The following is a 72,089-nucleotide window of genomic DNA, read 5'->3' as shown; positions in this document are numbered from 1 at the left end:
TTTGTGTTTGCCAGGCCCCGTCATAGTCTCAAAAGAGACAGCTATATCTGGGTCCTTTCAGCAAAATCTTGCTAGTGTATGCAATGGTGTCACTGTTTGGAAGCTGATTATGGGGTGGATCCCTGGATATGGCAGTCTCTAGATGGTCCATCCATGAAACTTTTTTTTTTTAATGAATATGAAGTGTCTTTTTTGTGTTTGCATTAATTTATTTTGGTTTGCAATTTTTCTTTTTCTTTTTTGGATATTAGAGTGGATAAACCAAGTTGCTTCATACGTCCATTTGTTTATACATGTTAGATCAGGGTAGTGAGAGCTCACATCATGAACTGAAAGCAGAAAGCAGAGAGAATCAATTGGTGGTAGTGAGATGATTATTTTCCTGATATACAGCCTGCAATAATATATGTCTTCCTAACCCCTATTCCAAACCTGCAAGCAACACTAACCATTTGGACCCAATTGTATAAATTCTAAAGATGATTGGAAACATTTCTTAATTAAATCACAACACTACCTTCTTTTCTTAACGTTAAGAGGTCACCATGGAGAAAATAGTTGAAAGATAGCAAGAACCAAAAGTAGTGAATGACTACAAATAAAGTCTGTTTTCCAGAAACAATAAGGTATTTGTACATGTAAAGTGATAGTGACTATAACTATATGTTGAAGAAAAATTCAACATCAAGCCAGGCAAAGCCCAGCATGTAGGGGTGAGATCTTTAGAACATCCCATTGCTGGCTAATGATTATAAACCACTTTTTTTTTTTTTTTTTGGTGTTCACTTTTGGGAGATATAAGTTAGCTTTTTCTTTTTTTATGGATATGAAGCATGCACCTAATGACAGCAGAGCCTGAATATGGTGGGTTAAAGAAGAAATGTCTCCTATAGGCTTAAACATTTGAATACTTCATCCTCTTTTGGTGCTGGTATTTCCGAAGGTGCAGTTATTTATGGTGATGCCTGAAGAAGTGTGTAACTGGAGGCTGGTGTTGAGAATACTTAACACTGCTGGATTTCCAATTTAGTCCCCTTCTTTTTGCTTGTGAAAGAAGAGGGCTCAGTGTATCCTCCTCATTCTATTCCTGACACTTGCTGACATACAATCCTACCATCATGAAGTCTTTTCTATCTGAAAGTTTATGGTCAAAATATATTCCTTCTGTAAGGTGCCTTCGTCATGTTATTTTATCATAGCAGCTGGAAAGGAACTAATATTGGGTTAAAAAAAAAAACACATAAAATATGAAGGAGACATTTACTCCTACAGGGATATGTAAGGAATAGAAAGGATAAAACGTGGAATGGAACATAAACACCCTTGACGTAAGAATAAGAAAATTAAATAACTTTAGTCAATAGATATTAGGCTTCTTATTAGATTCAAGGCTCACAACACAGGAGAGGAAACATGCTCATTAATGCAAAATTGACCAAAAAGCAGTAGCTCAGGGTGTGATAGGACATAGGGGATAACCTACTGTTATTATTTTTAGCTAGATGTATACAGTATCAATAAATCCCCACATGAAAAACAACATGCTAATTTGGGTAATATTTAGCAGTAATATGAACCTAATTTTATTATTTGAAGCAAAATATATATAAATAGAAAATGTTATATAATTTGAAATAAAAGATACATAAACAATTGCATACATTGGTTTAATAAGTAAATTGAAACTGTAAAGTTCTAATTAAACTGTACATGCTCATTTACTTATAGCTTATTTGAGGTATAGGTTTTTACAGAGTTACTTAGTAGTGAGATTTCTTATGACTTTTGCAGATATCCTTAGTTTATCTTACCTTCTTCTATATTCCTTCTACATTAATCTTTCTCATTAGAACCTGACTCTCCAAAGTATCCCCAGAAAATATGACAATCACAATTACCCATGCTGCCATCAGTAGCCATATTGAAACCCACATTTCATGTTGCTTCTGAAGATATTGTTAATGTCAAGGATCCCTGAAGCCATCAGAATATACAGTGAAATTCACAGTCAGTAAAGCTCCCTCAGATCATGTTGAGTTAAATGTTCTGAGATATGATTTGTTGAGGTCACATATATACTGGCAACAGAGAATGCATGGCCATGATACTTTAGGCCTCTAGAAACAATCATGTCAGTGATCCCTGCTGCATTATGGGACTACATTAATATGACAGTCTTGAACTGCATTAGAATAATTACTGATGTGAATTATCTATAATTCTGCCACATTCATAAGTGTTCTGCCATTTATAAACATTTTTATGTCCTATTTCATTCTGTCACTAGACAAGAGGCTTCAGTCATGGTCATCCCAGCTATCTGAAATTTTCTTGATATCCCTGTTATTCCTGGCAACATACACCATGGTATATTCGAGATCCATGCTGCTACAGGCAACCAGGACATGAATGAACCCTCTTGCCTACTTGAATCTGCTGATGACATAAAAAATACCAACAGTCAAGAAAAATATATTAATATTACTCATACATGATGCCACTAGTAACCATATTGAGATCTATAGTCAGTTTTGTATAAGAAGAGCTCCCTGATATCTGAGAACCCAAGGCCAAATGAGTCTATAGTGAACATCATTGTCAGTATTACTGCCTGTGGTCATAATTAGGTAAGTGTTGTGTGATGCTACTGAAGAAACCATTGATGCCAGTGATCCTACCTGAAACCTGAAGCTATGTTGAAGTCAGTGCTGCATGCTGTCACCAGTAACACGAAGGAGTCGATTTTTAATATTGCTGATGGAGATCATGGTGATGACTATGATCTGTACTGCTTCTGGAGAAACTGCTGAATTCCATGGTCCATACTGATAACCAAGATCATTATGAGGTAAGTATTCTGAGCTGGCACTGAATAACAGATCAGTGGCTGAGATTCTACATATTATAAGGAATTCTGTTGATGTTCCTGATTCATCAATTTTGCCCTCAATTTTGAGCAAATAATGTATTTTGAGGTTTGTGGTCCTACCTGTAAGAAGAAGCTATACTGATGTCAGTGATGCATTTTGTGAACAGAAACTGGGCAGGAGTCCATTATATCTATTGCTGATGGAGATGCTGATGATGGCTATGATCTGTGTTGCTGCTTGAGAATCTGATAAATTCCAAAGTCCTTACTGATGCTTGAATTCATATTGAAGTAAGTTTTCCTAGTTGGCACTGAAGATCAGACTGATGTCTGAGATCATACCTGATACAGGAAATTCTCTTTATGTTTACTGATGAATGGATATAGCCGCAGATGTTAAAAATGAAATTATTACAGATGTATGTTATCCATTTTTCTGCTCAAATAGTGCGAAGATTCTCGCCATCTATAATAATTTTGATGTCACTATGCATCCTGCCTCTTGAATTACCTTGATGTCCTAGATTCTTCTTGGCAACAGACTCCACTTTGTATGCCAGATGCCTGGTGTCATAGGCAACCAGGTTAGGAGTGAATCTTACTCCCACTTTAGACAAATTATTGACACCAGAGACCCCAAAGCAAAGTGAATCTTGCTCCTACTTTAGACTAATTAATGACACCAGAGACCCCAAAGCAAAATGAAGCTTGCTCCTACTTTGGACTAATTAATGATATCAGAGATCCCAAAGGCCATATAGTCATTCATCCATGATGTCACTGGTAACCATGTTGAGATTTATACTCAGAGATTGTAGTAGGAATGGTGTAGCAACAAGTATTATCTTTGAAGAGCTCCATGACATCTGAGATGCCCCAATCATAAATGTCTATTGTGAACATCATTGTCAGTACTGCTCCCTAAGTTTATAATGACAAAAGAGCTGTATACTGTTATTGAAGTTCCCTTTGATGTCAGTGATCACATCTGCATGCTGAAGCTTTGCTGATATCATTGCTGTTTGTTGTGATAAGCAAGCATAATGGAATCTATTACATGAAGTTCCTATTACTAATGGAGACCCTGGTAATGGTTATGAGCAATGTTGCTTCTAGAGAAACTGCTCTATTCCAAGGTAAATGCTGATACACAATACCATATTGAAGTAAGTGTTGTTATCTGACACTGGATATAAAATTGATGTCTGAGATCCTACCCACCACAGGAAGTTCTGTTGATGTCCCTGATGCATTCATGTAGCTCCTGATGTGAAACATGCATGGTATTTTCATTATTATGATTCTACTTGTAACAAAAATCTATGTTGATACACCAGTGATGTATGCTGTGATCAGCAATTTTGATGGAGTCCATTATTCCTATTGCTAATGGAAACCCTCATGGTGGCTATGATCTGTGTTACTGCTTAAGAATATAATGAACCTCAAGGTCCACATTAATGTCCATGTTCGTTTTGAGGGAAGTATTCTTATTTGGTACTGGAGGTCAGATTGATATCTGGAAACCTACCTGCAACAGGAACATCAGTTGGTATTCCTCAAGTATGTGTGTAGCCCACAATATCGAACATGTGATAAATATTGATACTTGTGATTCTGCTGGAAACCTGAAGCTATTTTGAAATCAGTGCTGCAGCTATGACCAGCAATCATCATGGGGTCTTTTATTCCTGTTGCTAATTGAGACCCTGGTGATGGCTATGATCTGTGTTTTTTCTTGAGAACCTGATGAATTCAAAGGCCCATAGTGAAATGCTAGAATATATTGAGGTTAGTGTTCTCAATAATGGAGATCAAATTGATATCTGAGATCCTAATGGTCACTAAAATTCTGTTGATGTCACTGATACATGAATACATTGCATAATGTTGACTAAGTAATGTTCAAGATCCTTACTGCCACCCGAAATAATGTTGATATCAGGGATTTATCCTGCAACTAAATGAGGTAGTTATGACAATGACTTATTCTGCCCTGTGAATTGATGTTGATGTCATTGATATATAAATGTCTGAACACCCCATCGGATTGCAACCCCATCCATTTGCAACCTGGTTGCCTGTGATCCCTGCTGCCCCTGGTTACCATGTTAATATCACTATTACCAAGTTCCTGTAGAAACTATGATGATATCAATCATCCATTCTGCCTCAAGTAGCCATGTTGAAACCCACAGTCCATGATGCTTCTTGGATTATTGTTAATGTCAAGGATCCCTGAGGCAGGCAGGGTTTTAGGTGAAGTTTTAGATAATTTCTGCTGCATCATATCATGTTGAATTATATGTTCTGAGATATATTATATTGAGGTCACATATAGTGTGGCAATGGACACTGTTGCTTGTTACATATACTTCAGGCATCCAGCAGCCATGTCAGTGATATCTTCTGCCTTATGGGACCAAATTAATATCACTGTCTCCTACTGCCAATGGATTCATTATTGATGTCAATTATCAATGCTTCTGTCAAATTTATGTCAAGTATCCTGTTACCTGAAAACATTTTGATATCATGATTCAAAGTACCACTAGGGGAGTTCTTTACATGGTCATATCTACCTTTTGAAACTGTATTGATATCCTTGGCAACAGATACCATGGTATATTTCAGATTCCTACTCACACAGGCAACCAGGCAGTGAGTGATCACTACTAACACTTTGGAACAAATTGGTATCAGTGATCCCAACTGCTAGGGAAATTGGCCAAGGGAATTGGGAAATTGATGTCACTCATCCATGCTGCCACTGGTAACCATGTTGAGATCCTCAGTCAGTGTCTTTGAAGACGGCATGATGTCTGTGATAACTCAACCAGAATAATGTGTTGTGAAGTTCATTGTCAGTACTGGTGCCTAAGGCCATAATGATATAAGTGCTGTGTGCTGCTACTGGACACATGTTTGATGCCACTGAACATATTTGCAACCTGAAGCTATGTTGAGGTCAGTGTTGTATTCTGCAACCAGAAATCATGATGAACTCAATTCTTATTGCTTATGGAAACCTTGGTCATGTCTATGATCTGTGCTTCTTCTAGAGAATATACTGAATTCCAAGATCCAAACTGACACTTGATGTCATGTTGAGGTAAGTGTTCTTATGTAGCACTGGAGATCAGATTGACATCTGAGATCCAACCTGCCACAGGTAATTTTGTTGACGTCCCTGATGCTTTCATGTAGCACCTGCTATCATCTATGAAATGTACAATATTCTTACTACCACCAAAAGAGGTAGTGATGTCAGTGAACTATCCTGTTCCTGGAAAAGCATTTTATGACCCTAATTTCTTCTGCCCTCTGAATCAATGCTGATATCACTAATATATACCTGGCAACAGACCCCATGGTATTGTCTGAGATTATTGTTCGCAATGGCAAAATTATTGTCAGTTATCCTAGCTGACACTGGAACTATATTGACTTCACTAATGCACAATTGCCACAGGAAAGTGGATGATGTAAATCATAAATCCTGCCTCTAGTAGCCATGTTGAAATCCATAGTCTGTGTTGCTCCTGAAGGGACTGTAAATGGTAAGAATCCCTGAGACCATCAGAATCTTCAATGAAGTTCATTCAATAATGCTATCTTAGGTCATGTTGAGTTACATGTTCTGAAGTATGTTATGTTGAGCCAATATATATATATAGGCATCAGATACCACTGTATGCCCATGATACTACAGGCCTGTAGCAGACAGTAAGTCAGTGATCCCTGATGACTCTTCTGCCCAAATTAATATAACTTTCATTAACTGCCAATGGAATTACTACTGATGTCACTTATCTATTCTTCTGTATAAAATCCCAGAAGTGTCTTGCCATTCATAAGCAATTTGATGTAACGATGCATCAGGCAACTGGAAAAGAGATTTGTTTACATGAAACCCTCTGAAAGTATTTTTATGTCCCTTGTACTTACTGGCAATGGACACCATGTTATATCAGAGATCCATGCTGCTATAGACAAACAGATTAGGCGTGATTTCTACTCCCACTTTGTCAAGATTGATGACATCTGTGATCCTGACTACCAAGGAAAATATATTGACATTACTAATCCATGCTGTCACTGGTAACTATTTTGACACCCATAGTCTGTGTGGTCATTGAAAAGCTACATGAGGTCTGTGATAAATCAAACATAAGAATCTGTTGTAAAGTCCATGGTAAGTATTGCTGCCTAAGTTCATAATGAGGTAAGTGTTGTTTGCTGCTACTGGAGACTAGTTTGATGCCTGTGATCCTAACTGAAACCTGAAGATACCTTGATTTGAAAGCTGCATGCTGTGACCAGCAATAATGATAGAACTCATTTTTTCTATTGCTGATGAAAAACCTGGTGATGGCCATGATCTCTCTTATTGTTGGGAACCTGCTGACTTACAAGGTTCATGTTGATGGTAGAGGTCATGTTGAGATAAGTGTTCTGAGGTGACACAGTAGATCAGATTGTTGTCTGAGATTCTATTTTCCACAAGAAATTCTGTTGATGTTCCTGCCTGCTATCAACCATGTAATGTACATGGTTGTTACTGCCCCTGGAATTGTGCTGTCAACATAAATAGTGCTACCTGATAAGAGGTTTATGATCATAACTTTTCTGCCCTTTTAATCTATGCTAATGTCACTGATATATAAACGGCAATAGATTCCACCATATGGCCTTAGTTACATGCTGTCATTTGCCACCTTGTCATTAGTGATCCCTGCTACCACTAAGGTCTATATTTATGTCATTCATTTAATGTGCCTACAGAAAATATGATGATATCCAGTATGCTGCCTTCAGTGGCCTGTTTACACCCATAGTCCATGATACTTCGGATGAGATTGTTAATGTCCAGGATCTATGAGACTATCTGAACATAAGGTGAAAATTTAGGTCATACTGTTCCCCCATGTCATGTTGAGTTCCATATTCTGTTATACTGAGGACACATAGTGTCAAAAGATATCATTTTTATATTCATGACAATTCAGGCCTCAAGCAGCTGTGATCACAGTAATCTCTGCTAACTTATGGGGCAACATAAATATGAGCATCTCCAAATGCCAATAGAATCTTTACTGATATCAGCTATCCAAATTTTTCTGCTGTTATTTATGAGAAGTGTGCTTTCAGCTGCAACAATTTTTACGTCAAAGATCCATCCTGCCAACAGAGAAGAAGATTCTGTACAGTCATTCATGGCCTCTTAAATATTTTGATGGCCTTGATACTTCCTGACAACAAACGAGGTGGTATATACCAGTTCCAAGCTGCCACTGTCAACCAGGTCCTGAGGGATTCTTACTGCCTCTTTGGAACAGGTAATGACATCAGAGATCCCAACTTCCCAATTTTCAAGATAAAAGTATTGACATTATTTATCCATAAAGCATCTGGTAAACATGTTGAGATTCATAGATAGTCTTGTCTTTGAAGAATTCTGTCCTGCCTATGATCCTTTAGTCAAAGAGTCTATTGTAAAGTTCATGATCAATATTGCTGCCGAATGCCATAATGAGGTAAGTGCTGTGTGCTGCTACTGGAGATACTTTGGACACCTGGGATGGTACCTGAAACCTGATACTATGTTGATACAGGTAATGACTGGTTTCACCAGCAGTCATGATGGATTTCATTGTTTCTATTACTGAAGGTGATGGAGACCCTGATCATAAGGATGATCTCTGCTGCTGTTTAAGGGAATCCCATATTTTATGGTCCATACTGACACTGGACATCATATTGAGGTACAGGTTCTGAGGTACACTGGAGATCACATTGATATCTGAGATCCTACGGGCCACCGGAAATTCTGTTGATATCCCTGATGTATGCATGTAGCCCCTGTTGTGGACCATGAGTTCACTATTATATACATCATCGGAAGACAAATCATTCTATGTCTATACTCTTTGATAGCAAAAGCAACAATGTTGTCATTGATCCTTTCTCACATTTAGGGCCACATTAATATGAGTGACTCCAACTGTCATTGGAATCGATACTGATGTCAGTGAAGCATGCTTCTCTCACCTGTGGGAATGTCCTTTATGAGATATATACTCTTAGCTGTAATAATTTTGAACTCAATGATCCATTCTGACACTATAGATGTGATTTCTGTTCATGGTTCTCCCTGTTCTCTGAAACAATCACGATGTTCTGATTCTTCCTGGCAATAGATGCCATGGTATATCCAAGAACTTTGATGCCAGAGGCAACCAGGATGTTAATGATACCTACTGACACTTTGGACCAGATTGTGATAGAAATTGTCCTATTTGCTAAGATAAATATGTTGATTTTACTCTCCCATTGTACCTTTTGTAACCACATTTAAATTCATATTCAGTGCTGACTCTGAAGAGCTTGGTAATGTCTATGATCACTGTGGACAAAAGAATCAATTATGAAATGCATGGTCAGAAATTCTACCCAAGATCCCAATGAGGTTAGTAGTGTCTTTTCCTATTGGAAACTTATTTCAAGCCTCTGATGTGACTTACAACCTGAACCTATGTTGCTGTCACTGCTATATGCTGAACCCAGGAAACATGAGGGTATCCATCGTTTCTATTCCTTGGAAGACCCTATTGATGTCAGTGATCTGTTTTGCTGCATGAGAACAGACTGAATTCCAAGGTTCATATTGATGTACAAAGTTATACATTGAGGTGAATGTTCTGAGCTGGCATTGGGGATAAGCTTGATGTCTGAGAGCTTACCTGCTGCTGAAAACTGTGCTGATGTATCTGATACATGAATGCATTTTCTTTTTGTAGACCTTGTTGTGGGTAATATCCTTGCTGCTCCAAGAAGAGATTTGATGTAATTGATCCCTCTTGCCCCCAGAGAAAAGATTTATGTCCATAATTCAACCTTTTCAATATCAGTGATACACTAGTCTGCAGACACCATACTATATTTACAATTCTTGCTCACAATAGCAAACAATATTAGAGATTTGTGCTGCCACTTTGGACCATGATGATCCCAACTGCCTACTGTAATATTATGATGGTAGCCATCCATATTGCTACATGTAACTCTGTTCTTATCCATAGACAGTGCTGCCTCTGAAGATCTTGTTAAAATCTATTATCCCTACTGCTAGAAGTCTCTGTCTTGAAGTTCACGGTAAATACTGTTGCCTAAGTCATGTTTACTTAAGTGTACTGTATTACAATCAGTTATGATTTTCATGCCTATGACCTGACATGTGACATGTAGCAGTGTTGATGTCAGTGCTGCCTTCTGACATCAGTAATCACGACAGTGATTATTGTTACTCTCAAGGTATTATGGTGCACAGGAATCTATGAAATGTCCATGATTTATGGAAATAGCCCCTCCTGTTTTTTTAATAATTTATATGCTCCTTACTGCAACCAGAAGAACTGATCACGATATCATTGATACATCCTGGCAATGGAGAAAATGCTTATGTTAATACAATTCCCAGGTTCTGAATCTATGCTGATGTCAAAGATACACCTGGAAACAGTAACCAAGTTTTTTCCAAGATCTGTGCTACCACGGGCAACCTTGATTTCAGTGACCCCTGTTGCAAATGAGTATCATATTAGTATCATTAATTCAAAGTATTGTCAGAAAGTATTTTGATGTCCATAACCAATGATGGCACTAGCATCTATATTGAAATGCATAGTCTGTGTTGCTTCTGATGGAATTGTTCATATCAAGGAGTCCTGTGGCCACCAGAGTCTATTCTGAAGTTTAAGGTCAATACTGCTGCTTAAGGTCATGTTGTGAAGTGTTCTAAGATATGTTATATTGATTTCATTGATATAATGTGGGAAAAGATACCGTTGTTTTCTGTCCACAATGATTGATACCAGGATCATCCATGGATGTCCATGTTCTCTGCTGCCACTTGGAACATTAATACAAGCTACTCCAATTGCCACCAAAATATATACTGATATCATCAATCCACACTTCTGCCATCTGACACCATGTTAGGTATATGATGTGTACTGCCAGCTCTAACCAATTTGATGTCAAAGGCCTATCCTGCCACTGGACTGGACATTACTGTCTATGGTTTTATATGTCCTCTGAAAATGTGTACAAGCCAATGATACCTCCTGGCAACAAACAACATGGATTATCCCAGATGATGGCGGCCATTAGCCACAAGAAGATTAGGGATTCTTGCTGTCACTTTGGACCCTATTGATTATACCATTGATCTCAATTGCATAGGAAAATATCTTGATGTCACTTAATCTTGCTGCCTGTGGTAACCATGTTGATATCCCAAGTCAGTGTTTGCTCTCAAGAGCTTGGTGATGTCTGTGAGCCCTACTGTCATAAGAATCTATCTTGAAGTTCATGAACAATGCTGCTACCTACTTCATGTGGAGTGTTCTGAGTTCCACCTCAGATATGTGTGTGATCCTACTTGCAACTGGAAGCTATACTGATATCAATAATATCTGCTTTCACCAGCAAAAAGATGGTGTACATAGGTATTATTGAGATCCTACCTGCCACAGGTGACTATAGTGAATTCCTTGATGCATGCATGCAGCCCTCAATGCAGACCATATTCATTAAATACCCATTTTGACACCAGATTTGCTATTGATGTCAATGATCCATCCTGCCACTGGAGAAGAAATTTATTTGCATGATCTCTTCTACCCTCTGAGTCTACGATGATATCACAGATTTATCTTGCAATAAACACCATGGAATCTATACTGATGTTGGACCTGCACTCTGCAACAAATGTGTTCAGCCTGTGTATGGTACTTGGTTGCTATTTCAGTATCTGAGAATCTCACTGATCCAAGTTGTTTGATTGTGTTGGTATTCCTTTAGAGTTCTTATCCCCCTTGGGGCCCTCAATTTTCCCCCAACTCTACCATAAGAGACCCAAGCTCCATTCAATATTTGGCTGTGGGTGTCTGTATCTGTCTGAGCCAACTGCTGAGTAGATCCTCCTAGAGGACAACATGCTTCTGTCTGCAATCCTATCACTGTATCATTAATGCTGTCAGGGATTGGTTGTTGCCCATAGGATGGGTCTCTAGTTTGGGAAGTTATTGCTTTGCCATTGCATTAGTGTTTTCTCTATCCCTTGTCCATGTATTTCTCATAGACAGAATAAATTTTAGGTCCAAAGTTTGAAGATGTGTTGGTGTGACGATAGCTTCACTGGAGTTCCTACATAGTTACAAGAGGTGGACCATTCAGATTCCATAGCACAATATTGTGAGTCACAGTTAAGATCACTCACATTGATATTTGAGTACCTTCCCTTTCCCAGGTCTCAGTCTCATCCTCAACATGTCACACCCCTACACTCTATACCCCTGCAAGTTTCAGTTTTCCCTCCATTCTCATGGTCATCTAGACATCTACCCTGCCCCTACCCACACTGGATTCTGAACACTGCCATGCCATTACCCATTCTTTCTCTCACCCAGTTAATTTTGCCCATCTGCCTCCCATGATTTTTTTTTAAGTGAGATTCAAGCATCCTCACTTTGTCCTTTCTTCTTGTTTAGCTTCCTTGGGTCTTTGGAGTACATCAAGTTTGTCCTGTATTTTAAGACTAATTTCAACTAATATGTGACTACATGCCATACATGTCCTTTGGGGTCTGGGTTAACTAGCTCAGGATGATATTCTCCATTCCATCTATTTTCCTACAAAATCCATGATGTCTCTGATTTTAATACCTGTATAGTACTCCACTGTGTAGATGTGTCACATTTTCTTTATCCATCTTTCAGTTAAGGGACATCTAGGCTGTTTCCAGTTTCTGGCTATTATGAATGAAGCTATGAACATGGTTGAGCAAGTGTTCTTTTGGGGACAGTGGAATATCTTTTGGGTATATGCACAGGAGTGTTAAGCTGGCTCTTGAATAGAACTATTTACAGTTTGCTAAGAAACACCAAATTGATTTCCAAAGTTGATGCAGAAGTTTGCAGTTCCGCCAGCATTTGAGGTATGTTCCCCTTGATCCACATCCTCACTAACATGTATTACCACTTGAATTTGTGATGTTAGCCCATATGATTATAGTATGATAGAATCTCAGAAATGTTTTGATTTGCATTTCCCTAATGACAAAGCACATTGAACATTTATTTAAGTGCTTCTTGGCCATTCAAGATTCTTCTGCAGTGAACTATCTGTACCTAATTTTTCACCTACGTTATTTGGGTTTCTGGAGGTTAACTTCTTGAGTTTTTGGTAAATTTTGGATATTAGTCCTCTATGGGATGTCAGGTAAGTGAAAAATTTTCATAATGTGTAGGTTGCTGACTTGTACTATGGGATATGTCCTTTGCTTTACAGAAGCTTTCCAGTTTCATGAGGTCCCATTTTTCAGTTCTTGATCTTAGAGACTGAAGTATTGGTGTTCTGTTCAGGAATTTGTTTCCTATACCAATGTGTTGAACCTATTTCCTACTATCTCTTCTATGAGATTTAGTGTATCTGATTTATGTTGAGGTCTTTGGTCCATTTGGACTTCAGTTTTGTGCACGACAGATGTGGATCTATTTGTATTCTTCTATATACAGACAGCCAGTTAGACCAGCAAAACTTGTTGAAGATGCCTCCTTTTTCCATGTATACTTTTACCTTCTTTGTCAAAAATCAAATGTCCGTAGGTTTGTGGGGCCATTTCAGGATCATCCATTCAATTTAATTGATCCACCAGTTTATTTCTATAGTAATAGAATGCAGTTTTAATATTATTTCTCTGTATTATAAATCGAAGACTGGTATGGTGATACCTCTGGAAATTCTTTTAGTGGTTAAGATTGTTTTAGCTCTCCTGGGTTTTGTTTATCTGTATGAATCTTAGAATGGTTCTTTCAATGTCTGGAAAGAATTGTGTTAGAATTTTGATAGGGATTGCATTAAATCTATAAATTGCTTTTGTTCAGATGGTCATTTTCAATATGTTACTCCTAGTGCCCCATGAGCATTGAAGATTTTTCCAATTCTGATATGTTCCTCAGTTTCTTTCTTCAGAGAATTGAAGTTCTTCACTTTTAAGTCCTTACACATGCTTGATTAGAGTTGCACAAAGATATTTTATATTGTTCATGTCTATTGTACAGAGTTGTATTTTCCTAATTTATTTGTTGGCCCATTTATCATTTATCAAAGGAGGGCAGGCTATGTATTACTTTGAAATAACTTTATATTCAGCTGTTTTGCTGGAGGTGTTTATCAACTTGCTTATGTTTACAATAATATCATCTGCAAATAGTGATACATTGAATTCTTCCTTTCTACTTTGCATCTCTGTGAACTCCATCAGCTGTCTTATTGCTCTGGGTAGAACTTTTAATGCTATATTATATAAATAGCGCAAGAGTGGGGTGCATTCACTTGTCTCCAATCTAGTGGAAATGTTTGAAATTTCTCTACATTTAATTTTATGTTGTCCATTGACTTTCCATATACTGCTTGGATTATGTTTAGGTATGTGCCTTATATTCCTGATCTCACACTTTTGACATGAAGGGGTGGTGAATTTTGTTGAAGGCCTTTTCATCATATTATGAGATGATCATGTGAATATTTTCTTTCAATTTATTGATATGGTGGATTATGTGGATTGTTTTTCATATATTGAGCCATCCCCACATCCCTGGGATGAAGCCTACTTGATCATCATGGATGATATTCTTGATGTATTTCTGAATGGGGTCAAAGTCACAGTTAAAGAAATGTTCAAAGTTCTTAGTTATATGGGACTACAAATCAAAACAACACTGAGATTCCACTCTAACCCAATCAGAATGCCTAAGAACAAGAGCTCAAGTGACAGTACATGCTGGTGAGTATGTAGAACCCGAGGAACCCTCCTTTATTGCTGGTAGGATTGCAAGTTGGTAGAAACACTATGGGAAACAATCTGGCTATTTTTCAGAAAAATGGAAATAGTTCTACCTGAAGAACCAGCTCGACTAATTTGGGCATATATCCAAAATATGCCACACCATGTGCTCCACTATGTTCACATTAGGCTTACATGTAATAGACAGAAGCTGGAAAGAACCCAGATGTCCCTCAATAGAAGAGTAGAGACAGAAAATGTGGTTTCTTTACATAATGGAATATTATTCAGCTATTAAGAATGAGGAAATCATAAGTTTTTCAGGCAAATGGTTAGAACTGGAAATTATCATCATGAGTTAAGTATCTCAGACCCAAAAGGGCATTCATAGTATGTACACACTAGTCAGTGGATATTAGCCAAAAAATACAGAATACCTAGGATACAACCTACTGAACTTAAGAAGTTTAACAACAGAAAGGCACAAATGAGGATACTTCAATAACATTTGAGGGTGAAGAAAATAATCATAGGAGTCAGGGGGAGGGAGGAACCTGGGTGTGAGTGGGGAGATGGAACAGAAATGGGACAGGATCAGTTAGGTGGGACAGGAACGAAGCCCAAAGCAGTAGCAGAATGAGTGGAAATATGCAGGTTTGGGGGTGGGTTCCATGTGGGGGAACACTCTAGAAAGTACCATGGACCTTGGAGTTAAGACTCTCAGGACTTAGTGATATGCTCAAAAATGGGGAGAGGGAACTTAAAAAGCATCCACCTCCATTCCATAGATAGGGCTTCAGGCAGATGGATGGGGTTACCAAAACACAGTTAAAATTTCTGACCCAGAATTGTTCCTGTGTAAAAGTACTTGAGGGACAAAAATGGAGAAGAGATGAAGGGAAAGGTGGTCCAGTGAAAGACCCAAATTGGAATTCCTCTCAAGGGCAGGCTCTAAGAACTGACATTATTACTTTTTTTTTTATATATTTTGAAGTTTTATTAAGTTGCTTATTAAGTGACAAAGTAACAACTAAAATCAGAAGAAATATTTTAACTATATTTATGATGTGACATTGTATAAGGCAACTTTCTTTTTTTTTAATTTTTAATATTTTTATTACTTATTTTCCTCAATTACATTTCCAATGCTATCCCAAAATTCCCCCATAGCGCCCCCCACTTCCTTACCCACCCATTCCCATTCTTTTGGCCCTGGCATTCCCCTATATTGGGGCATATAAAGTTTGCAAGTCCAATGGGCCTCTCTTTCCAGTGATGGCCGAATAGGCCATCTTTCGATACATATGCAGCTAGAGACAAGAGCTCCGGGGTACTGGTTAGTTCATAATGTTGTTCCAACTATAGGGTTGCAGATCCCTTTAGCTCCTTGGGTACTTTCTCTAGCTTCTCGATTGGGACCCCTGTGATACATCCAATAGCTGACTGTGAGCATCTACTCCTGTGTTTGCTAGGCCCCTGCATAGTCTCACAAGAGACAGCTATCTTTGGGTCATTTCAGCAAAATCTTGCTAGTGTATGCAATGATGTCCGCGTTTAGAAGCTGATTATGGGATGGATCCCTGGATAAGGCAGTCTCTAGATGGTCCATTCTTTCATCACAGCTCCAAGCTTTGTCTCTGTAACTCCTTCTATGGGTGTTTTGTTCCCAATTCTAAGAAGGGGCACAGTGTCCACATTTTGGTCTTCATTCTTCTTGAGTTTCATGCGTTTAGCAAATTGTATCTTATATCTTGGATATCCTAAGTTTTGGGCTAATATCCACTTATCAGTGAATACATATTGTGTGAGTTCATTTGTGATTGTGTTACCTCACTCAAGATGATGCCCTCCAATGGCTTGTGCTGTAAGATCGAGAATTGACAAGTGGGACCTCATGAAACTGCAAAGCTTCTGCAAGGCAAAAGACACCATCAATAAGACAAAAAAACCACCAACAGATTGGGAAAGGATCTTCACCTATCCTAAATCAGATAAGGGACTAATATCCAATATATATAAAGAACTCAAGAAGGTGGACTCCAGAAAGTCAAATAACCCCATTAAAAAATGGGGCTCAGAACTGAACAAAGAATTCTCACCTGAAGAATACCAAATGGCAGAGAAGAACCTGAAAAAAATGTTCAACATCATTAATCATCAGGGAAATGCAAATCAAAACAACCCTGAGATTCCACCTCACACCAGTCAGAATGGCTAAGATCAAAAATTCAGGTGACAGCAGATGCTGGCGAGGATGTGGAGAAAGAGGAACACTCCTCCATTGTTGGTGGGATTGCAAGCTTGTACAACCACTCTGGAAATCAGTCTGGCGGTTCCTCAGATAATTGGACATAGTACTACCGGAGGATCCAGCAATACCTCTCCTGGGCATATATCCAGAAGATGTCCCAACCGGTAAGAAGGACACCTGCTCCACTATGTTCATAGCAGCCCTATTTATAATAGCCAGAAGCTGGAAAGAACCCAGATGTCCCTCAACAGAAGAACGGATACAGAAATTATGGTACATCTACACAATGGAGTACTACTCAGCTATTAAAAAGAATGAATTTATGAAATTCCTAGCCAAATGGATGGACCTGGAGGGCATCATCCTGACATTACTACTGATGCAATGGTTTGCTGACAGACAGGAGCCTAGCATTGTTTGGCCTCCTAGAGACCCAAATAGCAGCTGAATAATTCAGTTGCAGATACTTATACCTAGAAATTGGACTGAAGTCGGGACCCCTATGGTGCAATTAGAGGAAGGATGGAAGAAGCTGAAGGGAAGAGTGACCCCATAGGAATACCAGCAGTATCAACTCATCTGGATGCCTAGAAGCTCCCAGAAACTGAGCCACCAACAAGGCAGCATGCCAGAGCTGGCTGGAGTATCCTGACACACATATAGCATAGGATTGCCTAGTCTGGCCTTACTGGGAAAATATGGGCCTAATCTTCAAATGACTTGAGACCCCATGGAGGGTGAAGTTCCAGTGTATGTGTGGGAGCATCCTCTTGGAAGAGGGGCAAGGGGGAGGAGGAATATGATGAGGAACTGTGAGGGGGTACCAGGGGCAGAAACAAAGCCAGGATTGATATATATATATATATATATATATATATATATATATATATATATATATATATATATATGCACATACATACAATACTCAAGGTCATCTTCAGCTACATAGTTAGTTTGAAGCCCACCCTGAGATACATTAGACCCTGTCTCATAAAAATATTATTAACTATACTCCTGTTAATAGAAATATAATTCCAGTTGGAATTGCCCCACTTAAATCTAGGATAACTAAGAGCTTTGTTGGCTTCTATTTGCCTTGAACTTGTGATAACTATTGTTTTTCAACCTGTCAAGAAAAAAATGAGACCTCTAATGTCCTATAATCAAAGGGTGTTCCTATGACATTGACCCAGAGGGAAGGAAACCTATGATAAGCAGACTGGAGTTAAAATGCTTAATCCGGCTCCCAGTGTGGAGACAGTGTCTTTTTGTGTCATTCTGATTTTCTTAAAAATTGGATATTTTATTCACTTACATTTCAAATGTTATCCCTTTCCAGGTTTCCCCTCTGCAAACACCCTCTTCCAACCCCCTTTACCCTACTTCCATGAGGGTGCTCCCCCTCTGACCTAGCTACTACTGCCTCACTGCTCTAGCATTCCTCTACAATGGGACATCAAACTTTCACAAAACCAAGGGCCTCCTCTCACATTGATGCCAGATAAGGCCCCTTCAGCTTCTTGAGTACTTCTCCTTACTCCTCCACTGGCTTCCCTTTGCTCTGTCCAATGGTTGGCTGTGAGAATCCACATTTGTATTGGTCAGGATGTAGAAGACCCTCCCAGGAGACAGTTGTATCAGGCTCCTGTCAGCAAGCACTTCTTTCTTTATCAGCAATAGTGTCTGGGTTTGGTGTCTGCATGTGGGATGGATCCCCAGATAGGGTAGTCTCTGGATAACGTTTCCTTCAGTCTTGATCCACTCTTTTTTTTTTTTTCTTGTATTTCCTATAGAAAGGAGGAATTATGGATTAAAATTTTGGAACTGAGTGTGGGGTCCCATCCCTCAACCATGCCAACCTCTGGATATGATCTTTAAAGGTTCTCTCTCCCCTTTTGTGGTGTATTTTGGCTAATGTAATCCTGTTGGAGTCCTGTGAGTCCTTTGCTTTTTGGCATTGGGGACTTTCGGGTTGCTACATCCAGTTCCCCATCCCCATTTGCTATACACTGCTATTCAGGTTCCCGACCCACATTACATTTCCTCCATCTCCTCTGATATATGATTCTTCCCTCTTTTTCACCTACCCCTCTTCTCTTACATCCCAGTCCCTTTCACCCTCTATTTCCCATGAGTATTTTGTTCCCCTTTCTAAGTAGGTCTGAAGCATTCACACTGATCTTCCTTCTGCTTGAGCTTCATTGGCTCCATGAGTTGTATCTTGGGTATTCCATGTTCTTTGACTAATATTCACTTATCAGTGAGTACATACCATGCATGGTCTTTTGTGACTGAGTTACCCCACTCAAGACAATAGTTTTTAATTTTTTTAAATTTTTATTAGATATTTTCTTCATTTACATTTCAAATGCTATCCTGCAAGTACCCTATACCATGTTCCATGCACTGCTCCCCAACCCACCCACTCCCACTTCTTGGCCCTGGATTCCCCTGTACTGGGGCATATAAAGTTTGCAAGACCAAGGGGCCTCTCTTCCCAATACTGGCTGACTAGGCCATCTTTTGCTACTTATGTAGCTAGAGACACAAGATCTGAGGGCACTAGTTAGTTATTTTTTTGTTCCACCTATAGGGTTGCAGACCCCTTCAGCTCCTTGGGTATATTCTCTAGCTCCACCATTGGGGCCCTGAGTTCCATCCAATAGATGACTATGACCATCCACTTCTGTATTTGCCAGGCACTGGAATAGCCTCACAAGAGACAGCTATATCAGGGTCTTTTCAGCCAAATCTTGCAGGCATGTACAATAGTGTCTGCATTTGGTGGCTGATTATAGGATGGATCCCTGGATAGGGTAGTCTCTAGGTGGTCCATCCTTTCACCTTAGCTCCAAACTTTGTCTCTGTAACTCCTTCCATGGGTATTTTGTTCCCAATTCTAAGGAGAAATGAAGTATCCACACATTGGTCTTCCTACTTCTTGATTTTCTTGTGTTTTGCAAATTGAATCTTGGATATTCTAAGTTTCTTGGCTAATATCCACTTATCAGTGAGTGCATATCAAGTGGTTCCTTTTGAGATTGGGTTACCTCACTTAGGATAATATCCTCCAGATACATCCATTTGTTGAAGAATTTAATAAATAAATTGTTTCTAATAGCTGAGTAGTATTCTCTTGTGTAAATGTACCACATTTTCTATATCCATTCCTCTGTTGAGGAACATATGGGTTCTTTCCAGCTTTTGACTTTTATAAATAAGGCTGCTATGAACATAGTGGAGCATGTGTCCTTATTACCAGTTGGAACATCTTCTGGGAATATGCCCAGGAGAGGTATTGCTGCATCTTCCAGTCGGACAATGTCAACTTTTCTGAGGAACTGCCAGACTGATTTCCTGAGTGTTTGTACAAGCTTGCAATGGCACCAGCAATGAAGGAGTGTTCCTTCACATCCATGCCAGCATCTGCTGTCACCTGAATTTTCACACTTAGCCATTCTGACTGGTGTGAGGTGGAATCTCAGGGTTGTTTTGATTTGCATTTCCCTGATGATTAAGGATGTTGGACATTTTTTCAGGTGTTTCTCATCACTTCAGTATTCCTCACTTGGGAATTATTTGTTTTGCTCTGTACCCCATTTTTAATGGGGTTACTTGAATTTCTGTGGTCCAGTGTCTTGAGCTCCTTGTAGATATTGGATATTAGTTCCCTATCAGATTTAGGATTAGAAAAAAATCCTTTCCCAATCTGTTGGTGGTCTTTTTGTTTATTGACAGTATCTTTTGCCTTACAGAAGTTTTGCAATTTTATGAGGTCACTTTTGCTGAGTCCTGATCTTACTGCACAAGCCATTGCTCTTCTGTTCAGGGATGATTCCACTTTGCCTATAACTTCCAGGCTTTTACCTACTTTATCCTCTATAAATTTAGTCTGGTTTTATGTGGAGTTCTTTGATCTACTTAGACTTGAGCTTTGTACAAGAAGATAAGAATGGATCAATTTGCATTCTTCTAAGTGATAACCTCCCTTTGTGCCATCATCATTTTTGAAAATGCTGTCTTTTTTTCCAATTCATGGTTTTAGATCGATCCCTTGTCAAAGGTCAAGTGACCATAGGTGTGTGAGTTCATTGCTGGGTCTTCAATTCTGTCCCATTGATCTCCCTGTCTGTCGCTGTACCAGTACCATGCAGTTTTTATCAAAATTGTTCTGTAGTGCAGCTTGACGTCTGGCATGGTGATTCCACCAGAGTTTCTTTTATTGTTGAGAATAGTTTTTGCCATCCTAGGTTTTTTGTCATTCCAGATGAATATGCAAATTGACCTTTCTATCTCAGTGAAGAATTGATTTGGAATTTTGATGGGAATTGCATTGAATATGTAGATTGCTTTTGGCAGGATAGCCATTTTTACTATATTAATCCTGCCAATCCATGAGCATGGGAGACATTTCCATCTTCTGAGATCTTCAATTTCTTTCGTCAGAGACTTGAAGTTCTTGCCATACAGATCTTTCACTTCCTTAGTTAGAGTCACACCAAGGTATTTTATATTTTTTGTAACTATTGTGAAGGGTGCTGTTTCACTAATTTCTTTCTCAGCCTATTTATCCTTTGTGTAGAGAAAGGCCACTGATTTGTTTGAGTTAATTTTATATCCAGCTACTGCACTGAAGCCGTATATCAGGTTCAGGAATTCTCTGGTGGAATTTTTAGAGTCACTTATATATACAATCATATCATCTGCAAATAGTCATATTTTGACTTCTTTCCAATTTTTATCCCCTTGATCTCCTTTTGTTGTGGTATTTCTTTGGCTAGGACTTCAAGTACTATATTGAATAGGTAGGGAGAAAGTTGGCAGCCTTGTCTATTCCCTGATTTTAGTGGGATTGCTTCCAGTTTCACTCCATTTAGTTTGATATAGGCTCATGGTTTGCTGTATATTTTTTATTATGTTTAGGTATGGGCCTTGAATTCCTGAGTATATTATAGATGTCACTGAAGTCCAACTTGGTGGACCAATGAATTTTACTGGGATTCCTTACAGGAATATGTGCAAGGGGTTACTTACAGGAGCAGAAATGACTCAAAGGCAGCTGCATCACCAAAGCCCACCACAGCATGGGCGAGAGCTCACAAAGCCGGGGACCTGGAGCACACTGCACGGCCTGCAGGCAGCACAACAGTTTGGAGAGAGTCTTCCACGTGCCTCAGTGGGTCTATACCTCTTCCAGGCAAGGTAGCTCCAGCTCTGCTGGTTTCTACTTCTTTCGGGAAACTAGTCTCATCTTCCAAGATACTCCTCAATTGTAGCTCAGCTTTCTGCATCTGAGAAGGACTCTCAGCTTTTAGTCCTTCCTCTGGCATGGAGGAGCCTAATGACTGTTTTAAGTTTGGGGGACTCCTTGAAGCTGTTTGGAGGTGTTTGCCTTCCTGCTTAAAGAGCTTCCTGAAGCTCTTTTGAGTTGTTTATCTCCCTGCTTAAGGAGATTCCTGCAGGGTGGAAGGTTTCGATCCTCTGAGGACACTATTATACAACAATATATTAAGGGCTTTGGGAGTTATATTAGTAATAAATTCAACTGTACTTGGATTGTACAGTTAATAATAATTTTATATGTCACATTATAATATAGTAGAAGTAATAATAATAATAATAATAATAATAATAATAATAATAATAATAATTTCAACTGTGCCTTACCCTGATAACATGGTTTCACATATACATGGGAGTATGGTAGCCTCCGGACCCATCCTCTGTCCAGGTAGCTGGACCATGATAATGGATTTTATACTCAGATGGCCATTAATTTTATTTATAGTTGCCAATTTGTAGGGCACACCATTTACTTTGAGATTTCCTGTACTTATAATTTCTAAATGGTCCCCTCTGGTAAGTTGGAACAGGAAGAAAACTGTACAGCTAGACCCTAACACACACAATCCTGATGGGTTGAGCAGAAGTATAATCTAGGCTGTGTCCCTCACATATCTGATATAGTCCACAGAGGGCATGGTACCTGATATCTGCATTGACACTGTTTCAGGCCAGTCAGAGATGAGAGAAACTAGACAAGGGATAGAGGTTTTGTTCAAAGTGGTTTGGGAACCAAAGCATTGGATTTCCTAATCCACTGCATTATAAAATCTTTGGCCCAGGTATGTGGTGCTTCCAGCAGAAGTTTAAATCACACTTCCACTAGGTAAGTCAGTTTTCCACAACAACTGAAGTATTATTTTGGTTTTGGTTTTGGTTTTGGTTTTGGTTTTGGTTTTGGTTTTGGTTTTGGTTTTGGTTTTGGTTTTGGTTTTGGTTTTGGTTTTGGTTTTGGTTTTGGTTTTGACAGGGTCTCATTATGTAGATCAGTGTAACCAGGAACACACTGTGTAGTAGTCCAGGCTACCATCAAACTAACAGAGGCCTCTGACTCTGGAGTGCTAGGTTTAAAGGCATGTGCTACTACCACACCTAGCCCCAATTGAAGTTTTAGGGAGTTAAACTGTACTGGCTACTTTTGTGTGAACTTGACACAGATAGAGTTATCACAGAGAAATGAGCTTCAGTTGAGGAAATACCTCCATGAGATCCAACTGTAAGGCATTTTCTCAATTAGTGATCAAGGGGGAAAGGCCCCTTGTGGGTAGGACCATCTCTGGGCTGTTAGTCTTGGGTTCTATAAGATAGCAGGCTGAGCAAGCCAGGGGAAGCAAGCCAGTAAGGAACATCCCTCCATGGCCTCTGCATCAGCTCCTGCTCCCTGACCTGCTTGAGTCCCAGTCCTGACTTCTTTCAGTGATGAACAGCAATGTGGCAATGTGAGCTGAATAAACCCTTCTCCCCCAACTACTTCTTGGTCATGATGTTTGTGCAGGAATAGAAACCCTGACTAAGACAAATTGGTACTGGGAGTGGGGTATTCCTGAGAAAACCTGACCATGTTTTGGGGAGGACTGTGGAAGGACTTTGGAACTTTGGACTTGAAGATCCATTTGTTGTTAAGAGCTCTGTCAGATGTTGTATAGGAGCTTGGAAGATAATGTTGAGAAAAGTACAGAAGATGGAGGTCTGGATTGTGAAATTTCAGAGGGAATATTAAAGACACTTTCAGGGCCATTGCTGTTTTGATTGTGAAGATTTTGTATCTCTGGTTAGCTGGGGCTGAAGAATCAGCTGTGGTTAAGAAGATACCAGAACTACTAAAGCAAAAACTTTCCATTACTGGGACTATTGATGCTGGTTAGCTGGAGCTAAGAATTTAGTGGTAATTAAGAAGAGACCAGCATTATTGAGGTGACATCTTCTGGGAAGTGTTTTCTGAAAGCACAAAGAGGGTGTGCTCCAGAGATAGCCAAGATTGTACTCCTGCTGAAGCGGGACTTGGTAATATGTAAGGGTCTCGCAGGTGGTACTGGTTTTGAAGGCATGAAGGGATCACGCACAGCAGCTGAGGCTCGGCACTGTGAGAGGCTATGAAAGGCCATTGGTGAAGGTGTAGCCTCAGTTGCAATTGAAGGCCCAGGACTGAAGGGGTCATGCAGTGTTTTGGACATGCCAGTTACATGAGATGACCACCAAGAGCAGCAGCAGCAGTGGAGTACAGTTGTCTGGAGCCCAGAGGATGACGCATGTGCTACAAAGGGCATGGCTAGAGAAGTGACCCAAGCCCTTGGTGGAGCCCAGAAGATCGTGAGTTGGATCCCAGACATTGGATGGTTGGAGATTGATTTTTGCTTTGATTGTAACTGTACCTTTATATTTTCCCTCTTGAAGGAAGAAACTGTTTTAGTGGAGCCCACAGTTAAGAGACTTTTAATTGTAAAAATACTTTGGATTTTAAAAGAGATGGATATTTTAAAGAGATTGAAATTTTAAGAATATGTAAAGACTATGGGACTTTTAAAGTTATTTATATCTTGGGGATGAATAAGAATGCAAGGGTTGAGGCTTACTAGTGATATGTTTGTGTGTCAAGTTGACAAGGGGTCAATTGTACTGGCTAGATTTGTTTCAACTTGACATAGCTAGAGTTATCACAGAGAAAGAAGCTTCAGTTGAGGAAATGCCTCCATGAGATCCAACTGTAAGGCATTTTCTCAATTAGTGAACCAGGGGGAAAAGCCCCTTGTGGGTAGGATCATCTCTGGGCTGTTAGTCTTGGGTTCTATAAGAGAGCAGGCTGAGCAAGCCAGGGGAAGCAAGCCAGTAAGGACCATCCCTCCATGGCCTCTGCATCAGCTCCTGCTCCCTCACCTGCATGAGTTCCAGTCCTGACTTCTTTCAGTGATGAACAGCAATGTGTGAGAATTTTGCTTTCTTTAAAAACCCAGTAATGTTATATGAGTACTTTTTTGTTTTGTTTTGTTTTAATCTCACGTGTGTCCCCAGCTGCACATAGTTTATGTTTGAAATTCTAGGGACTCTTGAGAGGGTATAAATGCAAGAGCTCCTGAGAGGACCTGGGGCAGTTGCTGCTACTCCTGTTGCATCTGCTTGTTATCGCTGGTTTAAATGAACAGTGCTCTAGCCACTGGAGCAAGGTTGTGCATTTATGTGTGTTAAAGGGCAATGATAGATATACATTGTTTCAAGAAGAAAAACAATTCCAAAATTCAGCTCACAAAGTAGGGTATTACCTTGATATAAAAACTGTTTAATGTTAATTAAAAAATAGTTGGATAGGGGCTAGGAAGTTGGCTAACTGGGTAAAGTGCTTGCACTCACAGTAAATGCTAAGTGTGCCAGCACTTGTGTGTAACCCAGCCCTGGAGGAGTGGAGAGAGATAGATGCCGGGGCTTGCTGAAGTACCAGTGTAGCTGAAAGGGCCAGCTCCAAGTTCAATGAAAACAACTATCTCAAAATAAGATGGACAGAAATAGAGAAAGTCACTCAGCAGCTTATCTGGAATGATTAATTCATTTAAGTAAATTTAGAAAAACAGTATGATTGATTTAAAAGAAATGTTGAAATACTGAATATTTGGTAAAACAAATATTTCAATTCTTTCTATCTATAAATGAATATTTGAAATAATGAGGAATAAAGATCAACAGCTTAAGAATGAATCTAAACACAATGAACAGGCCACTGACACAGTATGTGCATATTTGTGTGTTTTAATTATGATATATTTTCAATACACATAGTAGTATGTTGGATAATATATATATATATATATATATATATATATATATATATATATATATATGTTGAATCTACCTGAATAAATAAAATACTAAATCTAAAAAAAATGAATCTAAAAATCAAACTTCTATATGTTTGCTGAACATCAAAATAGAAGATATTCTTGATCATTTATGTTTGAAGACACATGTGAAGCATTCTTTTTTTAGTTTTTTATTTCTTTTTTTAATTAGGTATTTTCTTCCTTTATATTTCAAATATTTTCCCCAAAATCCCCCAAATCTGCACCCCCACTCCCCTACCCACCTACTCCCACTTCTTGGCCCTGGTGTTCCCCAAATACTGAGGCATATAAAGTTTGCAAGATGTTGAATATGCCTGAATAAACAAAATACTAATACTAAAAAAAAAAAGAATGAATCTAAAAATCAAACTTCTATATGATTGCTGACCATCAAAATAGAAGGCATTCTTGATAATTTATGTTTGAGACACATGTGAAGCATTCTTAATCATTAGGTAAGTTTAGGTGTCATTTATCTGAAGGCCAAACACAATGAAATGATGTTTTGATGCCTTTATGAGAATACAAAAATCCATGTCTCAAACTAATATTTATACATTTTTTCAGTTACATTTAATGTGTTAGTGTTATGAAATATAACATGGCAAGGGAGTACCTTTGGAGGGCTAATGCCAGGTGTTCCCCTGAGAAATTATACCATGCAACAGACCTGGTATAAAATGGATTTATTGGGGGAGGGGAGAGGAGTGAGGAACTGGGGAAGAGATAGAGGCAGACAGACAGAAGCAAAGCCATTAGGTCAGAAAATGTAGGGCAGAGAACAGATAGAGGGGAAGCTGGGAACAAAGACAGACAGAGATCTCAGAAAGAAGAACAATGGGAACAGAGAGAAGGGGCTGGGCCTGAAACAGTGAGAGGGGACTAATCAGTCCTTTTATCCTGCCTCACAGTTAGCAGTTTAGTTTGTTTCAAGAAACAAATACACTTTCTTTCAATGAATTTTGTAAGTGAACAGGAAATAGTCTCATCTCTCAGAGCTGACAGTGTTAATTTTATAATGTTTATAGGAGATTTTTGTGGGACTATTTTCTTAAAAACAGTGTAAGCCAGATATGTTGTCACATACCTGTAATAGCACCTACATGGAATGCTGGGATCACCTTGAACCTAAACATTCTAGACCTTCCTGGACAATAAACAACAGACTAAGTGGCTATCACAAAAATGAAATGAAATGAAATAAAATCAAACCAATGAACCTTCTATATTTGTATCTCATACCTTTGGGAACTAATAAGATAATGATTAAAAATAAATTTCAATTATCTTTATCAATAAAAATAATTAGAAATGTTATGAAGGTTAAAAAAAAAATCACAACAGGGAGGGGGGAGGGACCTGGGTGTGAAAGGGGACAAGGAGGGGAAGAGAGGAAAATGATCAGGTATTGCGGGGGTGGGGAAAAGAACTGAAGCGCTTAGGACCAGCAAAAAGAATGGAAAGAGGCATGTTTGATAGGTAGGAGGTTATAAAACCCTCTAGTGTAGGAAGCCGTGATAATACATGCCGTCACTAGATGGCGCTAAGCTCCGTTGTGCGCATGTGCAGGAGCAAATGCCTGCCAAGTCACTAGTCTGTCCCCTGGGACATTTGAGACTGTGGGTGGAACCGCCAGTAGTATTAACATGTCACACCTGTGGGTATATATAGCAACACTTTTCTATCCTTCTTTGTTCTACCTCACGATTATGAATACAGTGTAACCACGAAATGTCTTGACTTGTGTTCTGTGTGCATTCCTGCGGGACAGGAATAGCACAGGACACTCTAGAATGTACAAGAGACCTGAGAGGTGAGAGAATCTCAAGACTCAAAGGGAGGGACCTTAGATGAAATGCCCTGCAGTGGGGTGAGGGAACTTGTAGAGCCCTCCAGTGGAGAAACAGGACATCAAGTGGAAAGATTGGGTTGCCATCCCACAGTCAAAAGCTTTAACCCAGAATTGTTCCTGTCTGAAAGAAGGACAGGGACAAAAATGGAGAAAAGCCTAAGGAAAAGGAGATCCAGTGACAGGCCCAAATTGGGATGCAGCTCAAGGAGAGGCATCAAGGCCTGACACTATTACTGATGCTATGGTGTGCTCACAAAAATGGGCCTATCATGACTGCCCTCTGAAAGACCCAACCAGCAGGTGAAAGAGACAGATGCAGAAATTTACATGCAACCAATGGACAGAAGCTGGGAACCCCTGTGGTTGAATTAGGGAAAAGCTGGAAGCAGCTGAGGAAGAGGGCGACTCTGTAGGAGGACCAACAGTCTCAAATAACCTGGACCTCCCAGGATCTCTCAGACACTGAGCCACCAACCAGACTGCATACAGCAGCTGATTTGAAGCCCCCAACACATATACAGCAGAGGACTCCCGTGTTGGACACAGTTAGAGAAGGTGCATCTAACCCTCAAGAGACTTGAGGCCACAGGGAGTAGGGAGGTCTGGTGGGGTGGGGGTAGGATGGTGGGGACATCCTTTTGGAGATGGGGTGTGGGGGCGTGGGGGGCATGGCAGAAGGAGTTATGGCATGTGGAACAGTCAGAGGGCAGACAAGGAGGGGGATAAAGTCTGGACTTTAAAAAAAGATTAAAGAATAAATTTTAAACAATTCACTACATTAGTGTGTGAAAGTTCGGTACAAAGGAATATTTGCCACTCACTTATTCATTTAGATTTTGTTTGGAAGTTAATATAAAGAGGCTCTTACACTTAAACAAGAAAATGATTAAAGATGTTTAAAAATAAAGGAGTTCTATTTTGACTCTAGAGGTATACCTCCTAGTTGACTTTATAATCACATCAGTGGGGTTTAACTTCCTTCTTAGAATCATCAGAATAACAAGGATTAAAGAGTCTTTCAAACTCAGTTACATAGGGGAAAAAAAAGTTAGCAATTTTTTTTATTTGGTTACAAATGTACCAGCAAGTAAAAAATATGTATGCTTCATTAGTCTGAAGATGGGAAAGTAGATGAGTACTTCAGAGTATGCTTCATAATGTCTCTTTTAAACACAGACATTTATTTTCTCAGTTCACCATCTACATCAAAAAGCATATCGTCGTTGTTGTTCTCCAAGTTCATCAAACCCTAAAACAGAAAAGCACTTCTTACTAAACAAACTCCCAAGCATACAAATAGGAAAGATTCTGTGCAAATGATGTATAGACGTGCTATATATAGTTAAGCCAGATAATTAATTATACTGTTAATAAACTATGAGGTACATCTGAGGACAAATTCCCAGTTTATCATTTCATGTCTTCAATAATTCCTACAAAGTCATTAGGATTTTACAGATAATATCAGTCACTTCAGTCAGAAATAATTCAAAATAGCAAGTAGTTAAACTTTTTGATTCCTAAAACATATTTAGTTTCCTAAGGACATTTTATTGACTATGCGCATACCTCCATGCACACCTCCATGGACTTCTCATGCATGTCTTTAATTGCTTCCGGGGTCTGGCTCTGACTACATTTGGACAGTTTTAATGCTTGTTGTTCTTTTTGATAATTGCTCTACAAATGTAAAAGGAAAACATTACTATAACAATTCTGTTCATTTTGTTGTTACTGCCATGCAGCATGAATGCTAGGCTAAGATTCAACCACTAAATATATCTCCAATACTAAAATGTTTACGTGAGCAAAAATAATTCAATATGAAACTTAAAAGGAATAGTTTTCTACGTGATTTAACATTTTAACAACTATGACTAAATATACTTATATTTTTAAGTAACATGAAATACAACTATACTACCAATTGTGGGTTAATAAATTTTTTTTTTTATGAGAAAGTGTTTGCCATGCTGCAGAGAATGGCCTTAGCCTCCAAGTACTTAGGTTTATAGGCATGCACCATGTAAACATGAACTTGGTAAAATCATAACCCTGGAAGCTTAACTCTAGCTAGTGTTAATGCTTTTATCATACAATGGCCTCCTTTTACTAAATAGCAGAAGCAATCCCAAGAGTTGGTTCACTACCTCATCTCTGTATGTACCCCCAACCTAAAGTGTATGTTCCACGTCTTCAACTTTCTCTTCCATTCTTAAGGATGCCTTACACTATTCTTTTCTAAGTCCAACATCTTCACTTGTCTCAACTATTGTCAAGAGTTTCAGCAATTGTAACTGCTATTTTAAATTTATGACTCCAGCTGGCTGTCAATGTAATGCCTATAAAACTAACTTTTATAAAGTTTGAGTTACAATGATCACAAGATCTAGTCTTGATCACTTAAAGACATCCTGCCTCAAAATAAAGTGTAAAGAGATGTCTGGGGAAAAAGTTTAGTGGTAGATTGGTTTTCTCTAGGTTTCAATCTCAAGTAACACATGGAAGTAGTAATATACATTTCTCTTTGTATTCTTTATGTTGGCACACAACCATGGTAATTTGCATTTTATAAAAAATTAAGACAAGCTCTTTATACCTTTTCTCCTTGGGACACTACATTCCTATTTTGTCCTTTATATATTGTGATCAGTTTAACCTCACACTTCCACTCAAATCATCCTGATTAAGTACAATGACCTCCACTTTGCGTATTTTCCATTTAAAAATCATACACATGCATATATATGGAGACAAAGGATTAATATTGGGTGTCTTCTTTGGTTGCACCCTACTGTTTGGGAGACAGGATCTGACTGAACCTAGAGCTCATCCATTAGGCTACACCTGGTGGCTAGGAAGCTCTGGGAATCTTCTTATCTCTGAACTAAATCTGAGTTTGGTGGTTCTAAAATGCTCACCACCACACTAACTTTTATTGTTGTGGTGGTTTGTTTTTAGTTTTGCTAGCTTGTTGGTGGTGGTTGTGTAGGTGGTGGTAGTGGTGGTGGTCTGTGCATGCATGCCTACTCAGGGAATATAAGCTCGGGTCTCCATGCCTACACTGAGAAAGATTACCAAATAAACCATTTTCCAGCCCTGCAAATCTATCTTATTTGGCCCATTAGCAACATATGACACAGTTAGTGAACTTTTCTTCCTTAAAAGTTTTCCTTCACTTATGGTAGTATTCTTTCTACCAATTGTTCTCTTCCCTTGCTGGTTCCCTGTCAACCCCCCCCCCTTGCCACATGCACAATTACAAATATTTAAGTTCTCTGGGGGTCTGTCTTTAGATTCCTCATTTACACTGATGATCACTCCCCCTTGAAATTTCATCCAGAGATCAAGGTATAAAAATTGCCTTCAATTGGAGTATTTTTTTTTTTTATCTTCAGTCCCTATCTCTTTCTTGAACTGACATATAATGGCAGCTTCCTCAATGCCTTCCCAGGCAGGAATGGATCTCCTGTTCCTTTCATATTTAATACTTCTGAAACTATTAAACCATCAAATAAAAATGTAGTTAATATGGTCATCATCTCAGGTCTTACTTGGAAACCATGTGATGACTACAGTCATTGGTACAGTAATGGAGAGATGATCTAAGATAGTTTGGTGATATTCTTCCACAGGAATATTCTGCTAGGGTCGTTGAGACAGCCTGATGGAAACAGGTTGTTTCCATCCACTGTTGTTACTAAATCTGTACTAAGTTATGATGGTAAGAACTGATTTACCAGTTTGAATTGGCTTTCTAATATTAACAACAGAGTCCAGATGACACCAGTAACTAAGCTTTCACTCTCCTATCAACTGTACCTGAGGCTGACATACTGTGCTCACTTTTGTAAAAAGTGGTAATCCTCTTTTCATCTTTCAGCAAATGTCTGCCTCTTGAAAATTTATGATCTTGACTACCATAAAATACCTAGTGGTTTTCATTGATATAGTAGTATGTGATCATACTTCTCTGGTTTACAATTCAGTAGGACTAGAACAGAACCAAAAATAGATAGATAATGAAACTTAATTTAGGTTCATGTGCCCAACACAAGGCTAGTTTCTCCATTCCTACCTGATACTTAGTTATACTAGGTTAATTATAAAGTTAGTTATGATACTAACCATTGATTTTTCTTGTTCTTCATTGAATTTCTGTATATCCATATCAAACTTCTGAAATGTAGTTATATCCTGCTCACACAACTTGTGGTTGATCACCTCCCTGTAAAGCAAAGTAATGATAGCAGTCACATTTCATACCAATATGAAAAAAGAACACTCAAAACAAATTAAATAGACCATTTCATACTATAAAAAGAAAAACAGCAGTACAAAATTATCTAATGGGAAATCATTACAGATTTTTCCCTAACAGATTATCAGAGACATCTTCTTTTATGTTTTAGCTTTTCAAAATTAAAGAGGTTTTAATACATATACATCTTAATTTAGGAAATTAATCGTATTTCAAAGTATTTTTTCATTAATTTCTACCAAATATAAGGTCTAATTTATTTTCCTATATTTATTCAGTTAAGACATACTGCAAAATATAAGTCAATTAAAATATATAAATTGTCTGCATATGTAATTGATCCTTTTCCATATTGTTATAATAAACCATAAATTACAATTCTAAGATTTTGTGCAAGACTTCTGTGTTTCCACAATGAAATAAAATCAAATTTTAAAATCTAATTAACAGGTACTTAAAGTAGAAAATAAAAATTTTCACAGATTTCTGAAAATTAGGTTTAGTTTCCTCGAAGGCATGAAGTTATAGGGTTAAATGCTTAGACAAAATCAAAGACACATATTTTTTACTAAAATCTCACACATGGCTTTTTTTTTTAAACTTAGCCATTTATAATTTTTTAAATGATACAAATGTGACCCTACCAAATTAAACCTCTACCTCTCCCATTTGTTCATTTGCCAAAGTCATTCTAATTTCTGGTTGCTTTCTTTGAAAGAATCTTTGATATAAGTTTCCATGTGTTTTCTCTTTATGTGGCTCCAGGTCCAAGGTATCTCAAATAATCATCTGATATCTATGGGCAACAGGCACATATGTGGTGCACATATATACCTATAAGCAAAACACTAATATACAAATATGTCTGAAAAATAAGTATTAAGAGCATTGTTTCCTAAGCCATGTAAGATATTTTGGGCCTATGATCCTAGTCTAGGAAGCTTAAGCAGGAGTTTTCCAGTGTATAGGACAACATAGATTACATAGCAAAATTCAGGCCAGCCTGAACTACATAGTGAGACCATATCTCAAAGAAAAATTATTGTCTTCTAAGAAAGCTAATGTAACATTCAATTACATATAATTTAAAACAGATTCTTTTGGATCTGAGTATCATTCTCTCACTGGTTAGTAAAGCTATCTTCTACTTTCAGTTACATAATTCATTTTATGAAAAAACAAAACAAAACAAAACAAAAACCAGTGAGGGGATTGGAGAGATGATTCAGCAGTTAAGAGCACTGGTTCCCTTCCAGAGATCTGAGATTGGATTCCCAGCAACTCCAAGATGGCTCACAACCTATAACTCCAGTTCCAGGGGAATCAATGCCTTCATCTGGCCTCCTCAGGTACCAGACATACAAGCTGTGTGCAAGCAAAACAAACATACCCATAAAATAAAATTTTAAAAAAAGTAATAAAGGTTACATTAAAGAATTCAGTTTTGCACTGTGTCAAATAAAGAAGCACAGAGGAGTCCTAGAAAAGAAAATGACTTAATATAAAATTAATACTAGGTCAATGAAAAACTGTTGAATGTACAGAATTTTGTATACATATCACTTAGGTTTGAATACATGGAAGTATAAAAAAGTTTACATCTTTTTTTTTCCTCTAAAATCCCTTCAAAGCAGTTATGAAGATACCTCAATAGTTAAGAGGGTTTACTGTGAAAGGAGGAGGTTTGCAAATTTGAATCTAGTACCCATCTTGAAAACCAACCATGGATGGTTGCTTCTACAATAGCAGCACTGTGGTAGGCAAAGTGAGAATTGCTAGGACTTGCTGGCTGCTTGTCTAACTGGATGTTCAGTGACAGAACCTGACTTAAGGGAATAAGGTGGAAAGTAATAGAGCGAAACCCAACATCCTCCTCTGCCCTCCACATTTGTATTTATGCACCACACACACACATACAAAAAAATAAAAATTAAGTTTAATTAATGTCACACCTCTGCAAAAAGCACCATTTTCACTTCTGTACCACAGGAAAAAGTAAGTCCATGATGCTAAATCAAAAATATTTGCAAGAGTCTGTGTCATGAGTAGACCTTGGGTGCTGACTCTGCAACTAGTCCCACAATACCCAGAGGAAGCTCAACTCCCAGGTGCTCTAACACACCCAGGATCACAGCAATGGCATCAACATCAGGAGTAACTTGAGTCCCTAAGGATCCAGGGACACAGGAACTCCTGCCTTGCCAGTGGCATGGATTCCTTCTGGTCTGAAACTGCACCTGGATCAGACCTGGGGTACTGGCTCTGCACCCACTCTTAAAACACCCAGAGGAAGCATGACTCCCAGGTATTCTGAAATGCCCAAGATCACAGGATTACAGAGGAAGCTCAACTCCCAGGAGATCAGAGACACCCAGGAACACTGGAGTTCTGACAGAAGATCACAGCTGAGGGCACGACATCTTTCCCAACACCCTGTGTATGTGGGACCCCCACAAGAACCAGGGAAACAAAATCATCCTCCCAGCCGGAGGCACGGGTTCCTTGCAGCTTGCAACTGTGTCTAGAGAAAACATAGGGCTCTGGCACCCCACCAAATCTTGCAACACCAAGAAAAAGCTTAACTCCCAGGAGCTCTGACACAGCAGGATCTCACTAGATTGTTCACACCAGGATTTCAGGATCCAAGAGGCAGCATGACTTCCAGGAGTTCAGACACACCCAGAATATCAGGATCGCAGGATCCCAGGATCCCAGATAGCTGGACTCCAATGAGTTCTGACACAACCAGGATTACAGGAGGGACAGGCTCCAGTCAGAGACTGCAAGGGAAGGTAGCACCAAAGAAAATGAGATAGCAAGAGTTAAGTGCAAGAATATAAATAATAGAAACCAAAACTAGTCGGCATCATCAGAACAGGTGAAGGAATTGAACAAAAACCATCTAGGATCTAAAACTGGAAATAGAGTTTAAAAACTCACAAAGACAGATGAACCTGGAGAAAGAAAACCTAGGAGACATAGATGCAAGCATCTCCAACAGAATACAAGAGATAGAATAGAGAATCGCAGGTACAGAAGATACCATAGATACACTGACAGAACAGTCAAAAAATGCAAAATGAAAAAATCTCCTAACCCAAAACATCCAGGAAATCCAGGACACAGTGAGATGACAAAACCTAAGAAAAATAGGTATAGAGGAGAAAAAAGATTACAAATCAAAGGGCCAGCATATATCTTCATCAAAGTCATAAATGAAAACTTTCCCAATCTAAGGAAAGAGATGCACATGAACAAACAAGAAGCCTACAGAAATCCAAATAAACTGGACCAGAAAAGAAATTCTCGCTGACACATAATAATCAGAACAACAAATGCACTAAATAAAGATAGTATATTAAAAGCAGTAAGGAAAAAAGGTCAAATAACATGAAAAGGCACACCTATTAGAAATACACCAGACTTCTCACCAGAGACTATAAAACCAGAAGATTCTGGACAGATGATACACAGACCCTGAGAGAACACAATTGCCAGCCCAGGTTACTATACCCAGCAAAACTCAAAATTACCATAGATGGAGAAACCAAAATATTCCACGATAAAACCAAATTCACACAATATCTTTCCACGAATCCAAACCTTCAAAGGTAGATGGAAAACTACAACACAAGGAGGGAAACACTACACCATACAAAAATCAAGAAAGAAATCTTCTTTCAACAAACCTTAAAGAAGGTAGCAACATAAACATAATTCCACCTCAAACAACAAAAGTAACAGGAAACAACCAACAGTCACTGGTCTTTAATATTTCTTAATAGCAATGGATTCAATTCCCCAATAAAAAGACATAGATTAATAGACTGGATACATAAACAGAACCCAGGATTTTGCTGCATACAGGAAACCCACCTTAGTGACAAAGACAGACATTACCTCAGAGGAAAAGCCTGGAAAATCTTTTCCAAGCAAATATTCCCAGGAAACAAGCTGGAATAGCCATTCTACTATGGAATAAAATCAACTTATAACCAAAATAATTTTTTGTAGTTCTTTTTTGTTTTTGTTTTTTAAAGATAAGGACTGTCACAATACTTGTCAAAGGATGAATCAACAAAGATGAACTCACAATTCTGAACATCTATGCTCCAAATGCAAGGAAACCCAAATTCATAAAAGAAACTCTACTAAAGCTCAAAGCACATATTGTACCCTATAATAATAGTGGGAAAATTCAACACCCCACTCTCAACAACGGACAGATCCTGGAAACAGAAACAAAACAGAGACACTGTGAAACTAACAGAAGTTTTGAAACAAATGGATTTAACAGAGGTCTATATCTATAGATATCATAGAACATTTTATCATAAAACAAAAGAATGTCCCTTCTTCTCAACACCTCATGATGCCTTCTCCATTACTGACCATATAATGTGTCACAAGACAGGCTTCAAAAGATATAAAATTATTTAAATAATCCCATGAATCCTATCAAGTCATCACTGACTAAGGCTGATCTTCAATAATAATATAAATAATCCAGGCATGGTGGCATATGCCTTTAATCCCAGCACTTGGGATGCAGAGGCAGGCATATTTCTGGTTTGAGGGCCAGCCTGGTCTACAAAATGAGTTCCATGACAGCCATGGATAAACAGAAAAACCCTGTCTTAACCCCCATAATAATAATAATAATAATAATAATAATAATAATAATAATAATAAAGAAAACCCATATACACGTGGAAGTTGAAAAACAGTCTACTCAATGATAAATTGGTCATGGAAGAAATAAAGAAAGAAATTAAAGACTATTTTGAGTTTAATGAAAATGAAACTACAACATATCCAAACTTATGGGACACAATGAAAGTATTCCTAAGAGAAAAACTAATAGCTCTGAGTGCCTCCAAAAAAGAAACTGGAGGGAGCATACACTAGCATCCTGACAGCACCATTAAAAGCTCTAGAACAAAAGGAAGCAAATTCACCCAAGAGGAGTAGAAGGCAGGATAAAATCAAACTCCAGACTGAAATCAAACAAGTGGAAACAAAAAGAACTATAAAAAGAATCAACCAAACCAGGAGCTGGTTCTTTGAGAAAATCAACAAGATAGATAAACCCTTATCCAGACTAAAGAGAGGGCACAGAGTCAGTATCCAAATTAACAAAACCAGAAATGAAAAGGGAGACATAACAACAGAAACTTAGGAGATCAAAAAAAAAAAAAAAAAAAAAAAAGATCCTACTATAAAAGCCTATACTCAACAAAACTGGAAAATTTGGATGAAATGGACAATTATCTAGACAGATATCAGGTACCAATTTAAATCAGGATCAGATAGACACTGCAAACACTCCCTGAACCCCTAAAGAAATACAAGCAATCATTAATAGTCTCCCAACCCCCTCACCCAAAATAAAAACCCAGGATCTGATGGGTTTAGTACAGAATTCTATCAGACCTTCAGAGAAGACCTAATACCAACACTCTTCAAACTATTACGCAAAATTAAAAAGAGACGGAACACTATTCAATTTGTTCTATGAAGCCACAATTACACTTATACCCAAAACATACAAAGACCCAAATGAAGAAAGGAAACTTGAGACCAGTTTCACTTATGAATATTGATGCAAAAATACTCAATAAACTTTTGGTAAACCCAATTCAAGAACATGTTACAATGATCATCCTTCATGATCAAGTGGTCTTCATCCCATGGATACAGAGATGGTTCAATATATGGAAATCCACAATGTAAACAATGGCAAGGAAAAAATTCACAGTATTATCTCATTAGATGCTGAGAAATCATTTGCAAAAATTCAACAACCCTTCATGATAAAATTCTTGGAAAGATCAAGAATTCATGGCTCATACCTAAACATAGTAAAAGCAATATACAGCAAACCAGTATCCAACATCAAAATAAATGGAGAGAAACTTGATGCAATCCCACTAATATCAGACAAGACAAGACTAGATAAGGCTTCCCACTATCTCCCTACCTATTCACAGTAGTATATAATATAGTAGTATTCTATAGCACTAGATGTTCTATCCATAGCAACTAGACAACAAAAAGAGGTCAAATCGATAAAAATAGGAAAGGCAGAATTCAAAATATCACTATTTGCAGATGACATGATTGTATATGTAAGTGACCCCATAAATTCCATCAGAGAACTCCTAAACCTGATAAACAAATTCAGCAAAGTGGCTGGATATTAAATTAACTCAAACAAATCAGTAGCTTTCCTCTCCTCAAAGGATAAACAGGCTGAAAAAGAAATTATGGAAACAACACCCTTCACAAGGTCACAAATTATCATACCTTGGTTTGACTCAAACCAAGCAAGTGAAAGATCTGTATGACAAGAACTTCAAGTCTGAAGAAAGAAATTGAAAATCTCAAAAGATGGAAAGATCTCCCATGCTCATAGATTGGCACACTTAATTTAGTAAAAATGGCCATCTTGCCAAAAGCAATCTACAGATTCAATGCAATCTCTATCAAAATTCAAACTTAATTCTTCATAGAGATAGAAAGAGCAATTTGAAAAATCATTTGGAATAACAGAAATCCAGGATATCAAAAAAAATATTCTCAACAATAAAAGAACTTCAGGGGGAATCATCCCCGACCTCAAGCTGTATTATAGAGAAATAATGATAAAAATGTATGGTAATGGTACAGATACAATGACTTCATGAAATTCACAGGCAAAAGGATGGATCTAAAATATATCATCCTGTGTGAGGTAATCCAATCCCAAAAGAACAAACATGGTATGTACTCACTGATAAGTGGATATTAGCCTAAAAGCTCAGAATACCCAAAATGTAATTCACAGACCACATGAAGCTCAAGAAGAAGGAAGAGGAAAGTGTGGGTGTTTCAGTCCTTCTTAGAATGCAGAACAAAATACTCCTTGGAGGAAATATGGAGACAAAGTACAGAGCAGAGACTGAAGGAATGACAATCTAGAGTCTGCCCATCCTGTGGATCCATTCCATATACAGACACCAAAACCAGTCACTATTGTGGATGCCAACAAGTGCTTGCTGACAGGAGCCTAATATGGCTTTCTCCTGAGAGGCTCTGTCAGAGCTTTGCAAGAACAGAGGCTGATTGTCACAGCCAACCATCAGAGTGATCAATGGGTCCCCAGTGGAGGAGTTAGAGGAAGGACTGAAGGATCTGAAGGGGTTTGCAACCTTATAGGAAGAACAACAATATGAACGAACCAGACCCCCCAGAGCACTCAGAGACTAATCCACCAACAAAAGAGGGGTTCCCATGGCTCCAGTTGCATATATAGCAGAGTATGACCTTGTCAGACATCAGTGGGAAGAGAAGTCCTTGATCCTGTGAAGGTTCAATGCCCCAGTGTAGGCAAATGCCAGGATGGGGAGGTGGGAGTGGGTGGGGGGTGAACACCCTCATAGAAGCAAAGGGATGGGTTATGGAATAGGGAGTTTCTGGGGTGAAACCAAGAAAGGGCTATTATTAGAAATGTAAAGGAAGATGATAGAGAATAATAAATAAATTAAAATAAAAATATTCACAAAATACTACATATAAATAGGAATAATTCATTAAGATGTCATATAGTATATTAACTAATATTTCCTAATATGTAAATTATGTTAATACTATATAGTTTTAAACACATTATATATCCAAAAAACGTACCTTCAAATTTTCCCAGAATATTTTATACTGGAGATCTATGAAGTAATTAAAGCTTTAAAAAGTAAGGATACCTTTTGATGGCTCAGCTTTTGTCCTACAGCAGGACGATGAGAGTTTGACCCACAGCAATACACCCTCCAAGAAAACCATTCAAATTAAGGATTAATCTTACGGAAATATTGTTTATAATATATATCATATTCTAATTATTAATATAGATTACTTGCTATACAATCAATAAAACTTTTCTGGAAGAACTTACGCTAAGAAGGAAATAATAAGTTTGAACATATTACCGTGTATCTCCAACTATTCCTTCAGGATTTGCATTCCCATCATCATGAGTTACTGGATTCTGTACTGGGTTGGTAATAAAACAAGATATTAAAACAATTATGTTATTTTGAAAATTTTAATGAAATGCTTTGTGATCATTCAGGCATAGTGCCAACATTAGGTTTTAAAGCAGATCTATGATTTGTCTAGAAGTTAAACAAAATCAAGTAATGTCTAATTGTCATCTAGAAATATATTTTAAGCTATTTATTTACATGTTGTGATTAAAGACAAGAGATGCAATATGAGATTTTTGATCTTCATTACAGTCCTAAGAAGAATAACTAGAAAAAAGGAAGTGTAACATCAATGCCCAACATAAGATATCTGGTATCTTCCATAAGGTCCAATTCTGAAGCATTCCCATCTTGCTGTTCACCACTTAACAAATTACAGTTTTCCATTGGTGTCTCTACAGAACGTGCAAAACGCTGCCATTCCACTGAGAAACTTACGTTTTCAGATTTAAAATAAAAAAATAAATTTTCTCAAGCCATTTAAATCAAAAAAATCACTTAAACTAATAAAATTGAAATATAAAATAACATTAAGGAATGAATTTTACAAAAGCAGCACTTCATAATTGCATGAAGGGTTTAAAGATAAAACCATATTTCTATTACCCTCTGATTTAATACTAAAGACTTTAGTATTTAAACATGGAACAGAATAGTTGGCTTCAAAGATAGCCATTATAAACCTTAACTTTAATATGTACACATTTTTTAAAAAAAGAATTAAGTTGAATAAAGTATCTTGGGCTTCCTTAATCTAAATTATAAAGTTCTGCCTGTCTGGACATATATTTTACTGCTACAGCAAGAAGCTCTGTGTTTAATCTTCAGTTAAGAAAAAAAATTAAAAAAAAAATAAAACAGGCATGTATCCTCAGGCCCCAGTACATTTGTAAGGCTGAGGACTTCAGTTTCAAGGCCAGTTCAAGCTGCACACGAGGTTTCAGACACTCCTGAGATAGAGAGTTAGAGCTTACTTCCCTAAACCAAAACAACACACAAATAAACACAGCCTGTCCTGAATTATGTCTGAAGTCCCAGTACTTCTGAGGCTGAGAGGAGCCTCAGGATTTTGAGGCTGTTTGGATCCTATATAGACAAATTTGGGCAATCTGGCCTTTCAACACCAGGTAGAGGAAAATGAAGACTGGTCTTCAGTTTGTTTTTATGAATTTCTGGCGGGAATGGAATGGGAAACAAAATACCCATGGAAGGAGTTACAGAGGCAAAGATTGGAGCTGAGACTGAATGCATCCAGAGACTGCCTCACTCAGGGAAAAATCCCATAATAACCACCAAACCCAGACACTGTTGAAGATGCCAACAAGAGCTTGGGGACAGGAGACTGATATAGCTGTCTCCTGAGAGGATCTGCCAGTGCCTGACAAATACAGAAATGGATGCTCATAGACATCCATCGTACTGAGCACAGGGTCCCCAATGATGGAGCTAGAGAAAGTACCCAAGGAGAATAAGGGGTTTGCAGCCCCATAGGAGGAGGAACAATATGAACTAAGCAGTACCCCCAGAGTTCCCTGGGACTAAAACACCAATCAAATAAATCAGATGTTAGGACTTATGGCTCCAGCTGCATATGTAGGAGAGGATGGGCTAGTAGGTCATCAATGGGAGGAGAGACCCTTGGTACAGTAAAGGTCCTATGCCCAGTATTAAGGAATGCCTGGGCCAGGATTTGGGAGTGGGCGTGTTGGAGGCAGGGGGAGAAGGGAGAGGAGAGGGGATTTTCAGAGGGGAAATAGAAAAGGGGATAATATTTGAAATGTAAATAAAGAAAATATATAATAGAAAAAAAGGAATGAAACAATTCATTTGCAGGTTATATGAAATAAATTCATGTTTTGCTAACATATAGGAACAATGTTCAGGTCTTTTCCTGGGGTAAAATCATAGCAAGTTATTGTTTCTCAACATATTGTGACTACAGTGCCAAGAGTAGGTATATGCACGGCTAAAACTCAGGTATAGGAATATATAGATATAGGTAAAATTAGAAATGAAGTATATGAAATCTCTTAGAAAAGACTTGTTCCATTGCAGGTGAGTTGGTAAAAGTCTAAGAAACTGCAGGACACAATCAATACCGAAGACTGGATATACTATACCTTCAGAATGAGCCTCATCCAAAACATTTATGTCATCTTCATCTTCATCATAGTCAAGAAGTAATAAGTAACCGTTCTTTGGTACCACCCACATTTTCTTTGCCATTTTTTTCTTAAGCACTCAGTTGTCTTCTCAGTTACAAAAATAAAAAGGAAAAAAGAATAAAAACATAGCAATCTGAATCCAAAGGTATCATTTAAATAGTTAAAAATGTCAAAAAGTCAAATAATTATCTTAGCTCATTGAAAGATTGTTTCTTTTGTTTTTTAACACTTATATTTTTAATAATTTGTCTTTATCATAGAGTTTTGAATACATATTCAATATAATGACATATATATATATACATATGTATACACACACACACATACACACACACACACACACATATATATATATATATATATATATATACCCATACATATATATATATATATATATATATATATATATATATATATATATATATGTATTCCCTTACAATTTCCTCCATGTATCCCATTTATCATGTCCCTCTCCCTCCTAACTTTGTTTTAAAATCTTCTTTAATTTACGTATTTAAAAACCTTCTTTAGAACCCAAGTTAACAATCTACCATTTCTCAGTTTAAAAAAAGGCAAAACAGGCCAGCCTTTAATGTGTGAGTCCTCCCCTTCCCACCAAAAATGTTGAGCAAAATGTGTTTGCATTTAAATTTTGAGGCATCTGAATTTTGATCCTATATCCCAAAGATTCTTTTTAAACAAAACATCATCAATTCCGTTTTTCAGTGTATCTCGGTTTTAAAGTAAATTCACAGTACTATTCAGAAAGATAATGAGCATGGTAACTATATATTCATGTCAAGAAGACCCAATGCTCAGTCTACAACAAACACTCGCCACCACCACCCACACAGAAAATCCTTATATTGGAGAAACGTGGGATTGGGGGAAGCCGAGGATTTCAAACATCTGCAGATTTTTAGTTCAAGGCTTGCCCAAGCCAGGCCAGCCTGAGCTACAAAGGAAGATCCCGTTCTACAGAAATAAAACTGAGTGAAAACGCTGAACTTGGTGGTGCAAGTCTTTATTCCCAATACATGGGCGATTGAGACAGGAGGATCGGTGCTCAGAATCCTTCCCAGATTACTTATTAATCTCTTGCAATGTCTCCTCTTCTTCTTTTCATTCATTCTTCCTCTACCACTCCCTTCTCTGCAATGTCCATACAGTGTATACCAAAGGAACACACCATAGAGAAGACAATGAAGAGGGAGGAATCCTCAGTGTATTTCTAATGGATCCTGGACAGCACACAGGACAAGCACCAAGTTGGACCCTAAGGCTCCTTACAGCACACAGGACAAGCTCCAAGGCTCCTCACTCACAGACCCATGCTCCCTCGACCCCCAATCCTGCAGCCAGCTCGCTGATCTTATCCCCAGGACCCAAGATTGTGTCCTCCAAGGGTTCACAATTCTCTAAGGCCCTGACCTATTCAATCCTCTGCCATGAATATGGTCCTCCACCTTCATTTAACAATCAGAAGCCATAGGAAATGGGGACCAGTAGGCTTTTCCTCACATAGTGACCACCTGGGCCGGATATGCCACACCGTGACACACCTCGATTAACTGTCCAACAACCCTGATCAGAGCAAATTATCACTTACAGGTTATCTCAGAGGTGAACACTTTCCCAACAGCACCCTTCCGTGCTCAGCTCCTCAAGGGTAAAAAACCGTTGTCAGCAGAGATGCCTGGACAGAGGCTTCTGAGGACCCTTTGTGACACACGCTGGAGTAAACAGGTCTCACCCAGGGACTGTCCTGATTGGCTGAATATATCCTGCGCATGCGTACATGGAGTACCAGGCACCATTGCTTCAAAGGGAGTTTTCAGGAGGTGGGAATGAACTACTACTGGCTTTAAGACACTTTCTAGGTTCATAAGTCCATACAGACTTGAAAAACTTGAACAAACATGAAACATACGAAACAATGCAAATGACACTACTTTATTTCAAATGTAGAGGCTCTTGTATGCAATTTCTGTTTCTATTTATTTATGTGCATAACATTTAATGTGTGTGGACTTTTTCTGAATGTACTTACGCACACCACAAGAGTTTATTCTGTCCTAAGGGATCAGAAGGGAGCATCCAGATCCCCTCTATCCCCTGGTACCCTCCTGTCTCCACCTTCCTAGTACTGACCTTGATTACAAGAATGTGCCTGACCCTTCTGGCCCTCTCTCTCACTTATGCCTCTGTTGCCTATAGAGTCTGGAAGTGTGCACTGATTCTCTGAAACTTTAGCTGTGCATAAATTGTGATCCAAGATATGGGTGTTTTGTGCCCGGTCATCTGCATAGAACAGGTGATTTTAACAGCTGAGTCATTTTTCCAAGCACTGTTTTGTGCACTTATTTGCACTCCTCTGGCCTCTTCTGGTACCAGGCATGCATCCGGTGTGTTTAAATTTATGGTGACCCAACACCCACACACACACACCCACACACATTCACACACACACACACACACACACACACACACACACACTGTACATATGAAAGAACCTAGTGGGGAAACCCCCACCCAACTCCCGATTCAGTGTGCACCCAAGAATCACGAATAGAACACAACACCTTGATGTAACAACACGAGGTATTTTAATGGCGGAGCTCCGGGTCGAAACGTATCTCACACAGGAGACAGTGGATTCGACCACGAGGCTTGGAAGCTAGGGGTTTTTATAGAAAAGGAGTGGGGCTGGGGGAGGAATTGGCGCGGTTTTACATGATTGGTCCATTTAAACATCAGCAGCCTGAGGTCAGAGGGGTGGGAGATAGGGAAGCGATGGGCCTGCCCGGGCATGTCCTGATCTGTTCTGCTATGTTCTCAGCCCCAGGTTTCAAAGCTCACAAACAACTCTTTGGGCTATTTGACATACATTACATGAATCACAGGTCTCAAGTTTTATTTCCTTTCATTCCCCTCTTCTTCTGTTTAGACTAATTCTAATCATAGAATTTTAGAGATTGGTGTCCCCTAACTCTTCATCTACCTGAACTATAGGTTGATATTGCCTTTGAAGAACCATGAGTTTTACTGTATCAATTCTACTCTGGATAAAAGCCATTCCTCTATTTATTATACAGGGGCCGAAAACTAAAGCTAAGCATATCATAAGGATTGGTCCAGCTACAGCGGAAATCAAAGAAGTTATCCAAGATGGTCGTGATTCAAACCACGACTCAAACCACCCCCGTTGAGCATCCCGTTCCCGTTTCCTTCGCTCTAATCTTTTTCTCAGTTTCTGCATAGAGTCTCTGACTATTCCTGTATGATCTGCATAGAAGCAGCACTCTTCTTTAAGGGCAGCACACAGTCCTCCTTTCTTTAGGAACAACAAATCAAGACCTCTCCTGTTCTGCAAAACTACCTCAGACAGGGAGGTCAAAGATTTTTCTAAAGCGTCAATGGACTTCTCTATTGCCGCTAGGTCTTCATTGACAGCATCCCTCAAAGACTGAATTCCCTGTCTTCCTTCTATCAAAGCTGACACTCCTGTCCCCACTCCTACTGCCATACCTATTCTCAAGAATGCAGCCAGGGTTAAAGTAATTGGTTCTCTTTTCGACCGCCGGCCAGCATAGCTTTCTTCTAAACTGGATGCAGGGTGATAATATACGCGGGGTAACAGCTGGATCATGACACAAAAATCATGAGATGAATTAAAAACCTTAGTTGATACACAGGGAGTAAGTCCTGTATTGCAAGCCCACCATCCAACCGGGGAAGGTACAAGATAGTAATTAGCTTCCGTTCTGGACACGGACTGAATTTGTCCGCATAGGTGTTTGTGAGTGGAAGGTGGGGTGCCTATACAGAGAACTGGACTCCTCGCAGATACTTCAGTCAGGGTCAGTTTTTGTCCTGTTCCCCAAGAGCAGGAAGTATGGCTGCTGGTTCTGTTGAAATCTCCATTGAAAGCAATTCCTTCATAATAAGGCGGACCCGAGGTCAGGCATAGCCAGCAGTCCTCAGTAGCCCTTGGATCAGTTCTATTAAGGGCATAAAAGGCTCCTCTCACTAGGTTAAACATCCTCTGTCTTGTTGAAGGAATCTCAGGGGTAATAATTAGAGGTACCTGAGGAGTGGGAGGTTGGGTGATAGCAGCCATACTAAGAGGGTCCGCAATCACCGGAGTAGGCTGAGGAATAGTATGGGTGAGGGGTGTGGACTTGGTTGGGGGGCCTAAAGGATTGTAGGGGGTCTCTATTTTTAGTCTGATGGTAAACAATAATCCCTCATCATATCTTTCCTTGTAAATCCTAAGACCCCAGGTATACCCTTTTGTCCATCCCAGAGCTCTTTTCCCTGGTTCAGTAAAGGTGACACGGAGCGGATGGCACCAGTCAGTACACTCGTCTAGGTCGAATCCTCCAGGTACATAAGACGCTAGGGAATAGTTGGCTGTTACTCTAATATAGTCCCAGCTTGAGGAGGGCTTCCAGTGGGCTGTACCTGAAGTCTCGCAACCCCAGCTCTTGCAATAGAAGTCAGCTTTACCTCCACATGTTGGATTAAGGGATTGACTTCGGTGGGGCCCGGGACAGACATAGAAGGGATGGGTTCGAAGCATACTTCTATCCCTTTGGTTAGAGCAACCACCCCATGGGTCTCTCGAATGTTTTTCTACGTACGGAGGGGGTGTTAAAGGTGCCCTCTGAATGTCAGAGTACCCCTCCAAGTCCCATCCAGGAGGGGCTCCTATAGCCAACTTACAGATGTCAGGGAAAAGATCAGGCCACCAAGTCCACAGAGGGTGTACCTCGGCGATTGTCCATACAGCCCTACCCCCCTCATTGAGTACCTCCCACGTTTGTTGAACAGGACTGTGGGGGTTGAAGTCCTTTGGGATCGCTCTTACGAAGCAGGCGCAACTTAAAAGGGTTAGTAGTCTTCTCCAAAGTCCACTCATCATGGCTGACTCCAGGGGGTGCTCTCTTGACGTGGGATGCGTGGACCCAAGTGGGGATTCCTTCCACTTTGACCGCGGTGGGCGTTGTCAGTAGCACCAAGTAGGGTCCCTTCCACCTCGGTTCTAGGTTTCCCGCTCGGTGTCTCCTCACCAGGACTGCGTCTCCTACTTCAAACTGGTGCGGCACCTGTGTGTCACCAGCAACATAGGTTTCTTTTAGCTGTTCCCAGACCTCTTTTCTTACTATTTCGAGAGCTTTTAATCGAGCCAAAAGACTAGAAGAAGGAGAGAAAGACACATCCGGGTGATTCCTATCCCCTACAGTCATAAAAATGGGTGGGGGTGCCCCATACATTAATTCAAATGGAGTTAGGCCAAGGGGTCCAGGTGTATTCCGAACCCTGAACAAGGCATAAGGGAGAACGGCTGTCCAATCGCTTCCACCGGATTCTAAGGCTATTTTAGTCAGAGTCTCCTTTAGCGTCCTGTTCATCCTCTCTACCTGTCCTGAACTCTGGGGTCTGTATGCACAATGTAATTTCCAATTTGTCCCCAGTTGCCTGGCCAATCCCTGACTTACCTGGGAGACAAAGGCAGGTCCGTTGTCTGACCCCATTACCTTAGGTATCCCAAAGCGGGGAAGGATTTCTTCAAGTATCTTCTTGACCACTACATTAGCTGTTTCTTTCTTGGTGGGGAATGCTTCGACCCATCCCGAGAAGGTGTCTATAAAAACTAGGAGATATTTATTTCCATACCTAGCCGGTTTCACCTCAGTGAAGTCAGTTTCCCAGTAGGCTCCAGGCCTGTCTCCTCGCAGTCGTTTTCCTTCCTGGAGCCTGCTAGACCCAGCATTGGTAAGTGCACAAGCACGGCAGTTTTTTACTATCTCCTGCACAATTCTCTTTAATCCAGGAATGTAATAGGGGGACTTACTAACCAATTTTAGTATTTTTTTAGTTCCTAAATGAGTCAGATGGTGTATGTTAGCTAAGTAATCTTGCCCCTCTTCTTCTGTGAGGGTTCTTTTATTAATTTCCTCAGCAGTGGGCTGTTGGGTTCTCACCACCAGAGTCATTGGCCCTTGGGCTGCTTTTTTAGCTTCTTGGTCTGCCATTTGATTTCCTTTTTCAACGGGCCCAGTTCCCTTCTGGTGTCCTGGGCAATGGATAATTGCCACCCTACGGGGCAGATGAACAGCTTCTAATAAGCTGAGAATTTCTTCTTTATTTTTGATATCTTTGCCGGCAGACGTCAGCAGTCCACGGTGTCGGTATATTGCTCCGTGAACATGAGCCGTGGCAAAAGCGTACCAGCTGTCAGTATAGACATTAAGAGTCCTTCCTTCTGCCAGCCTTAAGGCTTGAATTAGTGCGATTAGTTCTGCTTTTTGAGCTGATGTACCCTCCGGCAGGCTGCTGGCCCATATGACAGACTTTCCATCTACTACTGCTGCCCCAGCCCTCCGCTTACCTTCTACCACAAAGCTGCTTCCGTCTGTGAAGCAAGTCATCGCCCCTGGCCAAGGTTGGTCTGTGAGGTCTGGCCGGATTCCAGTCTCTTCTGCCAGTATCTCTTCACACTTATGTGCAGGGGCCTCGTCAGCCTCAGGTAGTAAGGAGGCAGGGTTGAGAATGGCTGGGGGTGCGAAACTTACTCGCTCTGTCAGCAATAGGCTCTGGTAATGCGTCATTCGGGCGTTGGTCAACCAGCGGTCCGGTGGTTGCCTGACGATGCTCTCAAGAGAGTGTGGAGCCACTATGGTAACATTCTGGCCCATAGTCAGTTTGTCAGCATCTCTTACTAGCACAGCCGTGGCTGCTATCGCTCGCAGGCAGGAGGGCCATCCACTGGCCACAGAGTCCAGTTTCTTTGATAAGTAGGCTACCGGGCGCTTCCATGGTCCCAAAACCTGGGTAAGGACTCCCCTTGCCACTCCATTTCTTTCATCAATGTATAGGGTGAAAGGTTTGTTTAAATCTGGCAGGGCCAATGCTGGAGCCTGCAGCAGTGCCTTTTTGAGAGTTTTAAAGGCTAGCTGATGTTCCCTGGTCCAGATGAATTCCCCTTTCTCTTTGGTTAGTGGATACAAGGGAGCTGCCAGTGAGGCAAATCCGGGAATCCAGAGTCTGCAAAACCCGGCAGTCCCCAGGAACTCTCTTACCTGGCGAGCAGTAGTTGGGGCCGGGATCTGCATAACAGCTTGTTTTCTGGCTTCTGTGAGCCACCGTTGTCCATCTCTCAGGACATATCCTAGGTAGGTCACTTCTATCTGGCATAACTGAGCCTTTTTAGCAGAGGCCCGATACCCCAGCTTACCTAACTCGCCCAGGAGGTTATGGGTCCCAATTTCACAGTCCTCGCGTGTTTCTGCAGCTAGGAGCAGGTCATCTACATATTGCAAAAGAGTCACCTGTGGGTTATTGGCTCGGAAAAGAGCAAGATCTCGGTGTAGGGCTTCATCAAACAAAGTGGGCGAGTTCTTGAATCCCTGAGGCAGCCTCGTCCATGTGAGCTGTCCGGCTTGTCCACTCTCGGAGTCTCGCCATTCGAAAGCGAACAAGGGCTGGCTGTTGGGGTGTAACCTCAAACAGAAAAAAGCGTCTTTGAGATCCAGGACTGTGTACCATGTCCGACCAGGTGGCAAGGTGCTGAGGAGGTTATAAGGATTTGGCACCGTGGGGTGTATGTCCTGAACTCTCTTATTGACTTCTCTAAGGTCCTGGACTGGACGGTAGTCACTGGTCCCTGGTTTTTTTACTGGAAGTAGAGGAGTGTTCCAAGGGGATTTGCATGGAACCAAAATCCCTTGTTGGAGCAGTTTGTTGATTTGGGGGCGTATACCCTCTTGAGCTTCTCTGCTCATGGGATATTGTCGGACCCCTATAGGGGTGGCCCCGGACTTAATTTCAATCACCACGGGGGGGACCAGTTTTGCCATCCCTACTCCTCCCGTCTCTGCCCATGCCTGAGGGTATCGATTCAACCAGTCCTGTAATCCCTCATGGGGCTTTACTTTATTTTGGTAAAGTCGATATTCCTCTCCTAGTTGTAAAGACAGCTCTAGAGTCTGGGGCACTTTTATTCCCCAGAAAACCTCCGGTCGATGAGAGGTGAAAGTTATTTGTGCTTTTAACTTGGTTAGTAAGTCTCTCCCCAATAAAGGCATAGGACACTCTGGAATGACTAGAAACGAATGAGTTACTCGATTTCGCCCTATGTCTACTACTCGGGATGTGGTCCATGGATACAACTTTTGTCCCGTGGCCCCAATCACCAAGGTTTTTTCATTTTTTTTCACTTTTCCTAGAGGTGTTTTGAGTACTGAAAATTCGGCTCCCGTGTCAACTAGAAAGTCCACAGGGGTCCCCTCCACTTCTAAGGTTACCCTAGGCTCGGGGAGGGGGTCCGAGCCCCGTTCCCCCTAGTCTTCATCTTCTCCAAGAGAAAGCACCTTTACCTCTTGTTTTTTTTTTCGGACAGTCGCTCTTCCAGTGGCCCATTTCCTTGCAATATGCGCATTGGTTCCTCTCCAGGCGCTGCCTGCCTTCTCGGGGTCTCCTTGGTCCCTGCTGTCTTTTGTCTCCCAGGTACCCTGACTGTCTACCTTTTCTTCCGTTATCTCTTTCTCCTACTGCGGCCAGGATCCTAGTCAAAACCTTTTCTTGCCTCCTGTCTCTCCTATCCTCATCCTCTCTTTTCTCTCTTTTCTCTCTCTCTAACTTTTCATCTTCTGTTTCTCTCCTATGATACACTTTCTCTGCCTCTCTAACTACATCTCTTATGGTGTAATCCTGCAAGCCCTCAATTCGCTGTAACTTCTTCCTAATGTCAGGAGCCGACTGGCCAATGAAGGCCATAATTACTGAGGCCCTTTGACCCTCAGACGTGGGGTCGAATGGGGTATATCTCCTATAAGCCTCCATGAGCCTTTCGAGGAAGACTGAGGGGGGCTCAGTCGCTCCCTGCATAACCTCTCTTACCTTGGCCAGATTCGTGGGCTGCCGGGCAGCACCTCTGAGACCCGCCACTAGGACCCGGCGATAATTGGACAGTCGTTCCCTACCTGGTGCCGTATTATAATCCCATCGGGGCCGGGTTAGCGGGAATCCTTCATCTATTTCAGCTGGAGTTTGGACAGGGCGCCCAGCCTCGTCTCGGACGTTTTTCCGAGCCTCAAGGAGAATTCTCTCCCTCTCCTCGGTTGTGAATAGAGTCTGCAGAAGCTGCTGACAGTCATCCCAGGTCGGCTGGTGTGAATACATTAATGATTCAACCAACCCAGTGAGTCCTGCAGGGTTTTCTGAAAAAGGGGGGTGATTAGCTTTCCAGTTATAGAGGTCAGAAGAGGAAAAAGGCCAATACTGTAGGGGCTGTAGACTGTTCGGATCGGCAGGGGGAGCCCCAATAGCCCTGAGGGGGAGCGCCATGGTTGAATCCGCAGGCCCCTCAGGGGTGACTCCTCGCCGGCTCCTTGTTCCTTTGGAGGGACCCCCTCCTCCGGCCGGGGCCTGAGGCAGGGGTCCCGAGGGAGCTGAAGGTTGGGGCTGGGAAGCATATGGTGGGGGTTGAGGGGTGTCGGGCCACTCAGGGGGTTCTTCAATCTCTGGATAGATCTTGGGGGGTTTCGTCACTGGTGTGCTGCGGTCATCATCTCCCCCGAGCGGTGGTTTCGGTTTCTCTTTCTCACCATTTTCTCGGATGGCTAGAATCTTGGTGCCAGGGCGGAGAGGCGGGAGGAATGGGCGAACCCACGGGGGTGGGTAGCGTGCCAAGTCCTCCCATACCGTGATGTACGGTTGCTGCTCTGGATACGATCCTGGCCCCTCCTGAAAAACAATGGCCTTCACAGCCCTTATGGTGGGTAAGTAAAAAGTTCCTTCTGCTGGCCAACCTACTCCAAAAACAGGCCATTCCGAGGAACAGAAAGTCATCCATGGCTTTTTTTTCACTGTTACTGACAAATTTCGTCCTCTAGCCCTAACGTCCGTCCAATGGTCCTTAGTCAAAGATAAAGGAGTAGACACGGTCTGTCCCATAGTGAAGAATAAGAATAAACACAACACAATGACAGAGACGGAAAACACTAAGACATCCAAACACACTCGTCTGCGTCTGGACTTATACAACCAGCCAAACGCTACCTCTGACGGAGTGGGATTCCGCGTCCACTCCTCTGGCAGGAAGAGCACTCACTCTTCTTCACTCTGCCGGGCAACAGCCAGGTCCTCCTGACTGTTCCGTACCCTGGGCACTCCAGGGTCTCCCTCGGAACGTCTTCCAAGGGTGCAGCCTGTGGGGAAATAGACCGTCGTCTTCCCACAGCCACTAGGGTCCTTACGGTCCTCAGTGGCAGCTGCCAGAATACAGAAAACCAGAACTGGTAACACAGGTGGGACTCAAACCCACAATCTCAGAATTGAAAAACCAAGACACAAGTTCAGCGGTTTCACACTTACACACTTAGACAACAGACAACATACAAGACTCACACAAACAAACGTACCTCCAAGGGGTCCTTCGGGGTTCTTGGGTGTCATGCAGATCTCGGTGGGACCTCCAAATGAAAGAACCTAGTGGGGAAACCCCCACCCAACTCCCGATTCAGCGTGCACCCAAGAATCACGAATAGAACAAAACACCTTGATGTAACAACACGAGGTATTTTAATGGCGGAGCTCCGGGTCGAAACGTATCTCACACAGGAGACAGTGGATTCGACCACGAGGCTTGGAAGCTAGGGGTTTTTATAGAAAAGGAGTGGGGCTGGGGGAGGAATTGGCGCGGTTTTACATGATTGGTCCATTTAAACATCAGCAGCCTGAGGTCAGAGGGGTGGGAGATAGGGAAGCGATGGGCCTGCCCGGGCATGTCCTGATCTGTTCGGCTATGTTCTCAGCCCCAGGTTTCAAAGCTCACAAACAACTCTTTGGGCTATTTGACATACATTACATGAATCACAGGTCTCAAGTTTTATTTCCTTTCACATACACATATGCCCAATGATAATTTTTAATTTTCATATTTCTCTATAACTCCTTTTGTACTATTTCATGCCTTGTCCAACTTTATTGTGAGGTGTATTCCTTTTCTTTCTTTGTTTTTTGATTGTTTTCAATTTTTTACTAGATATTTTCTTCATGAATATTTCAAATGCTATCCCGAAAGTCCCCTATACGCTCCCCCTCCCCGTCCTTCTCCCCTACCCATCCACTCATACTTCTTGGCTCTGGCACTCCCCTGTACTGCAGCATATAAAGTTTGCAAGACCAAGGGGCCTCTCTACCCAGTGATGGCCGACTAGTCCGTCTTCTGCTACATATGAAGCTAGAGACACAAGCTCTTGGGATAATGGTTAGTTCATATTGTTTTTCCACCTATAGGGTTGCAGACTCCTTCTGCTCCTTGGATACTTTCTCTAGCTCCTCCATTAGGGCCCTGTGTTCCATCCAATAAATGACAGTGAGCATCCACTTCTGTATTTGCAAGGCACTGGCATATCCTCCTATGAGACAGCTATATCAGGGTGTGTTCAGCAACATCTTGCTGGCATGTGCAATAGTGTCTGCTTTTGGTGGATAATTATGGGATGGAAGCCTAGGTGGGTTAGTCTAAGGATGGTCCATCCTTTTGCCTTACCTCCAAATTTTGACTCTGTAACTCTTTCCATGGGTATTTTGTTCCCTATTCTAAGGATGTATGACGTATCCACGCAATGATTTTCATTCTTGATTTTCTTGTGTTTTGCAAATTGTATATTGGGTATTGTAAGTTTCTGGGTTAGTATCCACTTATCAGTGAGTGCATTTCAAGTCACTTCTTTTGTGATTTGGTTATCTCACTCAGGATGATATCTTCCAGATACATCTATCTGCCTAAGAATTTTATGAATCCATTGTTTTAATAGCTGAGCAGTACTCCAAAGTATAAATGTACCACATTTTCTATATCCATTCCCCTATTGAGGGACATCTGGGTTCTTTCCAGCTTCTGGCCATTATAAATAAGGCTGCCATGAACATACTACTGCATGTGTCCTTACTACCAGTGTGACCATCTTCTGGGTATGTGCCCAGGAAAGGAATTGCTGGATCTTCAGGTAGTACTATATCCAATTTTTTGAGAAACTACCAGACTGATTTCCAGAGTGGTTGTACAAGCTTGCAATCCCATGAACAATGGAGGAGTGTTCCTCTTTCTCCACATCCTTGCCAGCATCTGCTGTCACACGAATTTTTGATCTTAGCCATTCTGACTGATGTGAGGTAGAATCTCAGTTTTGTTTTTATTTCTATTTCCCTGATGGTTAAAGATGTTGAAGATTTTTTTTTCAAGTGCTTCTCAACCCTTCGGTATTCCTCAGTTGAGAATTCTTTTTTAGCTCTGTACCCCATTTTTAATGGGTTATTTGAATTTCTGGAGTCCAGCTTCTTGAGATCTTTGTATATATTGGATATTAGTCCCCTATCAGATTTAGGTTTGGTAAAAATTCATTCCCAATCCCTTGGTGGCCTTTTTATCCTATTGACAGTGTCTTTTGTTTTACAGAAGCTTTGCAATTTTTTCTGGTCCCATTTGTTGATACTTAGTCTTAAAGCACAAGTTATTGCTGTTCTGTTCAGGAAATATTCTCCTGTGCCCATATCTTCGAGGCTTTTCCCCACTTTCTCCTCTATAAATTTCAGTGTCTCTGATTTTATGTGGAGGTCTTTGATCCACTTAGACTTGCGATTTGTACAAGGAGATAAGAATGGATCAGTTCTCATTCTTCTACATAATAACCACCTGTTGTGCCAGCACCATTTGTTGAAAATGCTGTCTTTTTTCCACTGGATGGTTTTAGCTCCCCTGTCAAAGATCAAGGGACCATAGGTGTGTGGGTTCATGTTTTTATTTTATTTGGTATTTATTTCATTTAAATTTCCAATGCTATACCAAAAGTCCCCCACAAGTTCCCTTCACTACCCCCTTACTCCCACTTCTTGGCCCTGGCATTCCCCTGTACTGAGACATATAAAGTTTGCATGACCAATGGGCCTCTGTTTCCACTGATGGCCAAATAGGCTAACTTCTGATATATATGCAGCTAGAGACACGAGTTCTGGGGGGTACTGTTTAGTTCATATTGTTGTTCCACCTATAGGGTTGCAGATCCGTTTAGCTCTTTGGGTACTTTCTCTAGCTCCTCCATTAAGGGCCCTGTGATCCATCCAAAAGCTGACTGTGAGCATCCATTTCTGTGTTTGCTAGGTCCGGGCATAGTCTTTCAGCAAAATCTTGATGATATATGCAATGGTGTCAGTGTTTGGAGGCTGATTATGGGATGGATCCCCGGATATGGCAGTCTCTAGATGGTCCATCCTTTCGTCTCAGCTCCAAACTTTGCCTCTGTAACTCCCTTGCATGAGTGTTTTGATCCCAATTCTAAAAAGGGGAAAAGTATCCACACGTTGGTCTTTCTTCTTCATGACTTTCATGTGTTTCTCAAAATGTATCTTATGTTTTGGGTATTCTAACTTTCTGGGCTAATATCCACTTATCAGTGAGTACATATTCTGTGAGTTTTTTTGTCATTAGGTTACCTCACTCAGGATGATGCCCTCCAGGTCCATCCATTTGCCTAGGAATTTCATAAATTCATTCGTTTTAATAGATGAGTAGTACTCCATTGTGCAAATGTACCACATTTTCTGTATCCATTCCTCTGTTGAGGGGCATCTGGGTTCTTTCCAGCTTCTGGCTATTATAAATAAGGCTCCTATGTACATAGTGCAGCATGTGTCCTACTTTCTGGTCGGAACATCTTCTGGATATATGCCCAGAAGTGGTATTGCGGGATCCTCTGGTAGTACTATGTCCAATTTTCTGAGAAACCACCAGACTGATTTCCAGAGTGGTCGGACAAGCTTGCAATCCCACCAGCAATGGAGGAGTGTTCCTCTTTCTCCACATCCTTGCCAGCATCTGCTGTCACCTGAATTTTTTAGCCATTCTGACTTATGTGAGGTGGAATATCAGGGTGGGTTCATTTCTGTGTCTTCAATTCTAATCCATTGATCTACCTGTCTTTTGCAGTACCAGTTACATTCAGTTTTTATCAGGTAGTACAGCTTGAGTTCAGCCATGGTGATTCCTAAAGAGGTTCTTTTCTTATTGAGAATAGTTTTTGCTATCCTAGTTTTTTTGTTGTATTTTTGTTTTTTGTTTTTTGGTTATTTTTGTTGGTTTGTTTTGTTGTTTTTGTTTTAGTTATTCCATATGAATTTGCAAATTGCCCATTCTAACTCAGTGAAAAATTGAGTTAGAATTTTGATGGGTATTGCATTGAATCTGTAGACTGTTTTCGGCAAATAGACATTTTTTACTATATAAATCCTACCAATCCATGAATATGGAAGATCTTTTTATCTTCTGAGTTCTTCAATTTCTTTCTTCAGAGACATGAAGTTCTTGTCATACGAGACTTTTCACTCCCTTATTTACAGTCACACCAAGGAATTTTATATTTTTTGACTATTGTGGAGGGTGTCGAATCCCTATTTTCTTTCTCATCCTCTTTATCCTTTGTGTAGGGAAAGGCCACTGACATGTTTGAGTTAATTTTATATTCAGCTACTGCACTGAAGTTGTGTATCAGGTTTAGGATTTCTCTGGTGTAATTTTTGGGGTTACTGATATATGCTATCATATCTTCTGGAAATAGTGATATTTTGCCATCTTCCTTTCCAATTTGTATTCATTTTTTATCCTTTTGTTGTTGAAATGGTCTGGCTAGGACTTCAACTAGTATGTTGAATAAGTAGGGAGAAAGTGGGCAGCCTTGTCTAGTCACTGATTTTAGTAGGATTGCTTCAAGTTTCTCACCATTTACTTTGATGTTGGCTACCGGATTGCTGTCTCTTGCTTTTTCTATGTTTATGTATGGGCCTTGAATTCCTGAATTCCTCAACTTTTATTATAAATGGTGTAGCATTTTATCAAATGCTTTTTCAGCATCTAATGAGATGATCATGTGGTTTTTGTCTTTGAGTTTGTTTCTATAGTAGATTAAGTTGATAGATTTCTGTATACTTAACCATTCCTGCATCGCAGGGATGAAGCCTACTTGATCATGATATATTCTTGGATTCAGTTTGCAAGAATTTTATTGAGTATTTTTGCATTGATATTCATAAGGGAAATTGGTCTGAGTTTCCTTTCATTGGGTCTTTGTATGGTTTGAGTACAATTGTAATTCTGGCTTCATAGAACAAATTGAATAGTGTACCTTCTCTTTTGATTTTGCATAATAGTTTGAATAGTATTGGTATTAGGTCTTCTTTGAACATCTCATAGAATTTTACGCTAAACCCATCAGATCCTGGGCTTTTTTTTTTTGTTGTTGTTGTTGTTGTTGGGAGACTATTGATTACTGCTTCTATCTCTTTAGGGGTTATGGGAGTATTTCCAGGGTTTATCTGCTCCTAGTTTCAATTTGGTACCCGATATCTGTCTAGATATTTGTCCAATTCATCCAGATTTTCCAGTTTTGTTGAGTATAGGCTTTTGTAGTAGGATTTGATGATTTTTTTTGGATTTCCTAAATTTCTGTTGTTATGTCTCCCATTTCATTTCTGGCTTTGATAATTTGGATACTGTCCCTGTGCCCTGTAGTTAGCCTGGCTAAGGGTTTATCTATCTTGTTGATTTTCTCAAATAACCAGCTCCTCGTTTGGTTGATTCTTTGTACAGTTTATTTGTTTCCACTTGGTTGATTTCAGCCCTGAGTTTGATGGTTTCCTGCCTTCTACTCCTCTTGGGTGAATTTGCTTCCTTTTGTTCTAGAGCTTTTGGTTGTGCTGTCAAGCTGCTCCTGCATCCTCTCTCCAGTTCCTTTTTGGAGGCATTCAAAGGTATGAGTTTTCCTCTTAGGACTGCTTTCATTGTGTCCCATAAGTTTGGGTATGTTGTAGCTTCATTTTCATTAAACTCTATAAAGTCTTTAATTACTTTCTTTATTTCCTCCTTGACTGAGTTATCATAGAGTAGATTGTTTTTCACCTTTCACGTGTATGTGGGTTTTCTGTTATCTATAGTTTTTATTGAATATCAGCCTTTTTCTGAGGTAATCTGATAGGATCCATGGGATTATTTCAATATTTTTATATCTGTTGAGGCATGTTTTGTGACTGATTAAATGGTCAGTTTTGGAGAAGGCATCATGAGGTGTGCAGTACAATATGTGTTTTGTGCTTTACTAAATTTCTTTTATGAATGTGGATGCTTTTGCATTTGGAGCATGGATGTTCAGAATTGAGATTTCTTCTTGGTAGATTTTACCTTTGATGACTATGATTTCCCCCCTTTGTCTTTTTTGATAACTTTTGGTTGAAAGTCAATTTTATTCGATATTAGAATAGCTACTCCAGTATGTTTCTTGGGACCATTTGCTTGGAAAATTATTTTCCAGCCTTTTACTCTGAATTACTGTCTGTCTTTGTCCCTGAGGTGGGTTTCCTGCAATCAGCAAAATGTTGGGTCCTGGTTTTGTAGCCAGTCTATTAGTCTATGTCTTCTTATTGGGGAATTTAGTCCATTGATGCTAAGATAAATTACAGAAAAGTAATTATTGCTTCCTGTTATTTTTGTTGTTGAAGTTGGGATTTTGTTCTTGCGGCTGCTTCTTTTAGGTTTGTTGAAGGATTACTTTCATGCTTTTTCTAGGGTGCAGTTTCCATCTTTTGTTGGTGTTTTCCTATTATTATCCTTTAAAGGTCTAGATTCGTGGAAAATATTGTGTGAATTTTTTTTTTTTGTCATGGAATCCTTTGGTTTCTCCATCTATGGTAATTGATAGTTTTGCTGGGTACAGTAGACTAGGCAGACATTTGTGTTCTCTTACTGTCTGTATAACATCTGTCCAGGATCTTCTGGCTTTCATAGTCTCTGGTGAGAAGTCTGAAGTAATTCTAATAGGTCTGCCTGTATATGTTACTTGAGCTTTTCCTCTAATTGCTTTTAATATTCTTTCTTTATTTAGTGCATTTGTTGTTCTGATTATTATGTGTCAGGAGGAATTTCTATTCTGGTCCAGTCTATTTGGAGTTTTGTATTCTTCTTGGATGGTCGCGGCCATCTCTTTCTTTAGGTATGGGAAGTTTTCTTATATATTTTGTTGAAGATATTTGCTGGACGTTTAAGTTGAAATTCTTCCTTCTCATCTACACCTATGTGGTCTGTGAATTTTTTCATGGGCATACTGAGCTTCTTGGCTAATATCTACTCATCAGTGAGTGCATATCATATATTTTGTGATTGGGTTACCTCCCTCAAGATGTTATCCTCCAGATCCATCCATTTGCCTAAGAATTTAATAAATTAATTTTTAAATAACTGAGTAGTACTCTATTGTGTAAATATACCACATTTTCTTTATCCATTCCTCTGTTGAAAGACATCTGGGTTCTTTCCAGTTTCTGGCTATTACAAATAAGATAGCTATGAACATAGTGGAGTATGTGAAATTACTACAAATGGGAACATCTTTTGGGTTAATGCCCAAGAGTCGTATAGCTGGGTCCTTAGGTAGTACTATGTCCAATTTTCTGAGGAACTACTAAAATGATTCCCAGAGTGGTTGTACCTGCTTGCAACCCCACCAGAAATGGAGGAGTATTCCTCTTTCTCCACATTCTTGCCAGCATCTGCTGTCACCTGCGTTTTGATCTTAGCCATTATGAATGGTGTGAGGTGGAATATCAGGCTTGTTTTGATTTGCAATTCCTTGATTACTAAGGATATTGAACATTTCTTTAGGCGCTTCTCAGCCACTAGATTTTTAATAGGTGAGAATTTTTTGTTTAGCTCTGTACCCCATTTTTAATAGGGTCATTTTTCTCTAGCATTTAACTTCTTTAGTTCTTTGTATATATTGGATATTAACCTTCTATTGGATGTAGGATTGTTAAAATTCTTTTCCCAGTTTATTGGTTTCTATTTTGTACTACTGACAATGTCCTTTGCCTTACAGAAGCTTTACAATTTTATGAGGTCATATTTGTTAACTCTTGTTGTTCAGGATATTGTCCACTGTGCCCAAGTGCCCAAGGCTCTTCCCAATGTACTTGTCTATTAGTTTCAATATATCTGGTTTTATGAGGAGGTCCTTGATCCATTTGGAATTGAGCTTTGTTCAAGGAGATAAGAATGGATCAATTTGCATTTTTCTACAAGCTAACTTCTTATTCAAAGTATGTTGAAATACTCTCTTTTTTCTACTGGGTTTTTTTTTTTTAGCACCTTTGTCAATAAACACATGACCACATGTGTTTTGATTCATTTCTGGTTCTTCAATCCCATTCCACTGATCTACATGCCTGTCTCTGTACCAATACCATGCAGGTTTTTTAAAATTATTATTATTATAATTGCTCTGTAATACAACTTGAGGTCAGGGAATGTGTTTCCACCAGAAGTTCTTTTATTGTTGAGAATAGTTTCCACTATCCTAGGTTTCTTGTTATTATCAATGAATTTTCAAATAGTTCTTTCTTTTGAGATAACCCCCACTGTAGTTCTTCAGGACCCACATGAAGACAAAGCTGTACATCTACTACCTTTAAGCTGAGAGGCCTAGATCCAGCCTGTGTACTTTGTTATTTACTTAGAAGCAGAATAGTTAATATAGTTTGTTGTTCAGGAGCTTTGGTTTTATTCTTGCATTATTTGTTCTTCTCTCTCATGGAACTATACACTTAGTATGTGTGCACTACACATTCAACTCCCAAAGTAAATTTCATCAAATCTCCAAACTCAGAGGTTATCAATGAATAGTCCACTAAATCCTACTTATTTCTGTTGTGTTTTTTAACAATTGGAGAAGATTGACATTCCATGTGTAAACTCTATCTATCATGGTCTAATCTCTCAATAAGCAAAAGGCATGAGTTGTATGTGGATACGCCATCTTTATCCCCTACTATCTTTTTATCTTCTATTTTTATTTTATACCAAGCCGAATTCCCCTTATAGCTTTTGTACCAGTCACAATGTATTATGATACAATCCTCCTAAGGCCAATGATACTCAGGCTTTTATGTCTCCAGGAACATGCTATTCTATCTATTTGGGCTTTTGTTACCTTATCTGCCTAAAAACTAATAATCATTAATCATATCAATTTGTTCTATTTATACACACACTGTGCATGTATGTTATATGATTATCATTATTATTACAAAAGGCATATTTTTTAAATTATTTTATTAGGTATTTTTCTCATATACATTTCCAATGCTATCCCAATATCCCCCATACACTCCCCCCCCACTCCCCTACCCAACCAGTCCCACTTTTTCGCCCTAGTGTTCCCCTGTACTTGGGCATATAAAGTTTGCAAGTCCAATGGGCCTCTGTTTCCAGTGATGGCCGAATAGGCCATCTTTTGATACATATGTAGCTACAGTCAAGAGCTCTGGAATAAGGGTTAGTTCATAATATAGTTCGAAGTATAGGGTTGAAGATTCCTTTAGCTCCTTGGGTACTTTCTCTAGCTCCTCCATTGGGGGCGCTGTGATCAATCCAATAGCTGACTGTTAGCATCCACTTCTGTTTTTGCTAGGTCTCAGCATAGTCTCACAAGAGACAGCTATATCGGGGTCCTTTCAGCAAAACCTTGCTAGTGTATGCAAATGTGTCAGAGTTTGGAAGCTGATTATGTGATGGATCCCCGGATAAGGTCGTCTCGAGATGGCCCATCAAAAGGGATCATTTTTTATATTTTCAACGGACTCTGATGGACAAATGTGAAGAATAGATTACCCCACAGATGATCAAATTTGACACAGTAGAAATATACTGAGACTTCAATATCTCCAGCTTGCCAACCAAGTTCTCTTTCACACATAGTCTGTCTTTTTATGTTTCTATAATATATTTTTATTACGTATTTTTCTCAATTAAATTTCCAATGCTACCCAAAAGTCTAGCATGCCACCCCCATTCCCCGACCCACCCATTCCCATTTTTTGGCCCAGGTTTTCCCCTGTGATGGGGCATATAAAATTTGCAAGTCCAATGGGTCTCTCTTTCCAGTGATGTCCGATTAGGCCATCTTTTGATATATATGCAGCTAGAGTCAAGAGCTCCAGGGTACTGGTTAGTTCATAATGTTGTTGCACCTATAGTGTTGCAGATCCCTCTAGCTCTCTAGATATTTTCTCTAGCTCCTCCATTGGGGGCCCTGTGATTCATCCAATAGCTGACTGTGAGCTTCCACTTATGTGTTTGCTAGTCCCCGGCGTAGTCTCACTAGAGACTGCAATATCAGGTTCCTATCAGTACAATGTTGCAAGTGAATGCAATGGTTTCAGCGTTTGGAGTCTGATTATGGGATGGATCTCTGGATATGGCAGTCTCTAGATGGTTCATCCTTTTGTCTCAGCTCCAAACATGTCTCTGTAACTTCTTCCATGGGTGTTTTGTTCCCAATTCTATTAGGGGAAAAGTTTCCACATTTTGGGCTTTGTTATTCTTGATTTTTAAGTGTTTTGCAAATGGTAACTTATATCTTGGGTATCCTAAGTTTCTGGGCTAATATCCACTTATCAGTGAGTACATATCATTTGAGTTCTTTTGTGATTGGGTTACCTCACTCAGGATAATGCCCTCCAGGTCCAACCATTTGCCTAGGAATTTCATAAATTCTTTAGTTTTAATAACTGAGTAGTACTATATTCTGTAAATGTTCTACATTTTTGTATCCATTCCTCTGTTGAGGGGCATCTGGGTTCTTTCCAACTTCTGGCTATTATAAATAAGGCTGCTATGAACATAGTGGAGCATGTGTCCTCCTTACCGGTTGGCACATCTTCTGGATATATGCCCAGGAGATGTATTGCGGGATCCTCCAGTAGTACTGAAAGAGGAAAATTACTGGACACCTGAACTCTTCAACTCATAGTCCTCCTACCCCTCCCATCTGGAGAGTTCCCGGAACACTCCTGAACTTCTCACCCCAGAGTACATTCCTGAACTCTTCACCCAGAGTCCGACCCCCTCCCAATTGAAAACTGTTCCAGGAACATTTTTTAGATAAGGGTCTCCTGGAACAAACCTAGTCCTACCCCTCCTAACTGAGGACTGTTCCAAGAACATTTTTGAGATAGGGGCCTCCTGGTACTACCCCAGAATGTTCCAATAGATCAGGTACATTGCCAAAATATAGGACACGACCCCTTGGTGACGTAAAACTTGTACTTTTCCCCTGGCTTTTTCCTATAAAAGCTTGTGAAAAATTCTGGGCTGTCGTCGATTCTCCTCTACACCATGCTGGGTGTATGAGTTTCGACCCCAGAGCCTCTGGTATATGTGCTTTTTATGTGCTTTCTTGTTGTCGCTTTATTAAATCTTACCCTCTACATCTTAAGTTCGGTCTCAGTGTCTTCTTGGGTGCGCGGCTGTCCCGAGGCTTGAGTGAGTGTCTCCCCTTTGGGAGTCTTAGAGTCTTTCATTTGGTGCATTGGCCCGGAATCAGCGCGACCACCCGGAAGTCCTGGACTCACTCAGAGGTAAGATTTTCTGCTCTCTCTTGGTCTGGTGTCTGTGTTCTGTTTCTGGAGACCAGGTAGGTCTCAATCTGGAGGCCAGGTAGGCCGTTCTGTATCTGGTGCGATCGCAGTTTCGGTTTTGCGCGACGCTCAGTGCTTGGTACGAGTACCTGAGACCGTACTCCGGGTAGGAGTGCGGGGTGGATAAGGGTAGACGTGCCCAGGTGTCCACCGTCCGCTCGCCCTGGGAGACGTCCCAGGAGGACAAGGGGAGTACTAAGGACGCTTAGTGGACCCCTCTGGAGACCAGGTAGGTCTCAATATGTCGGCCTTTGGAAGGCCATCTGATTCTGTAAGTTGCCTGTGGGCGACGGAAAGTCGCCACTGTTTTTGGTTTCTTTTTGTCTCAGTCTTGTGTCCGCTCTTGTTGTGTCTGCTGTTATTCTAGAAATAGGACAATCTGCCAGAACGGGAGTAAATGTAAAATCTCACCCCCGTCAGGACAGTGTTCTTTCTGCCAGGGCGGGAGTGGATGTAGAGTCCCACCCCCATCAAGAAAGGGAGTCAATGTGGAACCCGACCCCGTCTGAAAGTGGCGTTTGGCTGGTTGTGTTTTGGTCACTTGACAGATTGTGTGTGTGTGTTAACCCTTTGTCGACTGTAGACTTAGACTGACGTCAGGACAGAATTTGTCAGCAATGGTTTTAAAAAAGGAGAAAAAAAAGAAAAAAACCACCAGGCCGGTCCTGCCCACCGCGCTCTCGGTGAGGCGGTACCGGCGGCTCGCAGCGGGCGGGCAGCGCCGGCCGGCCTTGCTGCGGGGCCATCGCGGGGCGAAAAAGGCGGCGCACGGTCCGCACTCGGCTGGGGAGCCCTGGGCTGCTCAAAAGAGCTCTGAAATGCAGAGCTGGGCTAAAAATTTCGGGCTTTGGCGGCGCAGTTGGGGCTTTGATGGCAGCAGTGGTGCTGAGGTTCTGGTTTCTGCAGGCACGGCAGCGGCGACCGACAGGGGCTGTCTGTGCCCCGCGAGCGAGTTGTGAGATGCTGGTGGCGAGTGCGGCGGCCTGCCGGTCCCGCCTGGCGCCCTGGAGTGGCCGTGAAGCCTGCCACAACTGGGGAGGGGCCCACTGCGGCCGCCGTCCCTCCTTTGGCTCCCCCCCCAGAGTCTATCCGCACTCCCTTGTGCCTGCCTGGCTGCGTGCTCCCTCCCCAAGAAGGACAGTGCAGGGAGCACGGGGGTGTCTCAAGTGGTTAAATTGCCCCTCATTTGGCTCCTCCCAGAGTCTGCGCACAGGTGCATGCCCACATGCCGCCGCCTCCAAGCCATGCGGAAAGACAGTGCAGAGAGCACCGGGTGTCTATTAAATCGTTAAATTGCTGCCTTCCCCCCTCCCTGTCAGTGTTTGTTTGCCACTCCCAGGAGTTTACGCCACATTTCCCGTGCCGCCGCGGCGCGTGGCGGAGACTCAGCGCTGGGCTCTTTCCTGTTCATTCGCCGTTACTGAGAGAATCCTGGATAGTTTCTTTTCCTCCGCTGACTAATATGCTTAAATTCAGCGGGTTGCCACATCTGATCTGAGGACGCCACAAGGTTCCCTAGTTGCTTCTCATTCCCCTGTCCCCTGTATCCTGTCTCTTGTTAACAGAAAAAAATGTGTTCATTTTGAAATATCAGTGGTCTGGTGCAGCCAGATGTGAGAGCTGCACTCCCTTCTCTGCCCCATGTGTTTTCTCTTCTCAGGCATCGCCCTGAGCTGCTGGCAGTAAGTCTGTTCTAAGCTCCAGTGAGGGAGACATCCAAGGTAAGGAGCACTGCGAGTCTAACTGCCAGGCTCTGATGAGGGTCTCGTCTCTGTGGGACTAGAAAATGCCCCAACAATCTGACCTAGGTAATAAAAAGTTACAGAAGTTAAGAAAAGGATAGAGGTCTGCAAAAAAGAGCTGAGAGCAAAGCTTCAGCAGACTCAGAAAAGATAGGTTAACAGTGAAAAAGAGGTAAAAATAGAAAAAAAAATTAGGTCTGAAATGAGAGAGATACTGTAAATGAGAAATATTTAAAAGAGGAACCAGTAAAATGAGGCTGACAAAGACAGAGACCAGAGTCAGAATCAGAGATGTGCTGAGACAGAAAGATAAACCAGGGTAGTCGAACTATGAAAAAAGTTAAGTGACAGAATATAAATATAATAATTAGATAACATTCAAAGTAAGCAAAGACAAGGAAGAGGAACAAAAATATGTATATATATATATATATAGAGAGAGACATTATATGAGATCTCCATTACAGTTAGGAAACAGGAGCAAAGAGAAATAAAATGCTGGCCACAAAAGTCAGGGAAACTAGAAAACTTAGTACCTGGCAAAAAAAAAAAAGCTTTTGGCTAAAGATCAAAGTGTTTACTGTTAAAAAAGAAGAACACTGGGTGAGAGACTGTCCTAATAAAAAAAAAAAAGAAGAGGAGCCCCCCTCATGACTAAACCCTTCACCTGTTGAAGCAGCTAAAAAGAGACTGTGTTTCATATTCCTCCACTGACCAATGCAAAGCAAGTTTAAAAGGTTCCTGGACACTGCGGGCCTTTGCAAACTGTGGATTCCAGGTTTTTCTGAATTAAAAAGCAGCCCTTCGTATAAAAAATAAAGAACAACCTTGAATGGCCTTAGATGCTATTGAGACTGCCCTAATGTTGTCCCCAACTTTGGGACTCCTAGATGTGACTGAGAACAAAGGTATTGCCAAAGAGGTTCTTACTCAGAGATTGGGACCCTAGGAAAGACCGGTGGCATACCTGTAAAATGGCTTGCTTGTCTGCACATAGTGGCTTCTGGTCAAGGACGCAGATAAATTGACTCTGAGACAAAACTTGGCACATGATCCAATTGTTCCCCTGACTGATGGATACATTATCAGAGCTTTTTGTTGACAGAACAAGTGACCTTCGCTTCCCCTGCTAACCTGCTGAGTCTTCACCTACTCATCACTGCTCTGACATTCTGGCAGAAGGAACTTCGGCTCAGAAGGCTGAACTCCTGGCACTAACCCAAGCCCTGCGGTTGGCTGAAGGCAAAGACATTAAAAACAAAGAAAAAATTCTGGCCCTCCTAGAAGCTCCTGAATGAACTGGGTGAGTTGGGGTACCGAGTATCAGCCAAGAAAGCTCAGTTATGTCGTAGACGGAAAAGCGGTGGCTCACCGAGGCCAGAAAAAAAGACTGTGATGCTGATCCCAACCCCCACCACCCCGCGCCAAGTACGTGAGTTTCTGGGGACGGCGGGCTTTTGCAGACTCTGGATACCAGGGTTCGCAACATTGGCGGCCCCTCTATATCCACTTACTAAAAAAAAAAAAAGTCCCATTCACCTGGACTGAGGAACACCAAAAAGCCTTTGTCAGCATAAAGGCAGCCCTGCTTGCAGCCCCCGCTCTGGCTTTGCCAGATCTGACTAAGCCTTTTACCCTATATGTTGATGAGCGGGCTAGAGTAGCCCGTGGCGTTTTGACTCAGACTCTGGGGCCCTGAAAGCGGCCAATGGCCTACCTATCTAAAAAGCCAGTAGCCCTGCTTGTTAAAGACGCTGACAAGCTTACTCTGGGTCAACATGTGACTATACCCACTACCAGAGTTTGCTGCTCCTTGGCGGATGACTCCACTCCTGTATATCAATGTGCTGATGTCCTGGCTGAAAAAAACTGGAACAAGGAGGGATCTGACTGATCAGCCTTGGCCAGGTGTGCCTGCCTGGTACACAGATGGCAGCAGCTTTGTCACAGGAGCGGCAGTAGTAGATGGAAAGCAGCTCATATCCATGGGGCCATCTACCAACAGAGGGGGCTACTTACCTCGGCAGGTAAGATCAAATCAACCTTGGCCTGAAAGTTTGAACTGGTACATGGATGGCAGTAGCCTCATGGTTAAAGGTAAGCGGAAGGCGGGGACAGCAGTGCAGCGGTGGACAAAAAGCAAGTGATCTAGGCCAGCAGCCTCCCTAAAGAGACTTCAGCCCAGAAAGCTGAATTTGTGGTTTTGATGAGACTGCTCACATAGTCATCAAGAAAAATTAAAGAAAATTTTTCCAAGGTTCAGAGTGCCAAAAGCAATAGTGTCAGATAATGGCCCTACTTTGTTGCCCAGGTAAGTCAGGGTGTGGCCAAGTATTTAGAGGTCAAATAAAAATTACATTGTGTGTATAGACCTCAGAGCTCAGGACAGATAAAAAATTAGTTTAAAATTCTAAGACAGACCTTGACAAAATTAATCGTGGAGACTGGCATAGACGTGGTGTTCCTTCCCTATGCCCTATTCAAACGTACTAAAAATACTCCCTCTTGATTCAGTTTTACTCTTTTTAAGATCCTCTATGACGTGCACCTGCATCATGCCCAGACCCTAACTAAGTTAGCTATTGAGACTGGCGGTAAAGACTGGGTGACCCTCCTTCCTTTTGTGCTTCTCAGAGTCCGAAACACACCTGGACGTTTCAGCCTTACCCCTTATGAAATTCTACATGGGGGACTGCCCCCCTTGACTGAGTCTGGCGGGATATTGGATCCCTGTGTTGACTCTTCCTCACCCTCTGCTTTGTTTACCCATTCAAAGGCCTTGGAAGTTGTCAGAACACAGATCTGGAACCAGATCAAAGAAGCTTATGCACCGGGGACTACGGCAGTGCCCCACGGGTTCCAGGTTGGAGATTCGGTCCTTGTCAGACGACATCGCACCGGCACTCTTGAGCCTCGGTGAAAAGGACCATATCTGGTACTGTTAACAACTCCCACGGCAGTAAAAGTAGACGGAATCGCCGCCTGGATCCACGCCTCCCACATCAAGAAGGCTCCTAGCCAGGGTAGAGGCAACCATGAAGACAACTGGACAGTGGCAACTACTGACAATCCTCTTAAACTTCGCTTGTGTCGCGGGTGCCACCCTAAGCTTGGGGAACCACAACCCTCATGCCCCAATTCAACAGTCTTGGGAAGTGCTTAATGGGGAGGGAAACATTGTATGGGCAATCACTGCAGTCCTTCCCCCTTGGATTTGGTGGCCTGATCTCACCCCTGACATCTGTAAGTTAGCAGCAGGATCTCCCAATTGGGACCTCCCCGACCATACTGATCTTAGTAACCCACCCCCTGAACAGCGGTGTGTTCCAGGTGGAATAGGGAACACGTATGGATGTTCAGGGCAGTTCTACCGAGCTAATCTTAGAGCTGCACAGTTCTATGTTTGCCCTGGTCAGGGTCAAAGCAAAAAGCTTCAACAAGAATGTGGAGGGGCATCAGATTATTTTTGTGGTAAATGGACATGTGAAACAACAGGGGAAGCCTACTGGAAACCTTCCTCTGCCTGGGACCTAATCACGGTTAAGCGAGGTAGTGGTTATGATAAGCCATACCAAGGAGAAAGAGATCCCCATAAATATCCAAACGATGGCGACCTCCATTATGTCCTGGATTCAGATGAGGCCGCCGTAGGAGCTTATGGGTGTGCTACTGAAAACAGCCCCCCAGGACCATGCAAAGTTAAATACTGCAACCCCCTACTTATAAAGTTCACTGAAAAAGGGAAACAAAATCATTTAAGTTGGCTTAAAGGAAATAAGTGGGGTTGGCGTGTATCTAGTCCACCAAGAGACCCTGGGCTCATTTTCACGATCAGGCTAACAATGAGAGACCTAGCAATAACACCCATAGGGCCCAACAAAGTCCTTACGGAACAGGGTCCCCCAGTTGCACCGGCTCCCCCACAAGTCCCGGCCATACCAGCTCCACCAACTCCACTGCCCAACACAGTGAGACCTTCCCTAGGGACTAATACTTCCCTCATGAGGCCGACCTTAGTTTCCCCACCGCCCCTAGACACAGAGAGCCGTCTGGTCAGTCTAGTCCAAGGAGCTTTTTTGGTATTAAATAGGACTAATCCTAATATGACTCAATCATGTTGGTTATGCTATGCCTCTAGGCCCCCTTATTATGAAGGAATTGCTCAGATCAGGACTTATAATACTACTTCAGATCATTCTCAATGCCTTTGGGGAGAAAACAGAAAGCTGACTCTGGCAGCAGTCTCAGGAAGTGGGCTCTGTTTAGGCCAGGCGCCTCAAGATAAACGGCACCTTTGTAATCAGACCCAGAACATCCAGTCTAACAAAAGTGGTCGGTATCTGGTGCCCCCCATAGATACAGTATGGGCTTGCAATACCGGTCTCACTCCTTGTGTATCTATATCTGTTTTTAATAGTTCCAAAGATTTCTGCATTTTAGTTCAACTTATTCCTAGACTCCTGTATCATGATGATAGCTCCTTTTTAGACAAGTTTGATCATCGGGTCCGCTGGAGAAGAGAGCCCATTACCTTAACTCTGGCAGTACTTTTAGGATTGGGAGTAGCAGCGGGAGTAGGTACAGGGACCGCTGCCTTAATTCAGACCCCCCAATACTATGAAGAATTACGTACAGCTATGGATATTGATCTTAAAACTATAGAACAGTCTATAACTAAATTAGAAGAATCTTTAACTTCCCTGTCTAAAGTAGTGCTGCAAAATAAGAGGGGATTAGACTTATTATTCCTTAAAGAAGGAGGACTTTGTGCTGCCCTAAAAGAAGAATGTTGTTTTTATGTTGATCATTCAGGAGTAATCAAAGACTCTATGGCCAAACTTAAAGAATGCCTAGATATGCGTAAAAGAGAAAGAGAAAGCCAACAAGGATTGTTCGAAAGCTGGTTTAATAAGTCCCCTTGGCTCACCACCCTCCTCTCCACCATACCAGGACCCTTAATTACACTTATGCTTTTGCTTATTTTTGGCCCCTGCATATTCAATAAGTTAGTAGCTTTTATTAGAGAAAGAATAAATGCAGTGCAGGTTATGGTACTAAGGCAACAATATCGGGTCCTCCAGGAGGCCAAAACCCCGCTCTAAGATTAGAGCTATTTACTAGAAGGAGTGGGGAATGAAAGAGGAAAATTACTGGACACCTGAACTCTTCAACTCATAGTCCTCCTACCCCTCCCATCTGGAGAGTTCCCGGAACACTCCTGAACTTCTCACCCCAGAGTACATTCCTGAACTCTTCACCCAGAGTCCGACCCCCTCCCAATTGAAAACTGTTCCAGGAACATTTTTTAGATAAGGGTCTCTGGAACAAACCTAGTCCTACCCCTCCTAACTGAGGACTGTTCCAAGAACATTTTTGAGATAGGGGCCTCCTGGTACTACCCCAGAATGTTCCAATAGATCAGGTACATTGCCAAAATATAGGACACGACCCCTTGGTGACGTAAAACTTGTACTTTTCCCCTGGCTTTTTCCTATAAAAGCTTGTGAAAAATTCTGGGCTGTCGTCGATTCTCCTCTACACCATGCTGGGTGTATGAGTTTCGACCCCAGAGCCTCTGGTATATGTGCTTTTTATGTGCTTTCTTGTTGTCGCTTTATTAAATCTTACCCTCTACATCTTAAGTTCGGTCTCAGTGTCTTCTTGGGTGCGCGGCTGTCCCGAGGCTTGAGTGAGTGTCTCCCCTTTGGGAGTCTTAGAGTCTTTCAGTACCATGTCCAATTTTCTGAGAAACTGCCAGACTGATTTCCAGAGTGGCTGTACAAACTTGCAATCCCACCAACAGTGGAGGAGGATTTCTCTTTCTCCACATCCTTGCCAGCATCTGCTGTCACCTGAATTTTTGATCTTAGCCATTCTGACTGGTGTGAGATGGAATCTCAGGGTTGTTTTGATTTGCATTTCCCTGATGATTAAGGATGCTGAACATTTTTTCAGGTGTTTCTCAGCCATTCGGTATTCCTCAGTTGAGAATTCTTTGTTTAGCTCTGAGCCCCATTTTTTAATGGGGTTATTTGATTTTCTGGAGTCCACCTTTTTGAGTTCTTTTTATATACTGGATATTAGTCCTCTAACTGATTTAGGGTAGGTAAAGATCCTTTCCCAATCTGTTGTTGGCCTTTTTGTCTTATTGACGGTGTCTTTTGCCTTACAGACACTTTGCAGTTTCATGAGGTCCCATTTGTCAATTCTCGATCTTAAAGCACAAGCCATTGCTCTTCTATTCAGAAAATTTTCCCCTATGCCAATATCTTTGAGGCTTCTCCCCACTTTCTCCTCTATAAGTTTCAGTGTCTCTGGTTTTATGTGGAGCTCCGTGATCCACTTAGATTTGACCTTAGTGCAAGCAGATAGGAAT

General features: G+C 40.8%; 1 protein-coding gene across 1 annotated transcript; it reads right to left on the bottom strand.

The window, feature by feature from the left end:
• Positions 1-29,043: 29,043 nt before the first annotated feature.
• On the bottom strand, positions 29,044-44,112 carry LOC147004761 (X-linked lymphocyte-regulated protein PM1-like). The gene is made up of 6 exons (XM_085837744.1): positions 44,053-44,112; positions 42,399-42,527; positions 40,595-40,748; positions 40,222-40,284; positions 32,125-32,224; positions 29,044-29,245 (listed from the first exon to the last, which is right to left on the bottom strand). The coding sequence occupies exons 2-6, from the start codon at positions 42,502-42,504 to the stop codon at positions 29,177-29,179; spliced, it is 492 nt and encodes a 163-aa protein (XP_085693870.1). The 5' UTR covers positions 42,505-42,527; positions 44,053-44,112; the 3' UTR covers positions 29,044-29,176.
• Between the last annotated feature and the right edge of the window lie 27,977 nt (positions 44,113-72,089).

The sequence above is a fragment of the Mus caroli genome, unplaced genomic scaffold, assembly GCF_978045245.1.
Source record: "Mus caroli unplaced genomic scaffold, Mus_caroli_1 scaffold_5, whole genome shotgun sequence".
NCBI lineage: Eukaryota > Metazoa > Chordata > Mammalia > Rodentia > Muridae > Mus > Mus caroli.
The sequence above is the reverse complement of the archived record's forward strand: the minus strand, read 5'-3'. Positions and strand labels throughout refer to the sequence as shown.

What these genes read in the sequence shown, in the direction of transcription:
- LOC147004761 (XM_085837744.1), bottom strand. Translation starts at nt 42,504, where the DNA reads ATGGCAAAGAAAATGTGGGTGGTACCAAAGAACGGTTACTTATTACTT. An exon ending in GGAATAGTTGGAGATACACG is followed by an intron (nt 32,225 to 40,221) that starts GTAATATGTTCA and finishes TTTGCTTTACAG; the next exon opens with GGAGGTGATCAACCACAAGT. An exon ending in AAGAACAAGAAAAATCAATG is followed by an intron (nt 29,246 to 32,124) that starts GTTAGTATCATA and finishes TTTCTGTTTTAG; the next exon opens with GGTTTGATGAACTTGGAGAA.